Raw genomic sequence first — 67,182 nt, 5'->3', positions numbered from 1 at the left:
TGATAAATCCTATTTCCATACTGATCAGGTTGAATATTTCTTAAATATCTAACATAATTTTGGGTCCAATACTCAATAATTATTTCATATTCTCTAAAAGAACTATACAAGAACTAATGCAGAACACACTCTAGCCAGAGCTTCTTTGCCAGTCAGGAATATCAGAAGCCTGATAGGATTTCTACTCTGTTGTAAAGCACATTTTACATCATCAATTTCCTTTCATATTACACATTAGACTTTGTCCCCTTTGGAATACAAAATACTGTTTGTTTATTTGTTTGTTTGTTTCTAAGACTATCCTTCATTTGAATATTAATAACGATAGTACTTCATTTGTATTGTAACACTTCTTGGCTTCAGAGAACTAGCTGATTATTGTATGTTTTCATGGTTATTGGTAAGATGGACAAAAGTAAATGACTAGAATTTAATGCCCACACTTTTTTTTTTAATGCCCACACTTTTAAATGAACTTAAGTACAATAAGGCTGTATATTGTCATTCTGCTTACTTAACTCTATATAGAGTGCATCATGTGAAATGCTGGCCTGGACTAGCAGGAATCGAGATTGTCACAGAAATATCAACCTCAGGTGATACACAGATGATACCCCTCTAATGACAGAAAGTAAAAAGGAACTAAAGAGCCTTTTGATGAGGGTAAAAGGGGGAAAAAGCTGGCTTAAAGCTGAGCATTAAAAAAAAAAAAAATGAAAGTCATGGCATCTGGTCCCATCATTTCATGGCAAATAGAAGGAGGAAAAGTGGAAACTGCTTTCTTGTCCTCCAAAATCACTGTGGATGCTGACTGTAGCCAAAAATTAAAAGACGCTTGCTTCTCAGAAGAAAAGGTTTGACAAACCTAGACAGTCTGTTAAAAAGCAGAGATACCACTTTGCAGACAAAGGTCTATGTACTCAAAGTTATCCTTTTTCCTGTATATTTATGAGAATTGGACCATAAAGAAAGCCCAGCAGTGAAGAATTGATGCCTTAAAATTGTAGTGCTGGAGAAGACTCTTGAGAGTCCCTTGGACTGCAAGGAGATCAAACCAGTCAATACTAAAGGAAATCAACCATGAATATTCACTAGAAAGACTGAGGCTGCCGTTGAATCTCCAATACTTTGGCCACCTGATGAAAAGAGCTAATTCACTGGGGAAGACCCTACTTTTGGGAAAGATGCAGGGCAAAAGAAGAAGGAGGTGGTGGAGGATGAGATGGTTAGGTAACATCACTGACTCAATGGACATACATTTGAGAAAACTCTGGGAGATAGTGAGGGCTTCCCTAGTGGCTTACTGATAAAGAAAATGCCTACCAATGCAGAAGACTCTCATTTGATCCCTGACCCAGGGAGATCCCCCAGAGGAAGAAATGGCAACCCACTCCAATATTCTTGCCTGGGAAATCCCATAGACAGAGAAGCCTGACAAGCTACAATCCAGGGAATTGCAAAGAGCTGGACATGACTTAGCAAATAAACAACAACTAGGAGATAGTCAAGGACAGAGGAGAATGGTGTGCTGCAGTCCATGGGGGTCACAAAGAGTCAGATACCAACAACTACATCAAAACTTTACTTAACTTGAATCTTACATTAATTTTACTTACAATATAAATATTTGCAAAGAAGAAAAAAACAGTTTAGAGTTTCACTGCAGATACTTTGGACAGAAAATGCACTTCCCATAAATGCTGCTTTCTTTGGGGAAGATTTCTCCTTCAGAAATTCAGGAGTTAATCCATTTCTTTATTTTACTTTGTTTCAATATTTCTCCTGGTCCTCTCATGAGCTTTACTGTGACTACTATACTAAGCACAAGTATCTAGGCATCTTACTAACTTGCATCAGCCTGAACTCTGCAGCAAATATGAAGACATAAATTGAATTTTGATAAAAGAAACATGTCTCTATAAATAGAATATTCTCTCTCTCTCTCTCTCTTTTTTTTCCTTCTTCTCTAATCCTATAGGTGAATATGGGGAGTTCTGGCCATGATTTTGTTTTGAAATTACATCAAATTCTCCATTTAAAAAATCTCTTCCTTTCTTTTCTAAAAGTCTATATCCAATATGCTTGCCAATGATTTGTCCTTGATGTCAAAAAAGTTATTCAGTCTAACTCAGATTATGTTATGTATTAACCAAGTTCAGTAAATTGTTCACCATGGACTTTGACATCTATAAATCAAGTTAAATAGACCTAAAATAACTAAATACAAATGTAAGTCTGCCAAATTTAAAAACAGAACAATATAACACTATCGGAATAAATATAAATGATTTTGGCAATTATCTGTCTTTTACAGGTATGAGAACAAGGTAATAATTTATTATTAGTTGGGGAATTAACTATAAAGAAATATAGGAGCTAAAAATATTTTTTCTTAATTTTGTGAGGCTTTGAATAATTAAATAATTATATTACTTTAAGGAATAGAACTTAAAAATACAAGCACTGATGTTACTAAAGAATAATACATGTAATTAAAGCAGTAATACACTGTAAACCTAAACCATATATTAGCAATATGATAATGTCCTTTCCTATAATAGTCTTTAAATCATACTTTAATCTTTGGTCATTTTATGCCAAACTCAAGATATATCTTCATTTTTTATCAATATGTAATACCAGACCACCTGACCTGCTTCTTGAGAAACCTATATGCAGGTCACTAAGCAACATTAGAACTGGACATGGAACAACAGACTGGTTTCAAATAGGAAAAGGTGTACGTCAAGGCTGTATATTGTCACCTGCTTATTTGACTTCTATGCAGAGTACATCATGAGAAACACTGGGCTGGAAGAAGCACAAGCTGGAATCAAGATTGCCAGGAGAAATATCAATAACCTCAGATATGCAGATGACACCACCCTTATGGCAGAAAGTGAAAAGGAACTCAAAAGCCTCTCGATGAAAGTGAAAGAGGAGAGTGAAAAAGTTAGCTTAAAGCTCAACATTCAGAAAACAAAGATCATGGCATCTGGTCCCATCACTTCATGGGAAATAGATGGGGAAACAGTGGAAACAGCGTCAGACTTTATTTTTGGGGGCTTCAAAATCACTGCAGATGGTGACTGCAGCCATGAAATTAGAAGACGCTTACTCCTTGGAAGAAAAGTTATGACCAATCTAGATAGCATATTGAAAAGCAGAGACATTACTTTGATGACTAAGGTCCATCTAGTCAAGGCTATGGTTTTTCCTGTGGTCATGTATGGATGTGAGAGTTGGACTGTGAAGAAGGCTGAGTGCTGAAGTATTGATGCTTTTGAACTGTGGTGTTGAAGAAGACTCTTGAGAGTCCCTTGGCCTGCAAGGAGATCCAACCTGTTCATTCTAAGGAGATCAGTCCTGGGTGTTGTTTGGAAGGGATAATGCTAAAGCTGAAACTCCAGTACGTTGGCCACCTCATGCGAAGAGCTGAGTCATTGGAAAAGACTCTGATGCTGGGAGGGATTGGGGGGCAGGAGGCAAAGGGGACAACAGAGGATGAGATGGCTGGATGGGATCACCGACTCAATGGATGTGAGTTTGAGTGAATTCCGGGAGATGGTGATGGACAGGGAGGCCTGGCGTGCAGCAATTCATGGGGTCGCAAAGAGTTGCACATGACTGAGCGACTGAATTGAACTGAACTGAATGATGTTAACATAAAGGAGTTTAAGTAACTCAGGCTTTAGATACTTTATTTCTGAATTTTCTGAGTTTATTCAAAAGATTACTCTGACAATTAAATGCATTTTTCTGTCCAAAGTATCTGCAGTGCAACTCTAAACAGTTCAGTTTTTTTCTTCTTTGCAAAAATTTATACTGTAAGTAAAATTAATGTAGGATTCAAATTAAGTAAATTTTTGATGTAGTTGTTGTTATCTGAGTCTTTGTGACCCGATGGACTGCAGCACACCATTCTCCTCTGTCCTTGACTATCTCCCAGTTGTTGTTTATTTGCTAAGTCATGTCCAACTCTTTGTGACCCCCTGGTTTGTAGCCTGTCAGGCTTCTCTGTCTATGGGATTATACAATCCATTTCCTCAGTACTCTTAACAAAATATAAAATCTATTTAAATCTAAATTCATAATGACAGATGGTAAAGAGGATGTAAAGAGCCTCTTGATGAAGGTGGTAGCTTAAAACTCAACATTCAAAAAATGGCATTCAGTCCCAACACGTCATGGAAAATAGATGGGGAAAAAGTGGAAACAGTGACAGATTTTTTTTTTTTTTAGGCTGGAAAATCACTGCAGACCATGACTGCAGCCACGAAGTTAAAAGATGATTGTTCCTTGAGAGGAAAGCTATGGCAAACCTGGTGGTAGCTGTGGTTTAGGTGCTAAGTCGTGTCCATTTCTTGCAACCCCAAGCCAGGCTCCTCTGTCTATGGGATTCTCCAGGTGAGTATATAGGAGTGGGTTGCCAGTTCCTTCTCCTGGGTGTCTTCCTGACCCAGGGATTGAACTTAGGTCTCCTGCATTGCAGGCAGATTCTTTACCAACCACACTATGAAGGAAGCCCATGACAAACCTAAACAGAGCATTAAAAAGTGGAGACATCACTTTGCTGATAAAGGTCTCTATAGTCAAGGTTATGATTTTTCCAGTAGTCATGTATGGATGTGATATTTGGAACATAAAGAAGGCTGAATGCTAAAGAATGAATGCTTTCTAACTGTAGTGCTGGTGAAGATTCTTGAGAAGCCATTGGACAGCAAAGAGATTAAACCAATCAATCCTAAAGGAAATCAACCCTGAATATTCATTGGAAGGATTGATGCAGAAGCTGAATCTGAAATACTTCGGCTACCTGATGTGAAGAGCTGACTCTTTGGAAAGTTTGAAGGCAAGAGGAGTATGGAGTGACAGAAGATGAGATGGTTGATTGGCATCACTGAATCAGTGGACATGAGTTTGGGCAAAGTCCAGGAGATAGTGGAGGACAGTGATGCCTGGCGTGCTGAAATTCATAGGGTTGCAAGGAGTCAGACACAACTGCTCAACTGAACAACAATATCACCTCACACCACTCAGAATGGCTATCATCAAAAAATCTACAAGCAATAACTGTTGGAGAGAGAATGAAGAAATGGGAGCCCTCTTGCACTGTTGGTTGGAATGCAAATTGGTATAGCCACCATGGAGAACAGTAAAGATGTTCCCTAAAATACTCAAAATAGAATTACCAGAAGATCAGCAATTCCAAACTGGTCATGTACTCTAAGAAAACCATATGTGAAAAAGATATATGCACCTCAAGTGTCATTTCAATACTATTTATTAATACAATAGCCAGAACATAGAAGTGACATAAATGACATAGTGACATAAATGAAGCAGATAAATGAATAATATACATTAATGCATATATGTGGAATCTAAAAAAAATGGTACAGATTAATCTATTTGCAGGGCAAGGGTATAGATGCAGACATAGAGAACAGACATGTGGACTTGGGAGGGGGAATGAATTGGGAGATTGGGTTTGATGTATATACCCTATCATGTGCAAAACAGATAAATGGTAGAAACCTGCTGTATAGTGTATGGAGCTCTACTTGGTTCTCTTTGGTGACTTAGATGGTGGGATGGGGGTTCACAAAGAGGTCCAAAAGAGAGGGCACATATGTATACATACAGCTGATCACTTTGTTGTACAACAGAAACTAACACAACAATGTAAAGCAACTACACATCAATAAAAGATCTGGAAAAAAAACACAACAACACTATCACTGTTTATGGAAAACATGATACTACACATAGAAAATCCTAAAGATTATGTGCAAAACTACTAGATCTCATGAATGAATTTGGTAAGTAAACAGGATACAAAATTAATACAGTGTTGTATTTCTATACACCAGCAATGAATGATCAGAAAGAAACTAAAGAAAAAAATCCCCATTACCATTTCATCAAAAAGAATAAAATATCTAGGAATAATCCTACCAAGGAAGCCAAAGACCTGTGCTCTGAACAGAATAAGACCCTGATAAAATAAATCAAAGATGACACAATCAGATGGAAAGATATACCATAGTCTTGAATTGGAAGAATCAAAATTATCAAAAATTTTACTGTACTCAAGGCAATCTACAGATTCAATGCAATCCCTACCAAATTACCAATGGTATTTTTTATAAACTAACACAACTAAAAAAAAATTATGGAGACACAAAAGACCCTGAATGGTGAAAGCAATTTTAAGAACGAAAAACAGAGTTAGAGGAATAAGCTCTCCCAGACTACACTACAAAGCTATAGTCATCAAGACAGATGCTACTGGCACAAAACAGATATAGATCACTGGAATAGTATAGAAACTCCAGAAATAAACCCACAGATCTATTTTAAATTAATCTATAACTGTGGAGAAAAAACAGGATCTTCAATAGGTGGTGCTGGGAAACTTGGAAAGTGCTGGGGTCCAGCCCCAGTGGATCCAGGGAATTCGAAGTGGGGATGGCAGAGCGAGAGAGATACATAGACTTAGAGAGAGATAAGGAAAGAGTTTGCAGTTAAGAGAACAGAAGAGAGAAAGAGGCTGTATTCCTTGGTTTACATAGAAAGCCAATAAAGCCCCGAGACAAGGGACTTACACCGTCTATGTAGGGCCACAGGCCTCTGCTTGAATAGTGGAGGGTGCCCCACCTTGGGCTCCCTCTCGTGTGGGTCTTAGAACCCCAGGCAAATAAGTAGACATGGCGAGCCTTTGTGTTCCAGATGGGAATTCAGCCTGAAAAGGAGAGGGAGAGAGAGGGAGAAAGAGAGAGAGAATTGACACAGGGGGAGCCATATTTCCGAGGAACAGCCAGGCTGTTCCTACCCGTGCCTCCCAGCACACAGCAGTTTCATGAGGCGGCGGTGGTAGGGGCAGAGGAGTGCCCTTCCTCTTTTGTGATGGAAGCAATGGGGGAACCGGATATCTAGGGGACTGCGACATGGCAAATCAGCCTGTCCGGGATCCAAATCGGAGAATCTGTGTCCTGTGGAAAAATACAAGCACATCCTCAACTGCTAGTTAACAATGGGTCAGGACCCCTCCATTGTCTGGAGAGGAGGTCCTTCCATTTCACCAACGGCTTTGCATTCTGTTGTTCCAGACACCAATGGTGAAGCATTGCAGTTCAGTTCAGTCGCTCAGTCGTGTCTGACTCTTTGCGACCCCATGAACTGCAGCATGCAAGGCCTCCCTGTTAATCACCGTCTCCTGGAGTTCACTCAGACTCATGTCCATTGAATCCGTGATGCCATCAAGCCATCTCATCCTCGGTCGTCCCTTTCTCCTACTGCCCCCAATCCCTCCCAGCATCAGAGTCTTTTCCAATGAGTCAACTCTTCACATGAGATGGCCAAAGTACTAGAGTTTCAGCTTCAGCATCATTCCCTCCAAAGAAATCCCAGGGTTGATCTTCAGAGTGGACTGGTTGGATCTCCTTGCAGGCCAAGGGACTCTCAAGAGTCTTCTCCAACACCACAGTTCAAAAGTATCAATTCTTCGATGCTCAGCTGTCTTCACAGTCCAACTCTCACATCCATACATGACCACATGAAAAACCATAGCCTTGACTAGATGGACCTTAGTCATCAAAGTAATGTCTCTGCTTTTCAATATGCTATCTAGGTTGGTCATAACTTTTCTTCCAAGGAGTAAGCGTCTTTTAATTTCATGGCTGGAGTCACCATCTGCAGTGATTTTGGAGCCCAAAAAAATAAAGTCTGACACTGTTTCCACTGTTTCCCCATCTATTTCCCATGAAGTGATGGGACCAGATGTCATGATCTTCGTTTCCTGAATGTTGAGCTTTAGGCCAACTTTTTCACTCTCCTCTTTCACTTTCATCAAGAGGCTTTTTAGTTCCTCTTCACTTTCTGCCATAAGGGTGGTGCCATCTGCATATCTGAGGTTATTGATATTTTCTCCCAGCAATCTTGATTCCACCTTGTGTTTCTTCCAGTCTAGCATTTCTCATGATGTACTCTGCATAGAAGTTAAATAAGCAGGGTGACATATACAGCCTTGACGTACTTCTTTTCCTATTTGAAACCAGTCTGCTGTTCCATGTCCGGTTCTAACTGTTGCTTCCTGACCTGCATACAGATTTTTCAAGAGGCAGGTTAGGTGGTCTGGTATTCCCATCTCTTTCAGAATTTTCCACAATTTATTGTGATCCACACAGTCAAAGGCTTTTGCACAGTCAATAAAGCAGAAATAGATGTTTTTCTGGAACTCGCTTGCTTTTACCATGATCCAGCGGATGTTGGCAATTTGATCTCTGGTTCCTCTGCCTTTTGTAAAACCAGCTTGAACATCAGGGAGTTCACGGTTCAGGTATTGCTGAAGCCTGGCTTGGGGAATTTTGAGCGTTACTTTACTAGCATGTGAGATGAGTGCAATTGTGTGGTAGTTTGAGCATTCTTTGGCATTGCCTTTCTTTGGGATTGGAATGAAAACTGACCTTTTCCAGTCCTGTGGCCACTGCTGAGTTTTCCAAATTTGCTGGCATATTGAGTGCAGCACTTTCACAGCATCATCTTTCAGGATTTGAAATAGCTCCACTGGAATTCCATCACCTCCACTAGCTTTGTTTGTAGTGATGCTTTCTAAGGCCCACTTGACTTCACATTCCAGGATGTCTGGCTCTAGATGAGTGATCACATCATCATGATTATCTAGGTCATGAAGATCTTTTTTATACAGTTCTTCTGTGTATTCTTGCCACCTCTTCTTAATATCTTCTGCTCCTGTTAGGTCCATGCCAGTTCTGTCCTTTATCAAGTCTGTCTTTGCATGAAATGTTCCCTTGGTATCTCCAATTTTCTTGAAGAGATCTCTAGTCTTTCCCATTCTGTTGTTTTCCTCGATTTCTTTGCATTGATCATTGAAGAAGGCTTTCTTATCTCTTCTTGCTATTCTTTGGAACTCTACATTCAGATGCTTATATCTTTCGGTTCCAGACAAATCAGCATTTAATTTATTTATTGCAAAGAGAGCATGTTGTAAAATATGATGGGGGGAACTATACTTAAATTCCCCGTTCTTTAATTTTTTAATTTGTATTTTTAATGTTTGGTGAGTTCTTTTTACTATAGCTTGTCCCTGTGGATTAAATGGGATGCCCGTGTTATGTTTAATTTGGAACTTTGTGCAAAATTCCTGGAAAGACTTAAAGGTGTAAGCAGGAGCATTGTGAGTTTTTAAAGCTTTTGGCAAACCCAAATATGAAAAACAAGTAAAGAGATGTTGTATTACATCCTTATATGCCTCTCCTGTGCGAGCAGTTGCAATAATGACATGGGAAAAAGTATCTACAGTTACATGAACAAAAGACAGTTTTCCAAATGAGGAGACATGAGTTACATCCATCTGCCAAAGCATATTAGGTTTGAGACTGCGAGCGTTAACTCCCAAAGGTAAACTATAGTAGTGGGATAGTGTGAGCAGGAACGAAAAATCTCTCAAGCAGATTCTTGAGGAATTTGAAATTGATATCTTAAGGCAGTAGCATTTTGATGATGAAGGGAGTGAGAGACTCGGGTTTCTTCAAAAACAGAGGCCACTGTAACCCTGGTTAATGAATCTGCCAATTTTCATCAAACATTAAAAGAGCATCAAGTTGTTCTTTGTTATATGGAATTACAATTTCTGATGGCTCTTTACCAAATAATTTAATGTTCCGCTTCCTTCCTTTTAGTATCAACATAGCTATCAACCCTGGATAAGAAACCACTATTTTTTTAGCTTGAGCGGGAAGATGGACCCACTCTAGAGGGCTGTTTTGCCATAAAACTAATTTTTTTGTCTGGCTACCCCAATTACACCTACGGGGATTTTATGGTAAAGAAATTGTCAAGCAGTTGTCAATTTAATTTTTTAAATTTTTTAAATTTATGTTTTAACAATATAAATTTAAAGATATGTTAATTTAGGTCTAATGTTTAGTTTAGGTCTCTGTATAAATTTAAATAATAAATGTATAACTTCCTTATCTCATTTAGGTATACAGATATACCTAAATAATGTATAAACTTATTGACATATAATATATATAAATCAATATACTTGAATTAATCTTTATAATTAATATTTTAATCAATATGTATTGTAGCAATATAACATGCACACAACTAATACCAACCAACACAAACCAATGTACTGTAATAATATATGTCACACATAAATAATATAACTATACAGTATATATAATATATTTCATCACAGCACATCAATCTATACCAATTAATATCAGCTACATACACACTATATTACCACAATATATATATTATATATATATATAATATAATTATACAGTATATATTTAATATGTATATATAGTATACATATTAACATATACAAATTAATTAAGTATACATTTGTAAATAGAATTAGATATACCTTTATTATATTTTATTTATACCCATACCTAATTAGGCAAACTGTAATTAGGCAAATATATTTATAGTCAAATATATTATGTATTTATAACAATATATAAAATATCATTAATTGTACCGACTGTTGATAACTAAGAAATTGAGGAAACCCTTCTCTGAGCAACTCTTATTTGAGACAGCACGTCCCTCCCACCAGTAGCAGTATAGCTGGCCCTTTCCACTCTCCTGTAAGGAGATCTTTTCACTTAACCAGAGGCCAAGTTGTAGCCCCTTTCAAAGGCTGAATAGAAAATTTTTTTCAGAAAAATTACTGGATGTGTTTTCAAAAAATGCGATAGGGGGCTTGAGGGCAAATGAAATAAAATTTGACCCCTGAAATCTATCAGGGCAACTTGCCAATCATTACTATTTTGTAAAAGACTTGCAGTTGATCCTTATTGAATGGAATTACTATCTTCGCTACTTGTTTTCCAAAAAGTTTCACACTTCTTTTTCTTCCTTTTATAATTAATTGTGCCACCAAGCTGGGATAAGATAAAACTATTTTTCTTGGGGTCACTGGTAGATGGAACCAATGGGCCTTCTTGTCACAAGCATCCTGTAGGTGTATGTTTTGTGGCAAGAATAATTTAATCTCATCTTTTGGTAATATTAATCCTAATTAACTGATCATTTAAAGCTTCATCTACGTTAACAAGAGCCAACTCTGTCTCACTAGTCAACTTTCCCTTGGAACTGGGATTAGGATCGCTTTTAAAGCAATCAAACAAAGGCTTTAAATCTGCAGTAGTCAGTTTTAAATGTGGGTGTAGCCAATTAATATCCCCTAATAATTTTTGGAAATCATTTAAAGTTAGTAAATAATCTCTCCACAGCTTCAAAGGGGCATTATCAGTTTTCAAAACTTTTGGCAGACCTAAATATGAGAAGCAAGTAAAGAGGTGTTGCACAACATCTTTATAAGCTTCTCCAGTTATCCTTCCATAACCTAAATCTGGTCTATAGCTTTTTAGATGACAAGCAACCATCTAATCTTTGCTTGAATACCCCCAGCAACGGGGAACTCACTACTCCCCAAGGTTCTAAACTTTCCCTCACCTTTTCTTCTGCAGCACCCCCACCCCACATACCATTTTCTCTAATCTCACCAACTCATTTTCAGTAGTATGTGTTGGCCAGGAGCTGGGCCAGTCTTTCCCAGCAATGCAAGAGATGTCTGCTCTAGTGTCTAACAGCCCTGACATTTTATTTCCTTGAATTAAAAAAGCTTTTAAAGGCCTAGAAGCTGTAATTTCCTGCACTCAAAAAGCTAGATCACTAGATCCAAATCCTCTGGGGCCCCTAGCTTGAGAAGTCAAGGTTTTTCTGTCTGATAATAAGGTAAAAGCAAAAGCTGTGTAATTCTTTGACCTTTATTAATTTGCACAGTTTTAGCATGCGGCAAGATCAAAACTTTAATTTCCTCAGTATAATCAGAATCTACTATACCAGGCACCACTGAAATTCCTTGAAAAGAAAGTAAGCTACGCCCTAGCACAAGTCTTACAATGCCCTCAGGCAGGGGGCCAGCCACTCCTGTTGGAATCAGAGTAACCTGCAAGTTAGGGGTTAATATTGTTGCCAAGTCTCCTTTTCGCTCAGCTTCTCTCCTAGAATAGGTGAGGCCCCCTTGAGGGGATTTTCTCCAAGGAGCAGGCTCTGCATGTTGTGCACAGCTTTCACAGTTCCTTTGTTCAAAAACTTTTTATCTTCTTCAGCCTTAGGCAATGTTCTCGGAGGCTCTGGAGGCAAAGTGGGGAATTCCTGAGCCCTGGGGAGGAGCAAGAGGGAGGTGGTGGTGGTCGCCTTAAATCAGATAAATTTTTAAAGGTTTGTGTAGAGGGAGAGGGGGCTTGCCAGGGTGCCCGGCCACAGTGTCCTGTAAGCCCTCTCCTTCCTCAGGAGGTAGAGCACAGTCTCCTTCTTTTTCTTCATCAATGGCAGAAAATATGATCTGCGTAGAAGGTGGAGACCCACTACCATCCACCACTGTAGCCTCTCCCATAGGCTATCTAGCAGCCTCATGACGGGGGTTCAGAACATTTCTAATCATATTCTACAGAGCAAAAGCTTAATAAGCTTTTAGCTGTTTCCCTACCTTCACCCAAGTATCTAAATTAACAGTGCCTTCTTTTGAAAACTAAGGACATTGTTCTTGTACAAATGTAAAAAGGTATTGAATATTGGCTTTATTAACTTTAATTCATCTTAATTATTTCCTCTTAATTAATTACAAGATTACTTCTATAAAGAATTGTCATTCTTTTAACTCACTGTTACCCATGTCAGATTTTCTATAAGAAAGAAAGATTTCTGACTTGTAAAGAAGGTTTCGTTTCAACCTTTGTAAAAGGGGGTTTCTTTTCAATCCCTTGGAAAGCAGGTTTCATTTCAACCCTTAGAAAGCAGGTTTCGTTTCAACCCTTCAACTGGGTTTCTTTCAACCAAAACTTCCCACCCCTCGATCCATGCCTATCTTATGCAGGGGGTCCACGACACCCTGAGTGGGGTCCTAGCTGTCCAAAAAACTGTGCACTGAAGGAGACCTATCTTCAAATAACCTGTTCCGGGCACCACTTGCTGGGGTCCAGCCCCGGTGGATCCAGGGAATTCAAAGTGGGGACGTCGGAGCGAGAGAGATATATAGATGTAGAGAGAGATAAGGAAAGAATTTGCAGTTAAGAGAATAGAAGAGAGAAAGAGGCTGTATTCCTTGGTTTACATAGAAGGCCAATAAAGCCCCAAGACAAGGGACTTACACCGTCTACGTAGGGCCACAGGCACCTGCTTGAATAGTGGAGGGTGCCCCACATTGGGCTCCCTCTTGCATGGGTCTTAGAACCCCAGGCAAATAAGTAGACACGGTGAGCCTTTGTGTTCCAGACAGGAATTCAGCCTGAAAAGGAGAGGGATAGAGAGGGAGAAAGAGAGAGAGAGAGAGAGAGAATTGACACAGGGGGAGCCAGATTTCTGAGAAACTGGTCCATCCTTTTATTTTCTAGGAAAGCTTTTATGCTTTAATTTGTACATAGAGATCAATGGATAATACAAAGTCATGCAGGGTCGGCAGCCCTGATCCTTATGGAGACCAGGCTTTTTTCTGCATGCCTTTGCCACAAACAATGTTGTATATATTATCTTCTGGTCTTTGAGGCCTGTGGACATTTTATGACCCTCTTTTGATAAAGGCTACTCAACCAGAAAACTTATTTTCCCTTGAAGTGTTTTTTCTTTATATTTCTAATCTACGTTAGCCTCAGAAAGTATCAAACAGAGTTACATTTTCATGAAGCAAAGGTGCAGCAAGTTACAACAAAGAAAGAACCAATTACCTCAAAGGTGTGATGTGGTTAGTTCCAAGGCTGCACTTGTTTTTCCTGCATTCCAACTATGTTAACTAATGCACTCCCAGGTGCACAGTGGATAAGGGATATGGGAACTTGGCAGCAAGCATTGGCTCAACAGTGAAATCTTATACCAGCACTATTTTAACAGCTTTTAAGTCTTTGAAAGGCTCTATATTTTAGGCTTCCCATGCCTCTCACAGTTTGGGGGCTGTAAACAATCACATGCATAATTGTTAAAGTCCAGGTAAACCTGTCAGGCAAGTTAGAGAGCCATAAGAGGGGTTTGAGCTGAGACACTCCTTTTACAGGCAGAAGACTAATAACTGGAGCTCTAAGTTAACTTTTTCCAGAGAAAGGTGGTCAGGGACAGCCCCCTTGAAATGTCAGAAGAATAGGTGGAAAGCATAATGATGTAAGGCAGGCAGACTCTGGTTTTGGGGGTAGATGCTCGAGAAAGTCCAGAGGGACCCCTGAGGCCTATTCCCGCCTTTGCGTTTTGTCAGGCCCCTCTCCTCTTGATTTTTGCCACGGGCGGGATTCCCCATGCTGGCTCCCGGAAGGAAAGATATACATAGTGGAAAAAACAGAACATTATTTAACTCCATATACAAAAATTAACTCGAAATGGATTAAAGACCTAAATGTAAGACCAAACACCAAAACATTCTTTGAATAAATCACAATGATATCGTTTTTGATTCATTTCCCAGAGTATTGGAAATGGAAACAAAACTAACAAATGAAGTCAAATTAAACTCAAAAGCTGTTGCACAGCAAAGCAGAACATAAGCAAAATAGGAAGGCAACCCTCAGAATGGGAAAAAATATTTACAGATGAATAAATTGACAAGAGCTTAATCTCCAAAATATTCCATCAACACAGATAGACCTGAAAGTTATCATACTAAGTGATTAAGGAATACAGAGACATATAATGATCACATTGCTTATATGTGCAATCTAAAAAATGAAAAAAGAACCTATTTACAAAACAAAAAAAGACACACACTATAAACAAACTTATGGTTACAAAGTGGGCAAGGTAGGGGGAGCAATAAATTGGGAGTTCGGATTAGCAGATATAGACTACTGTATTTAATGTAGATGAACCAACAAGGACTTACTATACTTACTATAAAGCACAGGAAATTCTGCTCAATATTCTGTAGCAACATAAATGTGAAAAGAATTTTGAAAAGAGCAGATATATGTATATGTATAACTGAATCACTTTGCTGTATACATGAAACTAACACATTGTTGTGAAGTCGCTCAGTCATGTCCGACTCTTCACCACCCCATGGACTGCAGCCCATCAGCCTCCTCCATCCAACGTATTTTCCAGGCAAGAACACTGGAGTGGGGTGCCATCGCCTTCTCCACTAGACCAACTATAATCCAACATAAAATTAAAATTAAAAATAAAACAAATCCCCTTGCCTTAACATCTCTTAAAGTATGTGTATTTCTGGCATTAAGTGATGATCTCTTCTGTACCTAAAATATCTAGAAGAGTTATCAGTAAAAGAAACACTACAGAGATCTTCCTTTTCATATGATCATAAAAATAAAACCAGAAAAAAATTCCAAAAAATCTAGCCCTAATAGAATATGCAATCACATAATGTCAGGTTTCCAAATATTACTTAGAAATTATTATGGATTTGTGTTTAAGCCTGAGTAAATATTTCCTAACTCAGTGTATTGTGTTTTATCAAGTATTTTGTTTTCTCACGTCAAAGCAGTTGCTTTCGATTTTAATCCATAATACAAAGTACACACTTCAAAGTTCAGCTCAACCTACTATAAACTCATTGGAATTGTTAAGGAGAAATCTTTGGATTGTGAGTTTCATGAATTTGGTTTAAGATTTAATTCAAGCAGCAGTTAACCATGAAGACTGTGCAAGGCTTCTGCATCCTTTTTGTGCTGCAGCTATGTCTCCTTGACTCTGGGAGGATGGGCAAAGTTCTTGTATGGCCTATGGATTTTAGTCACTGGATTAATTTACAAGTTATTCTAGAAGAGCTTCACCTTCGTGGGCATGAGATAACTCTCCTGGTAACTTCACAAAATCTTCTGATTGATCGTACAAAGATTCCCTATCATGTGGAGATCCTCCGGGTTTCAGTGACTAAAGAAACTTTCATAGAAGAGCTCAGTACCATTCTCTATGAAGAAACTTTGAACTGCCAAAACTCTCATGGTGGGAAATGCAAATAAAACTGGCAAACCTGGACAAAAAATTTTTATTAACAAACAAAAGAGTGTGTGACAGTGCTATCACAAACAAGGAGTTACTCGGCAGGCTACAGGCAGCCAAGTTCGATGTTTGTATTGCCGACCCTTTAAGTTTTTGTGGGGAACTTGTGTCTGAACTCCTGAATATTCCATTTATATACACTTTTCGGTTTTTCTCTGGGAATGTCATTGAAAGACTGTGTGCTGGGCTTCCTATGCCTTCTTCATATGTTCCTGGTGTCACATCAAGACTGACAGACAAGATGACTTTTATGCAGAGGCTGGAGAACTGGTTACTGTATACAGTGAGTGACATGATATATCCATATTATGTATTTCCAGAATGGGATGAATATTACAGCAAGGTTTTAGGTAAGAATAATGTGTATATAATAAATATTCTTATATTATATAAATAATGTAAACATTTATCTGACTGTATGAAAACTTACAAATGGTATTTTAAGGTGACTACACTGTTTTGAATGTAAAAATTAATAACACTTTTTTTTGTTTTGTTTTGTGTTATATGATTAAATAATAATAACATTCCATCTTCTAGGGGATCTTCCCAACCCAGAGATCGAACCCAGGTCTCCTGCATTGCAGGCTGATTCTTTACCATTAGAGCCACCAGGGGAACCCTGATATATATCCAAGAAGGAATATTCTCTATATTTAGGTTTCTGTTTTTGGAGTGTCTGGAAAACCCAAATCAGACAGCATGCTTAATTTCCATAACCTTGGAGTACTCTGTGTTCTGCTTCTCCTCTTTCACAACCTAATTTCTTTCTGATTAACCTGTTCTTCTTATGGCTTTATATTTGCGTTCTATGAAAGAATAGTTAATTGATGACCAGGTTTGCAATGTGGTGAGCATGAAACTAGAAAATAAATAATGTAGTTTGGTTTCATTTGTTCTTGTCTTGAAAAGTGTAAAAACCAAAGACGATTTTTTACTTTTCCTATAGGACCATGCTTCTAGATTTTCTAACTCACTTCAGTGTTTTGTTCTTCTTCTACTTAAGGTTAGAGTTCATTGGAGGTCAACTATTGACTTTTGACCCTGCGCACAAGCTTTTTCTCTATTTTAGCAAGCCCATGTACCCCTTCTAGTTTGCATTTTTCATTATGTTTATGTGATTATGATAAGGAAATTTTGCATAAGAGGTAACTTACCTTTGAGAAAGCAGTACCTTTCATATATTATTTAGTTAGATTTTTTTGAGGTATTATTAACATGCAACACTGTATTAGTTTCAGATAGTGACAAAAAATTAGTTCATAGTCAACCTAGAATAGTATGGAAGATTTCATTTGAGTCAATCTGAGGATTATAACCCTGGAGAAAATCTGTCAGGAAGCTCGGAGGAATGCTCTGCCCATTAGAAGTTAAAGAACCGTCACATAAGTTTTTGAGGGAAGTGGTTATTCTTGAAAGTTATACATCAGAACATTATATTGCCAGTTTATGTAGTCCTAAAAAGTGAGTAGTGGGTCATTGTGACCCCTTAAAAGATCAAGGAAAGAATGTTAGCTCATAATGAGTTACCTTACTGGTGCCAGGAGGAAACTACTTTTTTTGTAGAGTAAACTTTCCTGTGTCTTCTGAGGGGTCTAGTTAATGTATAATGCAGAAGCACATTGCACACTAAAGCAGGGAGTGCGGGGCAGTGGGTCAACTGGTAGAGAAATTTTTATGCATAATTTTGCTTGCCGACTTAAAATAATTTTGTTTCAACACAGGTATACAACAAGATGATTAGATATTTGCACCTATTGTGAAATAATCACCAAATAACTGTAGATGATATCCATCACTACACATAAATACAAATGTTATTTATTTGAAAACTCTTAATTTCTACTTTTGTTATTTTTGAGATTGGACCCAAATACTGCATTTCACACTCTTTTCTTGACTGTGAGGACCATTCCCATTTCTTCTAAGTGATTCTTGCCCATGGTAGTAGATGCAATGGTCATATGAATTAAATTCACCCATTCCAGTTCATTTTAGTTCACTGATTCCTAACATGTCTATGTTCACCCTTGCTATCTCCTTTTTGATCACTTCCAATTTATGTTGATTTGTGGGCTGAACATTCCCGGTTCCTATGCAATATTTTTCTTACAGCATCGGACTTTACTTCTGTCATCAGTTACATCTAAACCTGGACATTGTTTTTGCTTTCACTCCATCTCTTCATTGTATCTGGAGTTATTTTTCTATTCTTCTCCAGTAGCATATTGGGCATCTACCGACCTAGGGAGTTTGTCTTTCAGTGTCACATCTTTTTGCCTTTTCATACTGTTCGTGGGGTTCTCAAGGCAAGAATACTGAAGTGATGTGGCATTGTCTTCTCCAGTGTATCAGGTTTTGCCAGAACTTTCTGCTGTGACCCACTCGTCTTGGGTGGCCCTACACGGCACGACTCACAGTTTCATTGAGTTAGACAAGGCTGTGGTGCATGTGATCAGTTTGGTTAGTTTTCTGTGTTTTTCATTGTGGTTTGCATTCTGTCTGCCCTCTGATGAAAAGGATAAGATTCTGGGGACCAGCCCCGGTGGATCCAGGGTAATTCAAAGTGAGGATGGCGTGGCGAGAGAGTTATGGTCCGTCTAGTCAAGGCTATGATTTTTCCAGTGGTCATGTATGGATGTGAGAGTTGGACTGTGAAGAAGGCTGAGCACCAAAGAATTGATTCTTTTGAACTATGGTGTGGGAGAAGACTCTTGAGAATCCCTTGGACTGCAAGGAGATCCAACCAGTCCATTCTGAAGGAAATCAACCATGGGATTTCTTCGGAAGGAATAATACTAAAGCTGAAACTCCAGTACTTTGGCCACCTACTGCAAAGAGTTGACTCTTTGGAAAAGACTTTGATGCTGGGAGGGATTGGGGGCAGGAGAAGAAGGGGATGCAGAGGATAAGATGGATGGATGGCATCAATGACTCGATGGACGCGAGTCTGAGTGAACTCTGGGAGATGGTGATGGACAGGGAGGCCTGGTGTGCTGCCATTCATGTGGTTGCAAAGAGTTGGACACGACTGAGCGACTGAACTGAACTGAACTGAAGGAAAGAGTTTGCAGTTAAGAGAATAGAGGAGAGAAAGAGGCTGTATTCCTTGGTTTACATAGAATGCCAATAAAGCCTCAGACAAGAGACTTACACCATCTACATAAGGCCTCAGGTGCCCGCTTGCATAGCTGAGGGTGCCCCTCCTTGGGTTCCCTCTTGAGTGGGTCTTAGAAGCAAAGGAAAAAAGTAGACACAATGAGCATCTATGTTCCAGATGGGAATCAGCCAGAAAATAAAGTAAGAAAGAAAAGAAGACATGGGGGAAGCCAGATTTCCGAGAAACAGGTTCGTCCTTTATTTTCCAGGAAAGCTTTTATACTTTTTTATATATATAGAGGTCAAGGGATTAAACAAAGTCATGCAGGGTCAGCAGCCCTGACCCTTATCGAGACCAGGCTTTCTCTCTGCATACCTAGCTGTATACACAGGTCTTAGGTGATTTACATCATCTTCTGGCCAGGAGGCCTATTAGTATTTTATGACCCTTTTCTGAAAAGGGTCCGTCAACCAGAAAACTTACTTTCCCTGAAAGTGTTGTTCTTACTAAAGTCTGGTGCCACTCTCAGAAGCTTAATTAAGGTTACATTCTTACATAGCAAGGACACAACAATTTATAACAAAGAAAGAGGAGTACAGTAATTTATAATAAAGAGAAAATTCATTAACTCAAAAGTCTAGTATTGCTGACATCAAAACTACTATATTCTTTTTCTACATCCGAGTTACATTGATTGATATCCTCCAGGGGCCTAAAAGATAAAGGATATGGAGGCCTGGCGGCAGTCATTAACTCAACAATGAAAACCGTCCACCAATATAATTCTTATCTCCTTAAAAAGGGCTCTATATCTTTAAGATGTTTTTTTAAGCTTAGTGCCTCTTGCAGTTGGTGGGCTGTAAACAATCACATGTGTAGTTGTAAAAATCCGGGTAAACCTGTCAGGCAATTTAGAGAGTCACCAGTGGGGTTTGAGCTGAGACACTCCTTTTATATGCAGAAGACTAATAACTGGAGCTCTAAGTTAACTTTTTCCAGAGAAAGGTGGTCAGGGACAGCCCCCTTGTAATGTCAGAAGACTAGGTGGAAAGCATAATGCAGTAAGGCAGGCAGACTCTGGTTTTGGGGGTAGATTCTCGAGAAAGTCCAGAGGGACCCCTGAGGCCTATTCCTGCCTTTGCGTTTTGTCAGGCCCCTTTCCTCTTGACCTTTGCCCCAGGAGGGATTCCCCATGCTGGCTCCCGGAAGGAAAGATATATGTAGTGGAAAAAGCAGAACATTATTTAACATCATATACAAAAATTAACTCGAAATGGATTAAAGACCTAAATGTAAGACCGAACACCAAAACATTCTTTGAATAAATCACAATGATATCGTTTTTGATTCATTTCCCAGAGTATTGGAAATGGAAACAAAACTAACAAATGGGATCAAATTAAACTCAAAAGCTGTTGCACAGCAAAGCAGAACATAAGCAAAATAGGAAGGCAACCCTCAGAGTGGGAAAAAATATTTACAGATGAATAAATTGACAAGGGATTAATCTCCAAAATATTCCATCGACACAGAGAGACCTGAAAGTTATCATACTAAGTGATTAAGGAATACAGAGAAAGATAATGATCACATTGCTTATATGTGCAATCTAAAAAATGAAAAAAGAACTTATTTACAAAACAAAAACAGACACACACTATAAACAAACTTATGGTTACAAAATGGGCAAGGTAGGGGGAGCAATACATTGGGAGTTTGGATTAGCAGATATAGACTACTATATTTAAAGTAGTTGAACCAAAAAGGACTTACTGTACTTACTATAAAGCACAGGAAATTCTGCTCAATATTCTGTAGCAACATAAATGTGAAAAGAATTTTGAAAATAGCAGATATATGTATATGTATAACTGAATCAGTTTGCTGTATACCTGAAACTAACACATTGTTAATCAACTATAATCCAACATAAAATTAAAATTAAAAATGAAATAAATCCCCTTGCCTTAACATCTCTTAAAGTATGTGTATTTCTGGCATTAAGTGATGATCTCTTCTGTACCTAAATATCTAGAAGAGTTATCAGTAAAAGAAACACTAGAGATCTTCCTGTTCAAATGATCATAAAAATAAAACCAGAAAAAAATTCCAAAAAATCTAGCCCTAATAGAATATGCAATCACATAATGTCAGGTTTCCAAATATTACTTAGAAATTATTATGGATTTGTGTTTAAGCCTGAGTAAATATTTCCTAACTCAGTGTATTGTGTTTTATCATTTTTTTTTTCTCACGTCAAAGCAGTTGCTTTCGATTTTAATCCATAATACAAAGTACACACTTCAAAGTTCAGCTCAACCTACTATAAACTCATTGGAATTGTTAAGGAGAAATCTTTGGATTGTGAGTTTCATGCATTTGGTTTAAGATTTAATTCAAGCAGCAGTTAACCATGAAGACTGTGCAAGGCTTCTGCATCCTTTTCGTGCTGCAGCTATGTCTCCTTGACTCTGGGAGGATGGGCAAAGTTCTTGTATGGCCTATGGATTTTAGTCACTGGATTAATTTACAAGTTATTCTAGAAGAGCTTCACCTTCGTGGGCATGAGATAACTCTCCTGGTACCATCACAAAGTCTTGTGATTGATCGTACAAAGATTCCCTATCATGTGGAGATCCTCCAGGTTTCAGTGACTAAAGAAACTTTCATAGAAGAGCTCAGTACCATTCTCTATGAAGAAATTATTGAACTGCCAAAAGTCTCATGGTGGGAAATGCAAATAAAACTGGCAAACCTGGACAAAAAATTTTTATTATCAAGCAAAAGAGTGTGTGACAGTGCTATCACAAACAAGGAGTTACTCGGCAGGCTACAGGCAGCCAAGTTCGATGTCTGTATTGCCGACCCTTTAAGTTTTTGTGGGGAACTTGTGTCTGAACTCCTGAATATTCCATTTATATACACTTTTCGGTTTTTCTCTGGGAATGTCATTGAAAGACTGTGTGCTGGGCTTCCTATGCCTTCTTCATATGTTCCTGGTGTCACATCAAGACTGACAGACAAGATGACTTTTATGCAGAGGCTGGAGAACTGGTTACTGTATACAGTGAGTGACATGATATATCCATATTATGTATTTCCAGAATGGGATGAATATTACAGCAAGGTTTTAGGTAAGAATAATGTGTATATAATAAATACTTATATTCTATAAATAATATAAACATTTATCTGACTGTATGAAAACTTACAAATGGTATTTTAGGGTGACTACACTGTTTTGAATGTAAAAATTAATAACACTTTTTTTTGTTTTGTTTTGTGTTATATGATTAAATAATAATAACATTCCATCTTCTAGGGGATCTTCCCAACCCAGAGATCGAACCCAGGTCTCCTGCATTGCAGGCTGATTCTTTACCATTAGAGCCACCAGGGGAACCCTGATATATATCCAAGAAGGAATATTCTCTATATTTAGGTTTCTGTTTTTGGAGTGTCTGGAAAACCCAAATCAGACAGCATGCTTAATTTCCATAACCTTGGAGTACTCTGTGTTCTGCTTCTCCTCTTTCACAACCTGATTTCTTTCTGATTAACCTGTTCTTCTTATGGCTTTATATTTGTGTTCTATGAAAGAATAGTTAATTGATGACCAGGTTTGCAATGTGGTGAGCATGAAACTAGAAAATAAATAATGTAGTTTGGTTTCATTTGTTCTTGTCTTGAAAAGTGTAAAAACCAAAGACGATTTTTTACTTTTCTTATAGGACCATGCTTCTAGATTTTCTAACTCACTTCAGTGTTTTGTTCTTCTTCTACTTAAGGTTAGAGTTCATTGGAGGTCAACTATTGACTTTTGACCCTGCGCACAAGCTTTTTCTCTATTTTAGCAAGCCCATGTACCCCTTCTAGTTTGCATTTTTCATTATGTTTATGTGATTATGATAAGGAAATTTTGCATAAGAGGTAACTTACCTTTGAGAAAGCAGTACCTTTCATATATTATTTAGTTAGATTTTTTTGAGGTATTATTAACATGCAACACTGTATTAGTTTCAGATAGTGACAAAAAATTAGTTCATAGTCAACCTAGAATAGTATGGAAGATTTCATTTGAGTCAATCTGAGGATTATAACCCTGGAGAAAATCTGTCAGGAAGCTCGGAGGAATGCTCTGCCCATTAGAAGTTAAAGAACCGTCACATAAGTTTTTGAGGGAAGTGGTTATTCTTGAAAGTTATACATCAGAACATTATATTGCCAGTTTATGTAGTCCTAAAAAGTGAGTAGTGGGTCATTGTGACCCCTTAAAAGATCAAGGAAAGAATGTTAGCTCATAATGAGTTACCTTACTGGTGCCAGGAGGAAACTACTTTTTTTGTAGAGTAAACTTTCCTGTGTCTTCTGAGGGGTCTAGTTAATGTATAATGCAGAAGCACATTGCACACTAAAGCAGGGAGTGCGGGGCAGTGGGTCAACTGGTAGAGAAATTTTTATGCATAATTTTGCTTGCCGACTTAAAATAATTTTGTTTCAACACAGGTATACAACAAGATGATTAGATATTTGCACCTATTGTGAAATAATCACCAAATAACTGTAGATGATATCCATCACTACACATAAATACAAATGTTATTTATTTGAAAACTCTTAATTTCTACTTTTGTTATTTTTGAGATTGGACCCAAATACTGCATTTCACACTCTTTTCTTGACTGTGAGGACCATTCCCATTTCTTCTAAGTGATTCTTGCCCATGGTAGTAGATGCAATGGTCATATGAATTAAATTCACCCATTCCAGTTCATTTTAGTTCACTGATTCCTAACATGTCTATGTTCACCCTTGCTATCTCCTTTTTGATCACTTCCAATTTATGTTGATTTGTGGGCTGAACATTCCCGGTTCCTATGCAATATTTTTCTTACAGCATCGGACTTTACTTCTGTCATCAGTTACATCTAAACCTGGACATTGTTTTTGCTTTCACTCCATCTCTTCATTGTATCTGGAGTTATTTTTCTATTCTTCTCCAGTAACATATTGGGCTTCTACCGACCTAGGGAGTTTGTCTTTCAGTGTCACATCTTTTTGCCTTTTCATACTGTTCGTGGGGTTCTCAAGGCAAGAATACTGAAGTGATGTGGCATTGTCTTCTCCAGTGTATCAGGTTTTGCCAGAACTTTCTGCTGTGACCCACTCGTCTTGGGTGGCCCTACACGGCACGACTCACAGTTTCATTGAGTTAGACAAGGCTGTGGTGCATGTGATCAGTTTGGTTAGTTTTCTGTGTTTTTCATTGTGGTTTGCATTCTGTCTGCCCTCTGATGAAAAGGATAAGATTCTGGGGACCAGCCCCGGTGGATCCAGGGTAATTTAAAGCGGAGACAGTGTGGCGAGAAAGATATCTAGATTTAGAGAGAGATAAGGAAAGAGTTTGCAGTTAAGAGAATAGAGGAGAGAAAGAGGCTGTATTCCTTGGTTTTCGTAGAAAGCTAATAAAGCCTCAGGCAAGAGACTTACACCATCTACATAAGGCCACAGGAACCCGCTTGAATAGAGGAGGGTTCCCCTCCTTGGGTTCCCTTTCGTTTGGGTCTTAGAAGCCCAGGCAAATAAGTAGACATGATGAGCCTCTATGCTCCAGATGGGAATCAGCCAGAAAATAGAGTAAGAAAGAAAAGAAGACATGGGGGAAGCCAGATTAACAAGGAACAGGTTCATCCTTTATTTTCCAGGAAAGCTTTTATACTTTTTTTGTAAATAGAGATCAAGGGATAATACAAAGTCATGCAGGGTCAGCAGCCCTGAGCCTTATCGAGACCAGGCTTTCTCTCTGCATACCTAGCTGTATACACAGGTCTTAGGTGATTTACATCATCTTCTGGCCAGGAGGCCTATTAGTATTTTATGGCCCTTTTCTGATAAGGGTCTGTCAACCAGAAAACTTATTTGCCCTAAAAGTGTTGTTCTTACTAAAGTCTGGTGCCACTCTCAGAAAGCACTTATTAAGGTTACGTTCTTACATAGCCAGAACACAACAATTTATAACAAAGAAAGAGGAGTAAAGAAATTTATAACAAAGAGAAAATTCATTAACTCAAAAGTCTAGTATTGCTGACATCAAAACTACTATATATTTTTTTCTACATCCGGGTTACATTGATTTTATCCTCCAGGGACCTAAAAGATAAAGGATATGGAGGCCTGGCGGCAGTCATTAACTAAACAATGAAAACCGTCCACCAATATAATTCTTAGCTCCTTAAAAAGGGCTCTATATCTTTAAGATGGTTTTTCTTTATACTAAAATTTTTATTTTTATTTTTTTCAAATTCCTACTGTTTTATTTTTAAATTTTTATTTTTAGTTTATTTTGCTTTACAGTGCTGTATTGGTTTTGCCATACATTGACATGAATCAGCCACAGGTGTATATGAGTTCCCAATCCTGAACCCCCTTCCCACCTCCCACCCCATATCATCTCTCTGGATCATCTCCATGCACTAGCCCCAAGCATCCTGTATCCTGTATCAAACATAGACTGGCGATTCGTTTCTTACATGATAGTATACATGTTTCAATGCCATTCTCCCAAATCATCCCACCCTCTCCCTCTCCCACAGAGTCCGAAAGTCCATTCTTTACATCTGTGTCTCTTTTGCTGTCTCGCATACAGGATTATCATTACCATCTTTCTAAATTCCATACATATGTGTTAGTATACTGTATTGCTGTTTTTCTTTCTGGCTCACTTCACTCTGTATAATAGGCTCCAGTTTCATCCACCTCATTAGAACTAATTCAAATGTATTCATTTTAATGGCTGAGTAATACTCTACTGTGTATATATACCACGGCTTTCTTATCCATTCATCTGCTGATGGACATCTAGGTTGCGTCCATTTCCTGGCTATTATAAACAGTGCTGCGATGAACATTGGGGTACACGTGTCTCTTTCAATTCTGGTTTCCTCGGTGTGTATGCCCACCAGTGGAATTGCTGGGTCATAAGGCAGTTCTATTTGCAATTTTTTAAGGAATCTCCACACTGTTCTCCATAGTGGCTGTATTAGTTTACATTTCCACCAACAGTGTAAGAGGGTTCCCTTTTTTCCACACCCTCTCCAGCATTTATTGCTTGTAGACATTTGGATTGCAGCCATTCTGACTGGCATGAGATGGTACCTCATTGTGGCTTTGATTTGCATTTCTCTGACAATGAGTGATGTTGAACATCTTTTCATGTGTTTGTTAGTCATCTGTATGTCTTCTTTGGAGAAATGTCTATTTAGTTCTTTGGCCCATTTTTTGATTGGGTCGTTTATTTTTCTGGAGTGGAGCTGCATAAGTTGCTTGTATATTTTTGAGATTAGTTGTTTGTCAGTTGTTTCATTTGCTATTGTTTTCTCCCATTCAGAAAGCTGTCTTTTCACCTTGCTTATAGTTTCCTTTGTTGTGCAGAAGCTTTTAATTTTAATTAGATCCCATTTATTTATTTTTGCTTTTATTTCCAGTATTCTGGGAGGTGGATCATAGAGGATCCTGCTGTGATTTATGTCGGAAAGTGTTTTACCTATGTTCTCCTCTAGGAGTTTTATAGTTTTTAGTCTTACGTTTAGATCTTTAATCCATTTTGAGTTTATTTTTGTGTATGATGTTAGAAAGTGATCTAGTTTCATTCTTTTACAAGTGGTTGACCAGTTTTCCCAGCACCACTTGTTAAAGAGATTGTCTTTACTCCATTGTATATTCTTGCCTCCTTTGTTGAAGATAAGGTGTCCATAGGTGTGTGGATTTATCTCTGGGCTTTCTATTTTGTTCCATTGATCTATATTTCTGTCTTTGTGCCAGTACCATACTGTCTTGATGACATCTTTAAGATGTTTTTTTAAGCTTCGTGCCTCTTGCAGTTGGGGGGCTGTAAACAATCACATGCGGCGTAGTTGTAAAAATCCGGGTAAACCCATCAGGCAAGTTAGAGAGGCATCAGAGGGGTTTGAGCTGAGACACTCCTTTTATATGCAGGAGACTATTAACTGGAGCTTTAAGTTAACTTTTTCCAGAGAAAGGTGGTCGGGGATAGCCCCTGTTAATGTCTAACATGTTGGTGAAAGTCATAAATTAATAAGACAGACAGATTCTTGGTTTGGGGTAGATGCTAGAGAAGGCCCAGGGGGGTTTCCTCAAGGCTTGATCTCACCTTTGCCTATCAGGCCTCTTCCTCATGACCTTTGCCATGTGTGGGATTCCCCATGCTGGCTCCCAGCAATAAGAGGCTTATGCAAGTTTCCTGATGGTAGAGCCTGTTGTGCAAGGGAAGCAGTTCTGTTCTGATTGGCAGGGCCATGCTCAGTGAACCTTTAATCCAATTTTCTGCTGATGGGCAGGGCTGGGTTCCTTCCCTGTTGTTTACCTTGAGGCCAATCTTTCAACACATGCCTCTATCAGAGACTCCTGGACACTCAAAGGCAAGTCTGGCTCGGTCTCCCACAGCCTCCAAAGTCAAATTCCCTGTGGGTTCTCAGTTACATTGCCAGATTCCTGGACTGGAAAATCTGTCCTAAGAAAATCTGAACTTTTTTAACAGCGTGGGAAAATCTTTAGTATAATTGTTTTGCAGTTTGTTGATCATCTGCTCAGCGGCTTTATGGTGGGGCTAATGGTGACCTCCACCATGAGTCTCAGGCCACATATTGGGTAATCCAGGCCTGCTGCAGTTAGAGTCCCTGTCCCCGCAGCAGGCCACTGCTCACCCATACCTCTGCGGGAGACACTCAAACAATCAAAGGTAGGTCTCTCTCAGTCTCTGTGGGACGTCTGGGTCTTGGTGTGCACAAAAGTTTGTTTGAGTCCTCCAAGCATCTCTGGTGAGTATGAGGTTTGATTCTAAAAACAATTTTGCCCCTCCTACCATCTTATTGGGGCTTCTCCTTTGCCATTGGAATTGGGATTTTTTATTTTTTATTTTTTTTTGTTGGAATCCAACATTCTGTCCATGGTTGTAAAGCAGCTAGTTGCAACTTTGGAGTTCACACAGGATAAGATGAGCACATGACCTTTTAGTCTGCCATCTTGTTTGTTGATGTCCTTTTCATCATAAGGGACTGACAGGCAAAAGCAGGAAGTCAAGAGATAGCTGGAGCAACAGGCAAATTGGCTATGGAGTACAAAATGAAGTGGGGCAAAGGCTAACAGGGTTTTGTCAAGAGAAGGCAATGGTCATAGCAAACACCCTCTTCAACAGCACAAGAGAAGTCTCTAGACATGGACATCACCAGATAGTCAAAATCAAAATCTGATTGATTATATTCCTTAGAGTAGAAGATGGAGAAGAACTATACAGATAGCAAAAAACAAGACTGGGAGTTGATTCTGGCTCAGATCATGAACTCCTTATTACTCAATTCAGACTTTAATTGAAGAAAGTAGGGAAAGCCACTGGGCCATTCAGGTATGACCTAAATCAAATCTATTGTGAGTATACAGTAGAAATTACAAATAGATTTAAGGGATGAGATCTGATAGATAGAGTGCCTGAAGAACTAAGGATGGAGGTTCATGACATTGTACAGGAAGCAGTGATCAAGACTATCTCCAAAAAAAAGAAATGCAAAAGGCTAAACATCTGAGGAATCCTCACAATTAGCTGACAAAAGAAGAGAAGCTAAAGGCAAAGGAGAAAAGGAAAGATAAAAGCATCTGAATGCAGAGTTCCAAAGAGTAGCAAAGAGAGATAAGAAAACTTTCCTAAGTGAACAGTGCAAAGAAATAGAGGAAGATAATACAATAGGAAAGACTAAAGATCTCTTCAAGAAAATTAAAGACACCAAGAAAATATTTCATGCAAAGATGGGCACAATAAAGGACAGAAATGGTATGGACCTAACAGAAGCAGAAGATAATAAGAAGAGGTGGCAAGAATACACAGAGGACTGCATAAAAAAGATCCTCATGACCCAGATAACCATGATGGTGTATTAACACACATAGAGCCAGACATCCTGGAGTCTGAAGTTAAGTGGGCCTTAGGAAGCATCACTATGAACAAAGCTAGTGGAGGTGATGGAATTCCAGCTGAACTATTTCGAGTCCTAAAAGATGATGCTGTGAAAGCACCACACTCAATATGCCAGCAAATTTGGAAAACTCAGAAGTGGCCACAGGACTGGAAAAGGTCAGTTTTCATCCAGTCCCAAAGAAAAGCGATGCCAAAGAATGCTCAGACCTCCACACAATTGCACTCACCTCACATGCTAGCAAAGTAATGCTGAATATTCTCAAAGCCAGGCTGCAACACTGCGGATGTTCAAGCTGGATTTAGAAAAGGCCAAAGAATCAGAGATCAAATCGCCATCATCTGTTGGATCATAGAAAAATTGAGAGCTCCGGAAAAACATCTAGTACCACTTTATTGAAACATCAAAAACTTTGACTGTGTGGATTACAAAATAATGCAAAAATTCTTCAAGAGATGGGAATACCAGACTACATTACCTGACTCCTGCAAAGCTTATATGGAGTTCAAAAGGATTAGTCGGAACTGGAAATGGAACAACAAACTGGTTCCAAATAGGGAAAGGAGTACATCAAGGCTGTATATCCTCTCCCTGCTTATTTAAATTATATGCAGAGTACATCATGAAAAATGCCAGGATCGATGAAGCACAAGCTGGAATCTAGATTGCCAAGAGAAATACCAAAAACCTCAGATATGCAAATGACACCACCCTTATGGCAGAAAGTCAAGAGGAACAACAGAGACACTTCATGAAGGTGAAAAAGGAGAGTGAAAAATTGGTTTAACACAACATTCAAAAAATGAAGATCATGGCATCTGGCCCATCACTTAATGGAAAAAGATGGGGAAAACAATGGAAACAGTGAGAGACTTTGCTTTCTTGGGCTCCAAAATCACTGCAGATAATGATTGCAGCCATGAAATTAAAAGACCCTTACACTTTGGAAGAAAAGCTATGACAAAACTAGACAGCATATTAAAAAGCAGAGACATTATTTAAGTAACAAATGTCCATATAATCAAAGCTATGGTTTGACCAGTAGTTTTATATTGATGCAACATTTGGACCATAAAGAAGGCTGATCATAGAAGAATTGATCCTTTTGAACTGTGGTGTTGGAAAAACATCTTGAGGGTCCCTTAGACTGCAAGGAGATCAAACCAGTCAATCCTAAAGGAAATCAATCCTGAGTATTCATTGGAAGGACTGATGCTAAAGCTGAAGCTCCAATATTTTGGCCACCCGATGTAAAGAACCGACTTACTAGAAAAGATCCTGATGCTGGGCAAGATTTAAGGCAGGAGGAAATGGAGATGACAGAGGATCAGCTGTTTGGATGGAACTACCATCTCAGTGAACGTGAGTTTTTTCAGGCTCCGGGAGATGGTGAAGAATAGGAAAGCCTGGATTGCTGTAGTTGATGGTGCCATGAAATGTAGGACATGAATGAATGACTGAACAAGAACAATAACCACGCCTACACAGACAAAGGGTTTGCAAATGTTGTTGTTGTTGTTGTTTTCTATTTTCATAGGCTGCCTTCTTGTTCGTTGATCATTTCTCTTACTGTGCAGTGTGCAGCGGCCACTATTTGGAAGTAGTTCACCTAATTCATTTTTTTATTTTGTTACTTATACGTTCAGTTCAGTTCAGTAGCTCAGTCATGTCTGATTCCTTGAAACCCCATGGATAACAGCATGCCAGGCTTCCCTGTACATCACCAATCCCCTTAGCCTACTCAAACTCACATCCATAGAGTCAGTGATGCCATCCAACCATCTTATCCTCTGTCATCCACTTCTTCTCCTGCCTTCAGTCTTGCCCAGCATCAGGTTCATTTCCAGTGAATCAGTTCTTTGCATCAGGTGGCCAACATATTGGAGCTTCAGCTTCAGCATCACTTCTTCCAATGAATATTCAGGACTGATTTCGTTTAGGAATGACGGGTTTGATCTCCTTGCAATCCAAGGTATGCTCAAGAATTTGTTCTAACAGCACAGTTCAAAATTATCCATTCTTCAGTGCTCAGTTTTCTTTACAGTCCAAATCCATTCATACATGACTACTGGAAAAACCATAGCTTTGATTAGATGGCCCTTTATCAGAAAAGTAATGTCTCTGGACTTTAATATGCTGTATAGGTTGTTCATAGCTTTTCTTCCAATGAGCAAGCATCTTTTAACTTCATTTCTGCAATCATTATCTACAGTGATTTAGGTGCCCCCCAAAATAAAGTCTCTCAGTGTTTCCATTGTTTCACCATCAATTTGCCATTAAGTCATGGGACTAGGTGCTATGATCCTCATTTTTTGAATATTGAGTTTTAAGACAACTTTTTCACTCTCCTCATTCACTTTCATCAAGAGGCTCCTTAGTTACTGTTGGCTTTCTGCCAGGATGGTGGTGTCATCTGCATATCTGAAGTTATTGATGTATGTCCCTGCCATCTTCATTCCAGCTTGTGCTTCATCTATCCTGGCATTTTTCAAGATGTACTCTGCATATAAGTTAAATAAGCAGGGTGACAGTATACAACTTTGACATACTCTTTTCCCTATTTGGAACAAGTCTGTCGTTCCATATCCAGTTCTAATTGTTGCTTCTTGATCTGCACACAGATTTCTCAGGAGGCAAGTATGTTGGCCTGATATTCCCATCTCTTAAATAATTTTTCCATTATTTTGTAATCCACACAGTCAAGGGCTTTGAGATAGTCAATAAAGCAGAAGTAGATGTAGTAGTAGTAGAAGAGAGTGAAAAAGTTTGTTTAAAACTCAACATTCAGTAAACTAAGATCATGGCATCTAATCCCATCACTTCATGGCAAATAGGAAAACAGTGGAAAAGTGACAGACTTTAATTTTGGGGGCTTCAAAATCACTTCAGGTGGTGACTACAGCCATGAAATTATAAGAATGCTTGCTCCTTGAAAGAAAAATTATGACCAACCTAGACAGCTTATTAAAATGCAGAGACATTTCTTTGCCAACAAAGGCCCATCTAGTCAAAACTATGGGTTTTTTCAGTAGTAATATATGGATATGAGTGTTGGACTCTAAAAAATTCTGAGCACTGAAGAATGCTTTTGATGCTTTTGAACTGTGGTGTTGGAGAAGACTCTTGAGAGTCCCTTGGACTACATGGAGATCCAACTAGTCCATCTTAAAGGAAATCAGTCTTGAATATTTGTTGGAAGGACTGATGCTCAAGCTGAAACTTCAATACTTTGGTCACATGATGTGAAAAACTGGCTCATTTGAAAAGACCTTGGGCTGGGAAAGACTGAAGGGAGGAGGAGAAGGGGATGACAGAAGATGAGATAGTTGGATGGCATCACCGATTCAATAGACATGAGTTTTAATATTTCTGCGAGTTGGTGATGGACAGGGAAGCCTGGTGTGCTGAAGTCCATGGAGTCACAAAGAGTCAGACATGACTGACCGACTGAACTGAACTGAGCTGGTGCAATATTGTTCTTTACAGCATCAGATTTACTTCAATCACAAGTCACATTTACACCTGGGCATTGTTTTTGCTTTGGTCCATCACTTCATTCTTTCTTGGGTTATTTCTCCACTCTTCTCCAGTAGCATATTGGGCACCTACCGGACTGAAGTATTCATCTTTCAGTGTCATATCTTTTTGCCTTTTCATATTGCTCATGGCGTTCTCAAGGAAAGAATATTTATGTGGTTTGCCATTCTCTTCTTCAGTGGACTACATTTTGTCAGAACTTTCCATCATGACCGCTCCGTCTGTGCAGCCCTAAATGTCATGGGTCACAGTTTCATTGAGTTAGACGAGGCTGTGGTCCATGTCACTTTTATTTGTTATGTATGATTGTGGTTTTCATTCTGCCTGCCCTTTGATGAATAAGGATAAGAGGCTTATGAAGCTTCCTGATGGGAGAGTCTTGGATTACCATGATATTGAATGCTTTGCCTTGGAAACGAACAGAGATCATTCTGTCATTTTTGAGACTGCATTAATCTCAAATTGATGGTTGGATGGCATCATCGACTCAGTGGACATGGGTCTGGGTGGACTCTGCGAGTTGATGGACAGGGAGGCCTGGTGTGCTGCTGTTCGTGGGGTCGCAAAGAATAAGGAACGACTGAGCGAGTGAACTGAACTGAAATGATGGGAGAGCCTAATTGTGGGGGAAACTGGGTCTTGTTCTAATGTGTGGGGCCATACTCAGTCAAACTTTAATCCAATTTTCTCCTGAGGGGTGGGGCTGTGTTCAGTTTAGTTCAGTTCAGTCTCTCAGTCGTGTCTGACTCTTTGCGAGCCCATGAATCACAGCATGCCAGGCCTCCCTGTCCTTCACCAACTCCTGTAGTTCACTCAGACTCACATCCATCAAGTCTGTGATGCCATCCAGCCATCTCATCCTCTGTCGTCCCCTTCTCCTACTGCCCCCAATCCCTCCCAGCATCAGAGTCTTTTCCAATGAGTCAACGCTTTGCATGAGATGACCAAAGTACTGGAGTTTCAGCTTTAGCATCATTCCTTCCAAAGAAATCCCAGGGCTGATCTCCTTCAGAATGGACTGGTTGGATCTCCTTGCAGGCCAAGGGACTCTCAAGAGTCTTCTCCAACACCACAGTTCAAAAGCATCAAATCTTCAGTGCTCAGCTTTCTTCACAGTCCAACTCTCACATCCATACATGACCACTGGAAAAACCATAGCCTTGACTAGGCGGACCTTTGTTAGCAAAGTAATGCCTCTGCTTTTGAATATACTGTCTAGGTTGGTCATAACTTTCCTTCCAAGGAGTAAGTGTCTTTTAATTTCATGGCTGCAATCACCATCTGCAGTGATTTTGGAGCCCCAAAATATAAAGCCTGACACTGTTTCCACTGTTTCCCCATCTATTTCCCATGAAGTGATGGGACCAGATGCCATGATCTTCGTTTTCTGAATGTTGAGCTTTAAGCCAATTTTTTTACTCTCCTGTTTCACTTTTATCAAGAGGCTTTTTAGCTCCTCTTCACTTTCTGCCATAAGGGTGGTGTCATCTGCACATCTGAGGTTATTGATATTTCTTCTGGTAATCTTGATTCCAGCTTGTGCTTCTTCCAGCTCAGCGTTTCTCATGATGTACTCTGCATATAAGTTAAATAGGCAGGGTGAAAATATGCAGCCTTGACATACTTCTTTTCCTATTTGGAACTAGTCTGTTGTTCCATGTCCAGTTCTAACTGTTGCTTCCTGACCTGCATACAGGTTTCTCAAGAGGCAGGTCAGGTGGTCTGGTAGTCCCATCTCTTTCAGAATTTTCCACACTTTATTGTGATCCACACAGTCAAAGGCTTTGGCATAGTCAATAAACCAGAAATAGATGTTTTTATGGAACTCTCTTGCTTTTTCCATGATCCAGCAGATGTTGGAAATTTGGTCTCGGGTTATTCTGCCTTTTCTAAAATCAGCTTGAACATTTAGAATTTCACGGTTCATGTATTGCTGAAGCCTGGCTTGGAGAATTTTGAGCATTACTTTACTAGTGTGTGAGATGAGGGCCATTGTGCAGTAGGTTGAGCATTCTTTGGCATTGCCTTTCTTTGGGATTGGAATGAAAACTGACTTTTCCAGTCCTGTGGCCACTGCTGAGTTTTCCAAATTTGCTGGCATATTCAGTGCAGCCCTTTCACAGCATCATCTTTCATTTGAAATAGCTCAACTGGAATTCCATCACCTCCATTAGCTTTCTTCGTAGTGATGCTTTCTAAGGCCCACTTGACTTCGCATTCCAGATTATCTGGCTTTAGCTGAGTGATCACACCATCATGATTATCTGGGTCATGAAGATCTTTTTTGTATACTTCTTCTGTATATTCTTGCCTCCTCTTCTTAATATTTTCTTCTTCTATTAGGTTCATACCATTTTTTTGGTCTATATTGAGCCCATCTTTACATTAAATGTTCCCTTGGTATCTCTAATTTTCTTGAAAAGATCTCTAGTCTTTCTCATTATTTTGTTTTTCTCTATGTCTTTCCACGGATCCCCAAGGAAGGCTTTCCTATCTCTATTTGCTATTCTTTGGAACTCTGCATTCAGATGGATATATCTTTTTTTTTTCTCTCTGTCTCTCTCTCTCTCTTTTTTTTTTTTTGCTTCTTTTTTTTCACAGCTATTTTTAAGGCCTCCTCAGACTACCATTTTGCTTTTTGCATTTCTTTTCGTGGTGATGGTCTTGATCCTTGGCTCCTATACAATGTCAGGAACCTAAGCATAGTTCATCAGGCACTCTGTCTATCAGATTTAATCCCTTGAACCTATTTCTCACTTCCAGTGTATAGTAAGGGATTTGATTTAGGTCATACCTGAATGATCTAGTGGCTTTCCCTACTTTCTTTGATTTATCTGAATTTGGCCATAAGGAGTTCATGATCTTAGTCACAGTCAGCTTCCAGTCTTGTTTTTGCTGACTGTATAGAGCTTCTCCATCTTTCACTGCAGAGCATAATAAATCTGATTTTGGTTTTGACCATCTGGTGTTATGCATTTGTAGAGTCTTTCCTTGTGTTGTTGGAAGAGGGTGTTTTCTATGAACAGTGCATTCTCTTGGCAGAACTCTATTAGCCTTTGCCCTGCTTAATTCTGTACTCCAATGCCAAACTTGCCTGTTATTCCAGGTATTTCTTGACCTCCTGCTTTTGCATTCATCCCCTATAATGAAAAGAACATCTTTTTTGGGTGTTAGTTCTTGAAGGTCTTGTAGGTCATCATAGAACCATTCAAATTCATCTTCCTCAGCATTGTCAGTCAGTCAGTTCAGTCACTCAGTTTTGTCAGACTCTTTGCCACCCCATGGCTTACAGCATGCCAGGTCTCCCTGTCCATCACCAACTCCCGGAGTTCACTCAAACTCATGTCCATTGAGTTGGCGACGCCATCCAACCATCTCATCCTCTGTCATCCCCTTCTCCTCTCACCTGTAATCTTTCCTAGCATCAGGGTCTTTTCAAATGAGTCAGCGCTTCACATCAGGTGCCAAAATCTTTAACATTACTGGTCGTCAAACCCATGCCTCCACTGGAGACTCCTCAACATTCATAGGCAAGTCTGACTCAGTCTCTTGTGGGGACACTACTCATTTCTCCTGGTTGCTGGTGTTGCAAGATTGTTTCTTGTGCTCTCCAAGTGTCTGTTTCTCCAATCCTGTGGAAGAACATTATAGAAAGTTCTATAATGATGTCCCACTAACCTCCAAAGTTATATTCCCTGGGGTTCTCATCTGCTCACCAGCTCTATGGTGGGGCTAATGGTGACCTCCTCCAAGAGGGCTTATGCCACATGGTGCATGACACAGGTCTGCTGCAGTCATAGCCCTTGTCACTGCGGCAGGCCACTGCTGACCTATACCTCAATCAAGGGCAGGAGACAATCAAGGGCAGTTCTGGCTCAGTTTCATTGGGACCTCTGGATCTTGGTGTGCACAAGATTTTGTTTGAGCCCTCCAAGCATTTCTGGTGAGTATGGCATTTGATTCTAACTGCAATTTCCCCCCTTCTACTGTCTTGTTGGGGCTTCTCCTTTGCCCTTGGACCTGGGGTATCTTCTTTTTGGGGGAAATCCAACCTTCTCCTGTCAATGGTTGTTTAGCAGCTAGTTGCAATTTTAGAGTTCACACAGGAGAAGATGAGTGCACATCCTTCTACTTCACTATCTTAATATCAAGATACAGTCCTGGAATTCTCCAGGACAGAATATTGGAGTGGGTAGCCTTTCCCTTCTCCAGAGGATCTTCCTAACCCAGGGATCAAACCCAGGTCTCCCACATTATAAGCAGATTCTTTACCAGCTGAGCCACCAAGGAAGCCCACTTATACGTTAGGTATCATATTGAAATTCACTGACACTATGAATGTCAAGAATTATTTCCTTTTGTTTTCTTTGAGTAATTTTTTGGTTTTAGGTCTTATATTTAATAAATACTTGGTAAATAGAAGAAACACATTTCTTTTTATTCTCATCAGTGTTAAAATGCTATAAGTTATGGATATAATTTGGCTATTCAGAATTTAAAATTTTCATTATATTATATACTCAGTTCACTTCAGTTCAGTTCAGTTGCTCAGTAGTGTCCAACTATTTGCGACCCCATGAATCACAGCATGCCAGGCCTCGCTGTCCATCACCATCTCCTGGAGTTCACTCAGACTCACGTCCATCGAGTCCGTGATGCCATCCAGCCATCTCATCCTCGGTCGTCCCCTTCTCCTCCTGCCCCCAGTCCCTCCAAGCATCACAGTCTTTTCCAATGAGTCAACTCTTCGCATGAGGTGGCCAAAGTACTGCAGTTTCAGCTTTAGCATCATTCCTTCCAAAGAAATCCCAGGGCTGATCTCCTTCAGAATGGACTGGTTGGATATCCTTGCAGGCCAAGGGACTCTCAAGAGTCTTCTCCAACACCACAGTTCAAAAGCATCAATTCTTTGGTGCTCAGCCTTCTTCACAGTCTAACTCTCACATCCATACATGACCACAGGAAAAACCATAGTCTTGACTAGACTGACCTTAGTTGGCAAAGTAATGTCTCTGCTTTTGAATATACTGTCTAGGTTGGTCATAACTTTCCTTCCAAGGAGTAAGCGTCTTTTAATTTCATGGCTGCAGTCACCATCTGCAGTGATTTTGGAGCCCAAAAAGATAAACTCTGACACTGTTTCCACTGTTTCCCCATCTATTTCCCATGAAGTGATGGGACAGGATGCCATGATCTCCGTTTTCTAAATGTTGAGCTTTAAGCCTACTTTTTCGCTGTTCTCTTTCACTTTCATCAAGAGGCTATTTAGTTCCTCTTCACTTTCTGCCATAAGGGTGGTGTCATCTGCATATCTGAGGTTATTGATATTTCTCCTGGCAATCTTGATGCCAGCTTCTGTTTCTTCCAGTCCAGGGTTTCTCATGATGTACTCTGCATAGAAGTTAAATAAGCAGGGTGAAAATATACAGCCTTGACATACCTCTTTTCCTTTTTGGAACCAGTCTGTTGTTCCATGTACAGTTCTAACTGTTGCTTCCTGACCTGCATACAGATTTCTCAAGAGGCAGATTAGGTGGTCTGGTATTCCCATCACTTTCACACTTTTCCACAGTTTATTGTGATCCATACAGTCAAAGGCTTTGGCATAGTCAATAAGCCAGAAATAGATGTTTTTCTGGAACTCTCTTGCTTTTTCCATGATCCAGCGGATGTTGGCAATTTGATCTCTGGTTCCTCTGCCTTTTGTAAAACCAGCTTGAACATCACGGAGTTCACAGTTCACATTGCTGAAGCCTGGCTTGGTTGCAATGCATAATTAGGAAATTTTATCTATAAAATTATAAATATATTAATTAATATATATTTATACATATAAAATATATCAACATATAATAAATAGATGCATGAATATAAATTTATGTATAAAATATGAATTAATAAATAATTTGTAAAATTATTCATTAAAGCATGTCATAGTTAAGTTCAAATAATTTATGAGAAAATAACCAAGAATGACAGCATTCATTTTAAAAACTTGATAAACTCTCTATAAAACTTTCAGGAGATATAAGAATTTTAGGATAAGCATAGTAGGTTAGAGAAAACAATGGTCAAAAAATACCATATAGAGCAATAGAATCATGATTTGGGAGATGGTATTTTCTGCCAGACAGACATATAACAATTAACAACTAACTTCAAAGTATATTATCTCAAAAGTTCAGAGTAAATTAAAAAGTAAATGACAAAGTAAAACCTATGTACATTTTCCTAAAGATATGTGTGGAGTATTAAAGTGGATATTGCAATTACCAGAATAAAACCCCTCATTTACTGAGATTTTCCTTGATCTGTTATGCAGATACATCTTCCTAGGAGTTCAAAATCCCTTATATTCTCTAATCTAGCACACTTAGAACATCACAGAAAATATTCAAAAAGCCATGTAGTGAGAAACTACATGGCTATGGTTTCCTCCTATCGGTGACATGAAGCACATATTTCTAAAGGACACCAAAACTCTGGGTAAGATTCACTATAAAATAGAAATTATTTCACCACTAGATCATTATGCAGTGCAATATATTCACCAAAGAGGACAAAATATTGTAAAATAGGAAATTTCATTTACTATAGCAAAGGAGACAATCATTTTAATTGTATTAAAAGTACTCAGAATGTAATTAGTTATGACAACACACTTGAAAATAATAGAAAAAAAGATGAGTAAAACGCAAGTTGTTTTTCAACATAATCAGAGGCTTTTGGAGCAATGAGGATGAGATAAATTGGAATTCCAGAAAAAAAGGTGCAACTCTACCACAGAAGGCTGAGAATCACTACCTAAGTTTCTTGTACTTACAGGAGCACCTGAGTGGGCTCAGGGTTAGATCAAGATGAAAGACTCCATTGACAGAGAGAAAGCAACAGGCGTTTGGCTTGCTCCATACTTAAATCTGTGTTTGAAAGTGAAAGTCGCTCAGTCCTGTTGGATTCTTTGTGACCCCTTGGACTATACAAGTCCATGGAATTCTCCAGCCCAGAATATTGGAGTGGGTAGCTTTTTCCTTCTCAAGGGGATGTTCCCAACCCAGGGATCGAACCCAGGTCTCTGGCATTTCAGGCGGATTCTTTACTAGTTGAATCACAAGGGAAGCCCAAATCTGTGCTTATTTATTCATAATCTGACTATGTGTACTCTTCAGGGTAAAAGGCCAATTGATTTAACCTGGGTTGCATAGGTTCAGTATTGGTCTTTAAGAATTTACTTAGAAAATTCGGTGAAGATATATCTCTCATTCAACATATCAGATTCCTTTCCCTCTATTATCCTTCATTTTTATTCAGGAAAACCTACCACACTATGTGAGACCATGGGGAAAGCTGACATGTGGTTGTTTCGAAGTTACTGGGATTTTGAATTTCCTCAACCTTACTTACCTAATACTGAATTTGTTGGAGGACTGCACTGCAAGCCTGCAAAGCCCCTACCTAAGGTAATTAAATGTGCTTATTATTGTCTTACATGAATGATATGTGAAGTGTTAGTCACTCAGTCATACCCAACTCTTTGCAACCCCATGGACTGTAACCCACCAGGCTCTTCTGTCCATGGAATTTTCCAGCTAAGAATACTGGAGTGGAATTGCCATTCCCTTCTCCATGGAATCTTCCCAACCCAGCTATGAGTATTTACCTCTTAAAATGATTTCTGGTTTATTGTTAACAATATTTGATCCCCAAACAGAGAAAACAGACATAGAATTTAATGGTCATTATTTTCTTAGACTATACACTACAGTAAGAAGATGAGTAGCCTTTATTTTGGATTATGTATTATTATCTAAGGAAGTAGTCCTCATAATTTTCTTTTCTTGTTCAAAGTCCATTAACTATTCATGAAAATGTGTTTTATATAAATTTTAAAATATTTCCTAGTATCTTACAAATACTATGCTATAATTGAACATAAAGATATTATATCTCAAGTCAAATCATCTCCCAACATAGTGTAATGGTTAACTTTAAGTGTCAACTTACCTGGCCAGGAAACCAGGTGTTTAGACAAACATTTTTCTAGAACTTACTGAGAGGCTATTTTTAGATGAAATCAACTTTGAAATATGTGGACCTTGATTAAACAAATTACTCTCCATTATGTGGGTAAACCTCATTCAATTAGTTGAAGATGTGACTAGAACAAAAGACTGAATTATGCCAGTAGTCAACCTTCAGACTTGAACTACAGCAGTGGCTCTTTGAGTCTCCAGCCCAATGTACTGTTCTGCAGATTAAATTTGACATCCTCCATAACCATGTGTGTGAGCTAAGTCACTTCAGTGTTGTCTGACAGTTTACAACCTCATATACTGCAATCTGCCAGACTTCTCTGTTCATGGGATTTTCCAGGCAAGATTATTGGAATTGGTTGCCATATCCTTCTCCAAAAACCATGTGAGAAGTCCCTTAATATAAATATCTTCCCTGTCTTTCTATTTCATGCCTCACACACTTTTTTTTTTTGTCATACTTAATTGGCTTAGTTTTGCTAGTATTTTAACAGAGGATGAAAAGATTTATTTCAGTATGATTATATATGTTGTTTTTATTTTTAATTCAAAGCTATATATTTCTACTACTATATTCCTATCATCCTCAGAGTATGCTTTATAGGTATTTCTGCATTACTTGTCTGGTCAGGAGTTACATGGCTACCTCATTCCTAATTGTATATGTGGAAGCTTATATTAAAAAACAAATATAATCAAAGTAAAAGCAAATAGAAATTTAGAAAACAGAGAAAAGTAAATATACCAATATTGTGTCATTGTACTGACCATGATTCAGCAGAAAAAATGAAAACAAGCTTATTAGCATCTAAGGCTAAATAAAAATTGCAGCACCAGAGCTATTTAACTTAAAGGTAGAAATTTTCTCTGCCAGCTACTGCTGTGTAGATTTGGACTAATTACTTAACCTTAGGGAGGTAGATTTCCCATCTGAAAATGTGTACATATCTCATAAAATCACCATATATCTTAGTTAAATGATATATGTAAGGAGCTCAGCAAATGGCAAAAGATAACAGGCAGTCAATAATTTGTAAACACAAACACACATGTCAAAGACAAACTCATACCTCAAATATGCTTTACTAAATGAGCCTTTAGTAACAATAATTTTTAATTTGCCATCTATTATACACTGAAATCATTAACATATGAAAGTACAGAATTGTTCTAATAAATCAGACACATTGACAAGAGTGTGACATCTATTATAACTGTAAGCTTTTATATTACAAAGACTGTTTTCTTCATAGGAGCTCGAAGAGTTTGTTCAAAGCTCTGGAGAAGATGGAGTTGTGGTGTTTACTCTGGGGTCAATGATCAAAAACCTCTCAGAAGAAAAGTCTAATATGATTGCATCAGCCCTTGCCCAGATTCCACAGAAGGTCAGATAATATTTTTTTTTCAGAGACAACTGTTTTAAAATCCATGAAGTTCATAATAAAAGTATACTTGTAAAATGTAGGAAAGAGTATTGATATTGTTGGTCTCAAGTGAGCTCTAATGAAAGTGTGTAAATGATAAAAGGGGATATTTGATTGCTGTCTTGCTTTAAACCTGGCCTTATTAAGGAAATTCTATTGCATTATTGTCTTTAAATAATAAATGAAAATTAATCATTTGCTACTGTTAAATCATCAGTCAGCTTTGTGCATTAGGTTTTAAGGCATCCATGTAATGTAACACTTTTTGCTATTCTTATATTTCTTTAAATCTGAAGCATATAAACAAGTTGCAAATAACATGACAGAGAATAAAGGAAAAGATATTCAAAATAATAGGTTTGATTCTCAGAATGTCTTGGGACTATATTTTCTAGTAATTACTGATTTTGAGCATTGTCATAATTGAACCTGAAAATAAGAGCCTAGATTCTAAAAATAATCCTAAATAATGATTCTTCTAATAATGTTAAATAATGAATCCTAAAAATAATCCTAAATGAAATCCTAAATAGTGATTTTTCAACATTTAAAACTTTAACAATACAGTAAAAGATTTAGGAGTATACTTTACAATGTTCCAGCAAACTATAACTTTTTATTGATACCATTCTAGGTTTTAACTGAGTGACATCTTTTTTCTCAGTTCAGTTCAGTCGCTCAGTCATGTTCAACTCTTTGTGGCTCCATGGACTGCAGCACACTAAGCCTCCCTGTACATCACCAACTCCAATGGGTCAGGAAGATCCCCTGGAGGAGGGCATGGCAACCCACTCCAGTAATCTTACCTAGAGAATCCCCTTGGACAGAGGAGCCTGGCAGGCTGCAGTCCATGGGGTCACAAAGAGTCGGACACAACTGTGCAACTGGATGCCATGCCATGCAGTTGATGGTTACACCTTGTGGATGTTTTTAATGCCGCCAAACTCCAGACTTAGAATACTTTAAAATGATAAATGTCATTATGAATATTTTACTGTATAATTCTACATTAATGATAAGCATATAAACAATAGTTCAAAAGAGGTAAATAACATCCGTCCCCTTGCCTCTGAAATCTTTCTTTCAAAAGACTCCTTTACCAGAGTGGCCTAGTAACACCAGTATGTAGCTCTTTCAGATTCAGATTGTCATTCTTCATGTACATCTTCATCATTTTTCTTCATTGGGTTAAGTTAGAATTAACTTGAAGATGAAAGACTATTGACTAGGACCATTGCAAGCCTTTGAAAACATGGCTGTAATGTTTATGGTTTAAAAACATTCATTACCTAATCACATATGGACTCAGTTTGCTTGTGCATTACCTGGAGGCATCAAATTTGATTGAAGTGAAGTCACTCAGTCATGTCTGACTCTTCTCAACCCCATAGACTATAGCCTGCCAGGTTCCTCCATCCATGGAGTATTCCAGGTAAGGATACTAGAGTGGATTGCCATTTCCTTCTTCAGGGGATCTTCCTGATCCAAGGATCAAACCCTGGTCTTCAGTATTGTGGGAAAATTCTTTACCATCTGAGTCATCAGGGTAGGTTAACTTCTGATAGGATGTGATTCTAAAATCTTCTGATAAAGACATTTATCTTAATAGGTTCTGTGGAGATACACAGGAAAGAAACCAGAAACACTAGGAGCCAATACCCGGCTATATAAATGGATTCCACAGAATGATCTTCTTGGTAAGACCAAAGAGAAGAAACATAAACAGAGCTGAATGAGGTATAATCTGAATGATTATTCAATAACAGATATCAACAAATTTGTATTTAAAATAAGGAAAAAAAACTTTAATAAATCTTCACATTGCTTCAGGAGTTTTGAAAGAAAGGTTTATTCATGACACTTGTTAAAGACTGTAAAGCACATTTATTCAAGACCATCACCATAAGTATAGTTATTAGTGCAATGGACTTTTAAAATAAAACAAAGAGACTGGAAACAATTTGTATGCAGAAAGGAAAATGGGGGATTTATCACAAAAGAACATAGTAGAAGTTCATTGGATGGAAAATTGCAGAGTTCAACTGACCTAGTAGAATGCTTGCTAAAATTGGGTAATGCAGAGATAGTGGAGCCACAAAATCAAATTGTAGCTGAGAAGAGTTCAGAGGAACCTGACTAGACCTTGGTCAAGGATCTTTGTCAAACTCTAACATAAATATTAAATTTATGGCTCTCTCATTTATGATATAATCTCTCCCTCCTCAGGATCAAGGTCAGAGAAAGTATGTTTAGACAAGGTTTCATTAACTTTTGTATAGAATACTGCAACACACTCCTGATTCTCTTCACCAATTTTCTCACATCTCTCTTCTCTATGGAAAAAATAACATCTGGCAACCATTTTATTTATATTTCATGTATAATAAATGGCTGCATATTAGTATAAATTCAAGTGCAAATCCTATTTTCTTAAACACAGTACACCATGAACTAATGTAGCCTATCTTTCTAGCTTGTTATGCCAACATTCTCATATTGAAACACTGCACATCTCCCGTCCCCTTTCACGTCTACAAAAATATTAATTTCTTCAGTCCCTCCCTTCTTTTTTATTGATATATTTTTCCTGCAACAACTTGTCAAATGACAAGTACTCTCCACCATATATTCTGCAGGAACCTTCTTGTCTGTGGAATGACTTAATTGCTGGAATCACTAATTATACTTCAGTTCAGTTCAGTTCAGTCACTCAGTCGTGTCCGACTCTTTGCGATCCCATGAATCGCAGCACGCCAGGCCTCCCTGTCTATCACCATCTCCTGGAGTTCACTCAAACTCATGTCAACGAGTCGGTGATGCCATCCAACCATCTCATCCTCTGTCGTCCCCTTCTTCTCCTGCCCCCAATCCCTCCCAGCATCACAGTCTTTTCCAATGAGTCAACTCTTTGCATGAGATGGCCAAATACTGGAGTTTTGGCTTTAGCATCATTCCTTCCAAAGAAATCCCAGGGCTGATCTCCTTCAGAATGGACTGGTTGGATCTCCTTGCAGGCCAAGGGACTCTCAAGAGTCTTCTCCAACACCACAGTTCAATAGCATCAATTCTTCAGCGCTCAGCTTTCCTCACAGTCCAACTCTCACATCCATACATGACCACTGGAAAAACCATAGCCTTGACTAGATGGACCTTTGTTGGCAAAATAATATCTCTGCTTTTGAATATGCTATCTAGGTTGGTCATAACTTTCCTTCCAAAGAGTAAACATCTTTTAATTTCATGGCTGCAATCACCATCTGCAGTGATTTTGGAGCCCCCCCCAAAATGAAGTCTGACACTGTTTCCCCTGTTTCCCATCTATTTCCCATGAAGTGATGGGACCTTAGCCTGCAGTAATTAATTGCTGCTTTCTTCAGAGCCTGTAAGAATGTATATGTGTTCTCATGGCACAGAATTATATACAAGATGTTACCTAATAGAATTTGACTTATGTAAGTGTCATGATTTTCTGTTTCTGACACTCTTATAACTTAGAATAATATGTGTGTGTGTGTGTGTGTATATATATATATATTTTTTAATTTTTAGGTCATCCCAAAACCAGAGCTTTTATCACTCACTGTGGAACCAATGGGATCTATGAAGCTATTTACCACGGGGTCCCTATGGTTGGAATTCCTTTGTTTGGTGACCAGCATGCTAATCTTGCTCGTATGAAAGCCAAAGGAGCAGCTGTTGCAGTAGACTTGCAAAGAATGACAAGTGCAGATCTACTTAATGCATTGAAAGCAGTTATTAACAACCCTTCGTGAGTAGATAATATATTCTTTTCTAACAATCATTTTGTTTTTGAAGGAATAATCAGTTTTATATAATTTTAAATTGACAAATTTTGCATAATTGAGAGTACACCTAATATCACATAAGATTATTTTATACTTCCTAAATTTTGTGAAGGTATTTTGTCACCTACCACTACTTGGTGATAAATTATAATCTCAAAGAATTACTACATTTATTTAAAGAAAATGATCTATCATTAAAAATATATGAATTTTTAAATTAATAATGGTACTTATTAGTTTTTAAAAATTCCAGACATTACCACTATAAGAATTTAGGGAATACAATGAAAAACCACTCAGCTTTCCTCATGTCAGTTCAGTTCAGTTCAGTCATTTAGTCATGTCTGACTCTTTGCGATCCCATGGTCTGCAGCACACTAGGCTTCCCTGTCCAACATCAACTCTTGGAACTTGCTCAAACTCATGTCCATTGAATCAGTGATGCCATCCTTTGTTGTCCCCTTCTCCTCAACCTTCAGTTTTTCCTAGCATCAGGGTCTTTTCCAATGAGTCAGTTTTTCACATCAGGTGACCAAAGTATTGGAGTTTCAGCTTCAGCATCAGTCCTTCCAATGAATATTCAGGACTGATTTCCTTTAGGATGGATTAGTTGTGTTTCCTTGCACTCCAAGGGACTCTCAAGAGTTTTCTCAAACACTACAGTTCAAAAGCATCAATTATTCGGTGCTCAGCTTTCTTTATAATCCAACTCTCACATCCATATATGACCACTGGAAAAACCATAGCCTTGACTAGACGGACTTTTGTTGACAAAGTGATGTCTCTGCTTTTTAATTGCTGTCTAGGTTGGTCATAGCTTTTGTTCCAAGGAGCAAGTGTCTTTTAACTTCATGGCTGCAGTCACGATCTGCATAGTTATAACCATTACCAGTTTAAAAACTTACTTTTGCTAATTTATAAATAGGAGGAAGATCCCAGCCTCCTCATTCCCTGACAGAGAATAAAAACTGGACACTATCCATGAGCAAAATCATCTCTGGGGTGTCCTAAAGGCCATGTAAGAAGTTTTAGCAACACAGTAGAACAAAAAATCTGAGATAAATCACACAAGAACAGAATGATGGTAGGTTTATTTTACCAGCACCATCCCCAAGCCAGCACTACTCATCACCAAGAGAGAACTTTCAGCTAGAAAGAGTTTCTTGGCAGAAAAAGAAGAATGGATTGAATGACCAATTTCTAAGTCCTTCTGGGGCATAGAAATTGAAAAACAAATTCTAAATTTGTGTAAAGTCACAAGAGATCTCAAACAGCCAAAGCAGTCCCAACAAATAATGACACTGGAGACATCCCACTTGTTATTTAAAGCTGTACAACAAAGTTATAGCAGTTTTAAACAGATGATACTGTCATAAAAATAGACATACAGACCAATGGACAGGATTGAGAGCCCTGATACAAACCCTTATATGTAAAGTTGAATAATATTTGACAAAAAGTAAATAATAGTCAATAGGAAAAGTGTTATCTCTTCAATAAGTAGTACTAAGGAAACTAAATAATCATATGCAGGAGAATAAAACTTGGACCCTTATATTACATTACTTCCCTCAAAGCTCAGTTGGTAAAGATCTGTTTTCAATGCAGGAGAGCAGGTTCATTTCTGAGGTCAGGAAGAGCTCCTGGAGAAGAAATTAGCAACCCATTCTAGTATTCTTTCCTGGAGAATCCCATCCACAGAGGAGCCTGGTTGGATACCCTCCATGGTATCACAAGAGACAGATATGACTTAGCGACTAAACCACTGCATTGCATTACTTACAAAACTTGACTAGAAATGGACTACAGACTTGAACATAAGACCTGAAGCCATAAATGTCTTATAAAACTGGAGGAAAAGTTTCTTGACAAGGGTATTGGCAAGAAATTTTGGGATATGATACCAACAATACAAGGAACCAATGCAAAACAACAGGTGGGGCTTAATCAAGCTCAAAAGCTTCTACACAGAAAAATAAATGATTTACAAAATAAAGGTCAATGTACAAAATTGGAGAATATTTTGAAAATTGCACATCTGATATAGATTGATATACAAAAGACGTAAGTAACACATATTACTCAATAGCAAATTTTTTTTTAAATGAATGGAGTTACTGAATACACATTTGCCCAAAGAAGACATATAAATGGTCAACAGGTACTTGAAAAGGGGATTGATGTTACTAAGCATCATGAAATGCAAATAAAAATCCCACCTCACACCTATTAGAATTTTTGTTGATGTTGTTCAGTCACTAAGTTGTGTCTGACGCTGTGACCTATTCACTACAGCATGACAGGTTCCTCCATTCTCCACTATCTCCTACAGTGTTCTCAAATACATGCCCATTGAGGTGAGATGCTATCTAACCATCTCATCCTCTGCTGCCCCCTACTCTTTTCCCCTTCAATCTGCTCCAGCATCAGGTTTTTGCAGTGAGTCAGTTCTTCACATGTGATGGCCAAAGTATTGGAGTTTCAGCTTCAGCATCCCTCTTTCTAGGAATAGTTGGAGTTGATTTCCTTCAGGATTGATTGATTTGATCTCCTTGTTCTCCAAGGGACTCTCAAGAGTCTTCTCCAGCACCACAATCAGAAAGCATCAAATCTTTGGTACTCAGCCTTCTTTATGGTTCAGTGGTAAAGAAACCAGTTGCCGATGCAATTGTTGCAGGAGATGTAGGTTCGATTCCTGAGTCAGGAGATCTCATGGCATTTTTCAGTCACTCAGTTGCATCTGGCTCTGTGACCCCATGGACTGCAGCAGGCCAGGCTTTTCTGCCCATTACCATCTCCTGAGCTTGCTCAAATTAATGTCATCGAGACAGTGATGCATCTAAGCATCTAATCCTCTTCGTCCCCTTCTCCTCCTGCATCAATCTTTCCCATAATCAGGGTCTTTTCTAATGAGTCAGCACTTCACATCGGGTGGCCAAAATATTGGAGCTTCAGCTTCATCAGTCCTTACAGTGAATATTCAAGATTGATTTCCTTTAGGATTGACCAGTTTGATCTCCTTTCAGACCAAGGGACTCCCAAAAGTCTTGTCCAACACCAAAGTGCAAAAGCATCAATTCTTTGACTCTAAGCCTTCTTTATGGTCCAACTCTCACATCCATACCTGACTGCTGGGAAAAGCCATAGTTTAACTATATAGACCTTTGTCAGCAAAGTAATTTCTATGCTTTTTAATATACGCTCTAGGTTTGTCATAGCTTTTCTTCCAAGACCAAGATTCTTTTAATTTCATGGCCGCACTCATCATCCACTGTGATTTTGAAGTCCAAGAAAATAAAGTCTGTCACTGTTTCCCCATCGATTTGCCATGAAGTGACTGGACTAGATGGCATGATCTTCATTTTTTGAATGTTGAGCTTTAAGCCAGCTTTTTCTCTCTTCTCTTTCATCGTCATCAATAGAATATTTCCTCTTTGCTTTCTGGCATTTGGGTGGTGTCATCTGCATATCTAAGATTATAGATATTTCTCCTGGCAATCTTGATTCCAGCTTGTTCTTCATCTAGCCCAGCATTTTGCATGATGTACTATGCATACAAGTTAAATAAACAGGTTTACAATATACATCCTTGAAGTACACTTCCCAGTTTGGAACCAGTCCATTTTTCCATGTCTGTTTCTTATTGTTGCTTTTCAACCTGCATATAGGTTTTGCAGGAGGCAGGTAGATGGTCTGATACTCCCATCTCTTGAAGAATTTTCCATAGTTTGATTTAATCCACACAGTCAAAGGGTTTAGTGTAGTCAATGAAGCAGAAGTAAATTTTTTTCTGGAATTCTCTTGTTTTCTAGCAAGATAAATGCAATTTCATCTCTCATTCTTCTGCCTTTTTTAAAATCTGGCTTGAACAGCTTGAAATTCTCAGTTCATATACTGTTGAAGCCAAGCTTGGAGAACTTTGAGCATTACTTTGCTAGTGTGTGAGGTGAGTAGAATTATGCAGTAGTTTGCACATTCTTTGCCACTGCCTTTCTTTGGGACTGGAATGAAAATTGAGCTTTTCCAGTCCTATGACCACTTCTGAATTTTCCAAATTTGCTGGCAAATTAAACGCAGCACTTTTACAGCATCGTGTTTTAGGTTTTGAAGTAACTCAACTGGAGTTCCATCACCTCCACTAGCTTTGTTCATAGTGATGCTTCCTAAGGCCCACTTGACTTCACACTCCATGATGTCTGGCTCTAGGAGAGTGATCAAACCATGGTGTAGGAAATGGGAACCCATTTCAGCGTTCTTGCTTGGAAAATCTTCCCCTGGTTTAGAAAATGGCAACCCACTCTAGTATTCTTGTTTGGAAAATCCCATGTATGGAAGAGCCTGGACTACTTTAATCTATGGAGTCCAAAAGAGCACGACACAAACTGAGCATGCATGTATGAAATAACATTCAAACCTGATTATTGCAGAACCATATCTTTGACTATATGGGCCATTGTCAGCAAAGTGATATCCTTGCTTTTTAATGTGCAGTATAGGTTTATCATAGTTTTCCTTGCAATGAACAAGTGTCTTTTAATTTCATGGCAGCAGTCACAATCTGCAGTGATTTTGTAGCCCAAGAAGATAAAATCTAGCACTGCTTCCAAGTTTTCCCCTTCTATTTGCCTTAGAGTGATGGGACAATATACCGTGGTCTTTGTTTTTTGAATGTTGAGTTTCAAGCCAGCTTGGAACATTTAGGATGGCCATCATTAAAAGACATGGTCTAAGAAGTGAGGAGTAGCTCCTCTCCACCCTCCTTTGTCCGTGCAGCCACTGCTCCTTGGACGTGGGGTTGCTCCTCTTGGCCGCCTCCCCTGACCTCAGGCATGGGGTAGCTCCTCCTGGCCACTGCCCTGACCTTGGGTGTGGAGTAGCTCGTCTCGGCCTCTGCCTCTGACCTCGGATGCGAGGTAAGCTCCTCTTGGCTACTCCAGTAGCTCCTCTCGGGCACACTTCTCTGAGGTCTGTCTCAGCCAGCGTGCTTCTGCATGGAAAAGAAATGCAAAAAAGCAAAATGGCTGTCTGAGGAGGCCTTACAAATACCTGTGAAAAGAAGAGAAGTGAAAAGCAAAGGAGAAAACGAAAGATATAAGCATCTGAATGCAGAGTTCCAAAGAATAGAAAGGAGAGATAAGAAAGCCTTCCTCAGCAATCAATGCAAAGAAACAGAGGAAAACAGAATGGGAAAGACTAGAGGTCTCTTCAAGAAAATTAGAGATACCAAGGGAACATTTCATGCAAAGATGGGCTCGAAAAAGGACAGAAATGGGATGGATCTAATAGAAGCAGAAGATATTAAAAAGTGATGGCAAGAATACACAGAAGAACTGTACGAAAAAGATCTTCACGACCCAGATAATCACGATCGTGTAATCACTCACCTAGAGCCAGACATCCTGGAATGTGAAGCCAAGTGGGCCTTAGAAAGCATCACTATGAACAAAGCTAGTGTAGGTGACAGCATTCCAGTTGAGCTATTTCAAATCCTGAAAGATAATGCTGTGAAAGTGCTGCACTCAATATGCCAGCAAGTTTGGAAAACTAAGCAGTGGCCACAGGACTGGAAAATGTCAGTTTTCATTCCAATCCCAAAAAAAGCCAATGCCAAAGCATGTTCAAGCTACTGCACAATTGCACTCATCTCACCTGCTAGTAAAGTAATGCTCAAAATTCTCCAAGCCAGGCTTCAGCAATATGTGAACCATAAACTTCCAGATGTTCAAGCTGGTTTTAGAAAAGGCAGAGGAACCAGAGATCAAATTGCCAGCATTTTCTGGATCATGGGAAAAAGCAAGAGAGTTCTGGAAAAACATCTATTTCTGCTTTATTGACTATGCCAAAGCCTTTGACTTTGTGGACCACAATAAACAGTGGAAAAGTGTGAAAGAGATGGGAATACCAGACCACCTGACCTGCCTCTTGAGAAACCTATATGCAGGTCAGGAAGCAACAGTTAGAACTGGACATGGAACAATAGACTGGTTCCAAATAGGAAAAGGAGTACGTCAAGGCTGTATATTGGCATCCTGTTTATTTAACTTCTTTGCAGAGTACATCATGAGAAACGCTGGACTGGAAGAAGCACAAGCTGGAATCAAGGTTGCTGGCAGAAATATCAATAACCTCAGATATGCAGATGACACCACCCTTATGGCAGAAAATAAAGAGGAACTAAAAAGCCTTTTGATGAAAGTGAAAGAGGAGAGTGAAAAACTTGGCTTAAAGCTCAACATCCAGAAATCTAATATCATGGCATCTGGTCCCATCACTTCATGTGAAACAGATGGGGAAACAGTGGAAACAGTGGCTGATTTTATTTTTCTGGGCTCCAAAATCACTGAAGATGGTGATTGCAGCCACGAAATTAAAAGACGCTTACTCCTTGGAAGGAAAATTATTACCAACCTAGAAAGCATATTGAAAAGAGAGATATTACTTTGCCAAAAAAAGGTTCGTCTAGTCAAGGCTATGGTTTTTCCGGTGGTCATGTATGGCTGTGAAACTTGGACTGTGAAGAAAACTAGCACTGAAGAACTGATGATGTTGAACTGTGGTGTAGGAGAACACTTGAAGGTCCCTTGGACTGCAAGGAAATCCAACCAGTCCATCCTAAAGGAGATCAGTCCTGGGTGTTCTTTGGAAGGACTAATGCACTGGTCATAGTAAACACCCTCTTCCAACAACACAAGAGAAGACTCTACACATGGACATCACCAGATGGCCAACCCGAAATCAGATTGATTATATTCTTTGCAGCCAAAGAGAGAGAAGTTCTATACAGTCAACAAAAACAAGATCAGGAGCTGACTGTGACTCAGATCATGAACACCTTATTACCAAATTCAGACTCAAATTGAACAAAGTAGGGAAAACTGCTAGACCATTCAGGTATGACCTAAATCAAATCTCTTATGATTATACAGTGGAAGTGAGAAATAGATTTAAGGGCCTAGATCTGATAGATAGAGTGCCTGATGAACTATGGAATGAGGTTCATGACACTGTACAGGAGACCATCCCCATGGAAAAGAAATGCAAAAAAGCAAAATGGCTGTCTGAGGAGCCCTTACAAATAGCTGTGAAAAGAAGAGAAGTGAAAAGCAAAGGAGGAAATGAAAGATATAAGCATCTGATGCAGAGTTCCAAAGAATAGCAAGAAGAAATAAGAAAGCCTTCCTCAGCGATCAATGCAAAGAAATAGAGGAAAACAACAGAATGGGGAAGACTAGATATCTCTTCAAGAAAATGATAGATACCAAGGGAACATTTCATGCAAAGATGGGCTCGATAAAGGACAGAAACAGTATGGACCTAACAGAAGCAGAAGATATTAAGAAGAGGTGGCAAGAATACACGGAGAAACTGTACAAGAAAGATCTTCACGACCCAGATAATCATGATGATGTGATCACTCATCTAGAGCCAGACATCTTGGTATGTGAAGTCAAGCGGGCCTTAGGAAGCTTCACTATGAACAAAGCTAGTGGAGGTGATGGAATTCCAGTTGAGCTATTTCAAATCCTGAAAGATGATGCTGTGAAAGTGCTGCACTCAATATGCCAGCAAATTTGGAAAACTCAGCAGTGGCCATAGGACTGGAAAAGCTCAGTTTTCATTCAAATTCCAAAGAAAGGCAATGCAAAAGAATGTTTAAACTACCACACAACTTAAACTACTTGCAGTCATCTCACCTGCTAGTGAAGTAATGCTCAAAATTCTCCAAGCCAGGCTTCAGCAATACATGAATCGTGAACTCCCTGCTGTTCAAGCTGGTTTTAGAAAAGACAGAGGAACCAGAGATCAAATTGCCAACATCTGCTGGATCATGTAAAAAGCAAGAGAGTTCCAGAAAGACATCTATTTCTGGTTTATTGACTATGCCAAAGCCTTTGACTGTGTGGATCACAATAAACTGTGGAAAATTCTGAAAGAGATGGGAATACCAGACCACCTGATCTGCCTCTTGAGAAATCTGTATGCAGGTCAGGAAGCAACAGTTAGAACTGGATATGGAACATTAGACTGGTTCCAAATAGGAAAAGGAGTATGTCAAGGCTGTATATTGGTGCCCTGCTTATTTAATTTCTATGCAGAGTACATCATGAGAAACGCTGGACTGGAAGAAGCACAAGCTGGAATCAAGATTGCCGGAAGAAATATCAATAACCTCAGATATGCAGATGACACCACCCTTATGGCAGAAAGTGAAGACGAAGTAAAAACCCTATTGATGAAAGTGAAAGAGGAAAGCGAAAAAGTTGGCTTAAAGCTCAACATTCAGAAAACGAAGATCATGGAATCCGGTCCCATCACTTCATGGGAAATAAATGGGGAAACAGTGGAAACAGTGTCAGACTTTATTTTGGGGGGCTCCAAAATCACTGTAGATGGTGACTGCAGCCAAGAAATTAAAAGACGCTTACTCCTTGGAGGAAAAGTTATGACCTACCTAGATAGTATATTTGAAAGCAGAGACATTACTTTGCCGACTAAGGTCTGTCTAGTCAAGGCTATATTTTTTCCTGTGGTCATGTATGGATGTGAGAGTTGGACTGTGAAGAAAGCTGAGCGCAGAAAAATTGATGCTTTTGAACTGTGGTGTTGGAGAAGACTCTTGAGAGTCCCTTGGACTGCAAGGAGATGCGGCCAGTCCATTCTGAAGGAGATCAGCCCTGGGATTTCTTTGGAAGAAATGGTGCTAAAGCTGAAGCTCCAGTACTTTGGCCACCTCATGCGAAGAGTTGACTCATTGGAAAAGACTCTGATGCTGGGAGGGATTGCAGGCAGGAAGAGAAGGGGATGACAGAGGATGAGATGGCTGGATGGCATCACAGCTCGATGGACATGAGTTTGAGTGAACTCTGGGAGTTGGTGATGGACAGGGAGACCTGGCGTGCTATGATTCATGGGGTCACAAAGAGTTGGACATGACTGACTGAGTAACTGAACTGAACTGAACTGAAGAGGTGAGGATTTAGAAAAAGAAAAATTCCACTGCACTCCAGGTAAGAATGTAAAGTGGTGCAGACACTATGGAAAAAGGTATGGAAGCTCTTCAAAAGATCAATAGTAGAACCACTCCACTATTCAGTGTTCTCTCTTCCTGCTATATATCTAAAGAAAAGAAAACAGAATATGGTGAGACATCTTCAGTTCAGTTCAGCTCAGTTGCTCAGTCGTGTGAGACTCTTTGAAACCTCATGGAGTGCAGTATGGCAGGTCTCCTTGTCCATTGCCAACTCCTGTTTACTCAAACTCATGTCCATTGAGTCAGTGATGCCATGCAGCCATGTCATCCTCTGTCATTCCCTTCTCCTCCTACCATCAGTCTTGTCCAGCATCAAGGTCTTTTCCATTGAGTCAGTTCTTCATATCAAGTGGCCAAAATAATGGAGTTTCAGCATCAGCATCAGTCCTTCCAATGAATATTCAGGACTGATTTCCTTTAGGATGGACTGGTTGGATCTCCATGCAGGCCAAGGGACTCTCAAGAGTCTTCTCCAACACCACAGTTCAAAAGCATCAATTCTTTGGAGCTCAGTTTTCTTCACAGTCCAACTTTCACATCCATACATGACTACTGGAAAAATCATATCTTTGACTAGATGGACTTTGTTGGCAAAGTAATGTCTCTGCTTTTTAATACGCTGTCTGGGTTGGTCACAACTTTTCTTCCAAGGTGCAAGCGTCTTTTAATTTCATGGCAGCAGTCACCATCTGCAGTGATTTTGGAGTCCCAAAAAATAGTCTGTCACTGTTTTCACTGTTTCCCAATCTGTTTGCCATGAAGTGATGGGACTGGTAGCCATGATCTTAATTTTCTAAATGTTGAGCTTTAAGCAAACTTTTTCACTCTCCACTTTAACTTTCATCAAGAGGCTCTTTAGTTCTTCTTCACTTTCGGCCGAAAGAGTGGTGTCATCTGCATATCTGAGGTTATTGATATTTCTTTCAGCAATCTTGATTCCAGATTGTGCTTCATCCAGCCCAGCATTTCTCATGATGTACTAAGCATATAAGTTAAATTAAATAAGGGTGACAATATACAGCCTTGAAATATTCCTTTCTCTATTTGGAACCAGTTTGTTGTTTCATGTCCAGTTCTAACCATTGCTTCCTGACCTGCATTAAAATTTCTAAACAGATGGGTCAGGTGGTCTTGTTTTCCCATATCTTTAAGAATATCCAGAGTTTGTTGTGGTCCACACAGTCAAAGGCTTTGGCATAGTCAATAAAAGAGAAGTAGATGGTTTTCTGGAACTCTCTTGCTTTTTCCGATAATCCAACGGATGTTGGCAATTTGATAGCTTCACCCTAGGACTAATTTCTGTATTATTCACAAAAATCAAGGTATGAATTAAACCTTAGGGTCTTTCAATGAATGAATAGATAAAGAAAATGTGGTGTATGCATGTGAAGGAATATTATTTAGCAAAAAAGACAAGAGAAATATTTCCATATTTGAAAACATGTTATTGTGCTAGGTGAAGTAAGTCAGTAAATGACAAATATTATTTAGCATGACTTATACTTTGGCCACCTCATGGGAAGAGTTGACTCATTGGAAAAGACTCTGATGCTTGGAGGGTTTGGAGGCAGGAGGAGAAGGGGGCGACCGAGGTTGAGACGGCTGGATGGCATCACGGCTCAATGGACGTGTGTCTGAGTGAACTCTGGGAGATGGTGATGAACAGAGAGGCCTGGCGTGCTGCGATTCATGGGCCCGCAAAGAGTCGGACACGACTGAGTGACTGAACTTAACTGAACTGATACATGCAGCTTAATAATTCAAACTCATAGAAGTACAGAGTAGACTGGTGTTTTCCAGGGTCTAGGAGTTCAAAGAGTGGAGAGGCAAGCTTTGACTAATAGGGAACAGGCTTTGAGTAATAAAATAAATAAGTTCTGGGAAACATTGTACAACATGGTAGTTAGCTGTGATCATAGACAAATAAATAAATTCTCAATAATGAAGGATTGCATTTATTATGTAACTTTGTTTCACATAAATAAAACATATATATTCTTTGGAAAAAAGAAACTACATAAAAATTAAAATATTTGCCAGTGTTGGACAAATGTTTCTATATATCAGACAAATTCTTACTATTAATTTCGTGTAAATCTATAAACATGCATTGACACTAAAGATTAAAATTATTTTATAAACATTTAAATTTTTTAAATATTGAATGACTTTTCACTATGAAGTCACTTACCAGTGTCTCTCTTTTTTGTTTAACTTATTTTTAATTGGGAGATAACTGATTTAAAATGTTACATTAGTTTCTACAATGCAACAATGTTTTGTTGTTAAATCGCTCAGTTGTGTCCAACTCTGTAATCCCATGGACTGCAGCACACCAGGCATCCCCATTCTAAACTATTTCCAGGCCTTTGGTCTCATGTTCATTGAATCAGTGACACCCTCCAATCACCTCATCCACTGTCGCCCCCTTCTCCTGCCTTCAGTCTTTCTCAGAATCTGAGTCTTTTCAGGTGAGTTGGCTCCTCCATCAGGTGGCCAAAGTACTGGAGCTTCAGCTTTAGCATCAATACTTCCAGTGAATATTTAGGATTGATTTCCTTTAGGATTGACTGGTTTGATTTCCTTGCAGTTTAAGGGAATTTCAAGAGTCTTCTCCAATGCCACAGATGAGAAACATCATTTTTTCAGTGCTCAGCCTTCTTTATGGTTCACCTCTCTCATCTGTATATGATTACTGGAAAAAATTTAGCTTTGACTAGTTGGACCTTTGTTGGGAAAGTGATGTCTCTGATTTTTAATATGGTACCTAATTCTGTCATAGATTTTCTTCCAAAGAGCAATCGTCTTTTAATTTCATGGTTGCAGTCATATCCACAGTGATTTTGGAGCCCCCCAAAATAAAGTCTGTCACTGTTTCCATTGTTTCCCCTTCTATTTGCCACAGTCCTTCTAGTGAAAGCCATGTTTTTTCCAGTTTCATGTATGGATGGAAGAGTTGGACCATAAAGAGAGCTGAGCACTGAAGATTTGATGCTTTGGTGAGAGTCACTTGGACTGCAAAGAGATCAAACCAGTCAATCCTAAGGATCAGTCCTGAATTATCATTGGAAGAACTGATGCTGAAGCTGAAGCTCCAATACTTTGGACACTTGTTCCTCAAAGTCACATCACTTTTATTAAGTGTCTTGGCATGCAGAAAGTATCTGTTGTGCCACAATAAAATCAGCCTCCTATGTCCCTGGTCACATCTCTCATTTTATTGTTTACTTTGAACTATCTTTGTTATGTTCTTGTACAAGGAATATCCCCAGGTATAGGTCTTAGGACCGAATATGCCTTGGGAAACATCTTAGTTTTTGCACAATCAGCGTTCTGAACTTGTGCTGACCTGTGTTCCCAGGTCCACATTATGTTTTTACTTAGCTTAGCAGGCCATGACGATCCCAACTAATAAACCAATGTACTTTTGTTTAGATTACATGGTATTGCTATATTTTGCTTTTATTCTTTTTCCCATGGTGTGTTTCTTAGGGCTTAGCCAGAGCAAAAGGCAGCTGATTATTAACCCCTGCAAGAGGAGAAGGGGAAGACAGAGGAGATGATTGGATGACTTCACAGACATGATAGACATGAGTTTGAGCAAGTTATGGGAGATGATGATGGACAGGGAAGCCTGGCATGCTGCAGTCCATGGGGTCACAGAGTCAGACACATCTGAGTGACTGAACTGAACTGATGAGACTGGATGCCATGATCTTCACTTGTTGAATGTTGAGTTTGAAGCCAGTTGTCTCACTCTCCTCGTTTATCTTCATCAAGAGGCTCTTTAGTTCCTCTTTGCTTTCTGCCATAAGACTAGTGTCATCTGCATACCTGAGTTATTGATATTTCTCCTAGCACTCTTGATTCCACCTTGAGCTTCATCCAGCCTGGCATTTTTCATGATGTACTCTGCATGCAAGTTAAATAAGCAGGGTTACAGTATACATGCTTGACATATTCCTTTCCCAATTTAAAACCAGTCTGTTGTTCCATGTCTGGTTCTGTTGTTTCATACAGGTTTTGCAGGAGGCAGGTATGGTGACCTGGCATTTCCATCTCATGGCAAAACCAATACAATATTATAAAGTAAAAATAAAATAAAATATAATAATAATAAATAAATGAGAATTTTCCACAGTTTGTTGTGATCCACACAATAAAGTCTTTAATGTAGTCAATGAAGCAGAAATTGATGTTTTTTCTGGAATTTCCTTGCTCTTTCTATGATCCAGCAGATGTTGGCAATTTGACCTCTGGTTCCTCTGCCTTTTGTAAATTCACTTTGAGCATCTGGAAGTTCTCATTTCACAAACTGTTGAAGTCAAGCTTGGAGAATTTTGAGCATTACTTTGGTAGAATGTGAGATGAGTACAATTCTGCAGTAGTTTGAACATTCTTTGGCATTTTCTTTCTTTGGGATTTGAATGAAAACTGATCTTTTCTAGTCCTATGACCACTGGTGAGTTTTCCAAGTTTGCTGGCATATTAAGTGCAGAACTTTAATAGTATCATATTTTGTGCTGTGCTTAGTCAATCAAATTGTCTGACTCTTTGTGACCTCAATGACTATAGCATGCCAGCCTCCTTGGGATTAGAAATAGCTCAGCTGGAATTTCATCACCGCCACTATCTCTGTTCATAGTGATGCTTCCTAAGACCCATTTGACTTTGCACTCCAGGATTTCTGGCTTTAAGTGAGTGTTCACACCATTGTGGCTATGAGGTTCATTAAGATCTTTTTTGTCTAATTTTTTGGTGTATTCTTGCCACCTCCTCTTAATATTAAATCTATTGTTATGTTCCTACAATTTCTGCCTTTATTTTGCTCATATTTGCATGAAATGTTTCCTTGGTACTCTAATTTTCTTGAAGAGATCTCTAGTATTTCCCATTGTATTGTTTTCCTCTATCTTTGCATTGATCACTTAGGAAAGCTATCTTATCTCTCCTTGCTATTCTTTGAAACTCTGGATTCAGATGGATATAACTTTTCTTTTCTCCATTGTCTTTCACTTCTCTTCTTTTCTCAGCTATTTGTAAGGCCTCTTCAGACTACCATTTTGCTTGTTTGCATTTCTATTTCCTGGGGATGGTTTTAACCATGGCCTCCTGTACAATGTTATGAATTTCCATTCATAGTTTTTCAGGCACTTGGTCTATCAGATCTAAACCCTTGACTCTACTTGTCACTTCCTCTGTATAATCATCATAAGGGATTTGATTTAGGTCATACCTGAATGGTCTAGTGGTTTTCCCTACTTTCTTCAATTTAAGTCTGAATTTGGCAATAAGAAGTTTTAGATCTGAGCCACAGTCAGCTCCCAGTCTTGTGTTTTGCTGACTGTATAGAGCATCTCCATCTTTGGCTGCAAATAATTTAATCAATCTGGCTTCAATATTGACCATCAGGTGATGTTCATGCATAGAGTCGTCTCGTGTTGTTGGAAGACTGTGTTTGCCATGACCAGTGTGTATTCTCTTGGCAAAACTCTGTTAGTCTTTGCCCTGCTTCATTTTGTACTCCAAGGCCAACCTTGCCTGTTACTCCAGGTATCTTGCCTTCCTTCTTTTGCATGCCAGGCCCTTATGGAGAAAAGGACATCTTTTTTTTTTGGTGTTAGTTCTAGAAGGTCTTGTAGGTCTTCAAATTCAGCTTCTTTGGCGTTATTGGTTGGGGCATATAATTGGGTTACTGTGATTTTGAATGGTTTGCTTTGGAAACCCACAGAGATGTTTCTGTCATTTTTGAGATTGCATCCAAGTTTTGCATTTTGAGCTCTTTTGATGACTATGAGGGCTACTGTATTCTCAAAGTGATTCTTTCCCACAGTAGTAGATGTAATGGTCAGCTAAATTAAATTCACCTATTGCAGTCCATTTCAGTCCACTGATTCCTAAAATGTCAGTGTTCAAGCTTGTCATCTCTTGTTTGATCTCTTCCAATTTACCTTGATTCGTAGGCCTAAGATTCCAGGTTCCTATGCACTATTGTTATTTACAGCATTGGACTTTACTTTCACCACCAGTTCAGGTCAGTTCAGTTGCTCAGTCATGTCCTACTCTTGGCGCTCCCATGAATTGCAGCACACCAGGCCCCCGTCCATCACCAACTTCCGGAGTCCACCCAAACCCATGTCCATTGAGTCGGTGATGCCATCCAACCATCTCATCCTCTTTCATCCCCTTCTCCTCCTGCTCCCAATCCCTCTCAGCATCTGAGTCTTTTCCAATGAGTCAACTCTTCACATGAGGTGGCCAAAGTACTGAAGTTTCAGCTTTAGCATCATTCCTTCCAAAGAACACCCAGGATCGATCTCCTTTAGAATGGACTGGTTGATTCTCCTTGCAATCCAAGGGACTCTCAAGAGTCTTCTCCAACACCACAGTTCAAAAGCATCAATTCTTCGGTGCTCAGCTTTCTTCACAGTCCAACTCTCACATCCATACATGACCACTGGAAAAACCATAGCCTTGACTAGACAGACCTTTGTTGGCAAAGTAATGTCTCTGCTTTTGAATATGTTATCTAGGTTCGCCATAACTTTATTTCCAAGGAGTAAGCGTCTTTTAATTTCGTGGCTGCAGTTACCATCTGCAGTGATTTTGGAGCCCAGAAAAATAAAGTCTGACACTGTTTCCACTGTTTCCCCATCTATTTCCCATAAAGTGATAGGACCAGATGCCATGATCTTAGTTTTCTGAATGTTGAGTTTAAGCCACCTTTTTCACTCTCCTCTTTACTTTCATCAAGAGGATCTTTAGTTCTTCTTCACTTTCTGCCATAAGGGTGGTGTCATCTACATATCTGAGGTTATTAATATTTCTCCTGGCAATCTTGATTCCAGCTTCTGCTTCCACCAGCCCAGCGTTTCTCATGATGTACTCTGCATATAAGTTAAATAAGTATGGTGACAATATACAGCCTTGACGTACTCCCTTTCACCACCAGATACATCCACAAATAGCTATCATTTCCACTATGGGTCAGCCTCTTTATTCCTTCTGGAGCTGTTTCTCTGTCTTCTTCAGTTGCATATTGGATACCTACTGACCTGGGGAGGGTTCATCTTTTGGTGTCATATTGTTTTGCCTTTTCTTACTGTTTGTGGGTTTCTCAAGGCAGAATGCTGAAGTGGTTTGCCATTCCATTCTCAAGTACAACGTGAATCATGCTAAGTATATATATATATATATATATATATATATATATATATATATATATATATATATATATATATATATACATATATATATATATATATACACACACACACATATATATATATATACATATACATACATACATATATATGTTGATGTTGAGCCTGTTTCTGACCTCCATCCCATCCCACCCCTCTCTATTTTGTGGCAGTCTCTAAGGTACCCAAGTCTTTTTGCCCCCATCAACTGTTGCCTGCTAGGCTCCTCTGTTGGTAAGATTTTCCAGTGCAGAATACTGGAGTGGTTTGCTATTTCTTCCTCCAGAGGATCTCCCTGACCCAGGGATCAAATGTGTGTCTGTGCTTCTCCTGCAGATTCTTTACCACTGTGCCACTGAGGAAGACCCAGAGCACCAGGCTGAGCTTCCTGTGTTATACAACAACTTCTAACTGGCTGTCTACTTTACACATGATAGTGTATATATGTTAGGGCTACTCGCTCAATTAGTCCAACTGGGTACTACTCTTGCTGTGTCCACAAATCTGTTCTCTACATCTATATCTCTATTCCTACACTACCAATGGGGTTATCAGTACTATTTTTTTTTTTCTGGGTTACAATATTTATACATGTTGTTCATTTTTCTCTTTCTGACTTGCTTTACTCTTTAAAACAAGCACCAGGTTCCATCAGTGTCTCTTAAACATCACATCTTATTATTATTATTTTTTGCTATATTATCAGTGCAATGTTATCAAAGCTTACAATGTACTTACTTGTCCATGACCACAATTTCCAATATCATTTAGCATTAGTTTCATATTTATATGTACTTAATGATGCAGTTTATGTTTTAATAGAGTATATCTATTTATTTTATTGATTTTTTATCTGATAAATATTTTGTTTCTGCATCTGTCTTGGAACGTCTGTCACTATTATTAGTTTTCCTGAAATGTATTCAGAAGTACTTATTCTTTAAATTCCTGTGTATTAGGAAAGGTCTGCCTTTTTTTTTTTTTTTAAACAAAAGGGCAGCAGGGCTTTGTTTATTTTTTTTTTTTTTATGGTGTATAGTTCTTGTCCTCAAAACTTTTTACATGCTTTCCCATGATTTTCTACAATTTAATGTTCTGTATTCTCTGTCAATGATGATTGCATTTTGGTGTGGGTAAATAACTTCACTCCTTCACAAACCCAAGGAAATCTTGCTTCTTAGTCAGCCATTCAAAGCCATCAACCCAAATCTGGGTGGGGTCTTCTGCTCCTTGACAGAAGTTAGAAGGATTTGTGTTCTATGTATCGCCATCCTTGCATCTCACCACTGCAGGTGCAGCCCTCTGTTATTGTTGTTGTTCAGTCACCCAGTCGTGTCTACTCTTTGCAACCCCATGAACTGCAGCATGCCAGGGATCTCTGTTCCTCACCATCTCCCAGAGTTTGCCCAAGTTCATGTTCATTTTAAGTGTTGCCATCCAACTGTCTCATCCTCTGATGCCCTCTTCTCCTTCTGCCCTCAATCTTTCCCAGTATCATAGACTTTTCCAATGAGTTGTCTGTTCTCATCAGATGATCAAAATACTGGAGCTTCAGCATCAACATCAGTCCTTCCAGTGAATATTCAGGGTTGATCTCCCTTATGATTGACTGGTTTGATCTCCTTGCTACCCAAGGGACTTCCAGGAGTCTTCTCTAGCACCACAGTTGAAAGCATCAGTTATTTGGCATTTTACCTTAGTAAGACCATAGCCTTGACTATTCAGATCTTTGTTGGCAGAGTAATGTTTCTGTTTTTCAACACACAGCCTTCTTTAGCCTGAAGCAAAAATGCCAGCATCTGTTCAGTTTCAGGCCCTACTTCTTGCCCAGAAGGTCACATGAAGCTTTTTGCTTTCATCAGAAATGTCAGGACCATGAAGATCACAGAGTGAAGCCATTTTCTGTTACTGCTGAAGTCTTGTTAACACTGACACTCCAGACCAAATCTGGGAAGACTGAAGGAGTGGGGAAAGGGTTCCTTTTCCTTAGACCTTCCCCTACATCCTGCTTCCTGTTAATATCATGTTCCCAATACCATACTCAGCAAGTTAGATCAAAATTCTGTATTCTCAAGCTACACATTCTAATAATCATTTTTATTTCTGTACTTTCAGAATGATATTTCCAACTGGAAATTATTTTCTGTCCCACTTCCAATAATTTCTGAGACTATAAAGCATCTAACACATTCAAACTGATGAGCCATCACATCTAGAAATATCTCAAGAGGAAACAAATTTTAATATACTTTTCATATTCTAGGTGATATAAATTATGATACAACTTATCATATAATTAATTGCACAATATATTTTTAATAATATATAACTGCTTTAGGTATATCATGTCCTTAACAAACTTTTCAAGTTTCTATTAATTTATTTAATTTTAGCTATAAAGAAAATGCTATGAAGTTATCAAGGATTCACCATGATCAACCTGTAAAACCCCTGGACCGAGCAGTCTTCTGGGTTGAGTTTGTCATGCGCCACAAAGGAGCCAAGCACCTTCGACCAGCCTTCCATGACCTCAACTGGTTCCAGCACCACTCTTTGGATGTGATTGGCTTCCTGCTAGCTTGTGTGGCAACTGTTGTATTCCTGGTCACTAAATGTTGCCTGTTTTGTTACTGGAAGTTTGGTAAGACTGCAAAGAAGACAAAGAGAGAGTAGTCTTTTTCTGCCTTTTTTTTTTTTTTTTTTTAACAGTTGGGCTAGAAACCTTGACAGAGTCTATCTGAATAATCCAGCCACTGATCTGAAAAGATTTCTCTCCTGTTTTTCTGGGTTCTTTTCTATTCTTCAACTTATCATGTCAAAGATCAAAGACTCACTCCAAAAATATGCCACATGATTCAGAATTAAGGTTTAAAATAATCTATTCTTTACAAAGATATGACAGATGAATAAAAACGTGGAAATTGTTACCATTGAAGACTTAGTGCTTTATTTTATTCATTGCTTTTAGTTCAACCAGCTGAGATGCTGTTTGAGGCCTCAGGAACACAATGACTAATTCTATTTCCATACTGATCAGGTTGAATATTTCTTAAATATCTAACAAAATTTAGGGTTTAATAATCAATAATTATTTCATATTCTCTAAAAGAACTATACAAGGACTAATGCAGAACACACTCTAGACAGAGCTTCTTTGCCAGTCAGGAATATTGAAGCCTGTTAGGGTTTCTCATCTTCTGTAAAGTACATTTTACACTGTCAATTTCCTTCCATATTATTCCACATTAGACTTTGTCCCCTTTGGAATACAAAACATTGTTTTTGTTGTTGTTATTGTTGTTTCTCATTTGAAGATTATCATTCATTTGGATATTAATATGGCACCCCACTCCAGTACTCTTGCCTGGTAAATCCCATGGATGGAGGAGCCTGGTAGGCTGCAGTCCATGGGGTCGCTAAGAGTCAGACACGACTGAGCGACTTCACTTTCACTTTTCATTTTCATGCATTGGAGAAGAAAATGGCAACCCACTCCAGTGTTCTTGCCTGGAGAATCCCAGGGACGGGTGAGCCTGGTGGGCTGCCGTCTATGGGGCCACACAGAGTCGGACACGACAGAAGTGACTTAGCAGCAATGATAGTACTTCATTTGTATTGTAACACTTCTTGGCTTCAGAGAACTAGCTGATTCTTCTATGTTTGCATGGTTATTGGTATGATAGACCAAAGTAAATGACTGGTTTTTAATATCCACTCTTTTCAAATAACTTAAGTACAATAAGGCTGTATATTGTCATTCTGTTTATTTAACTGTACGCAGAGTGAATCATGTAAAATGCTTGTCTCGATGAATTACAAGCCAGAATTGAGATTGCTACAGAAATATCAACCTCAGGTGATACACAGTTGATACCTCTCTAATGACAGAAAGTAAAAAGGAACTAAAGAGCCTGTTGATGAGGGTAAAAGAGGGAAAAGCTGGCTTAAAGGTGAGCATTAAAAAAAAAAGAAAACATGGCATCTGGTCCCATCATTTCATGGCAAATAGAAGGAAGAAAAGTGGAAACAGTGCTTTCTTGTCCTCCAAAATCACTGTGGATGGTGACTGTATCAATAAAATTAAAAGATGCTTGTTCCTCAGAAAAAAAGCTATGAAAAACCTAGTTCAGTTCAGTTCATTCCCTCAGTCATGTCCAACTCTTTGTGACCCCCTGAAGCTCAGCATGGCAGGCCTCCTTGTCCATCACCAACTCCCAGAGTTCACCCAAACCCATGTTCATTGTGTCGGTGATGCCATCCAACCATCTCATCCTCTGTTGTCCCCTTCTCCTCCTGCCCTCAATCTTTCCCAGCATCAGGATCTTTCCCAATGAGTCAGCTCTTCACATGGAAAGACATACCATAGTCTGGAATTGGAAGAATCAATATTTTCAAAATTTCTACAGTATTCAAGGCAATCTGCAGATTCAAAGTAATCCCTACCAAATTACCAATGGAAATTTTCATAAACTATCACAATTTAAAAAAAAAAAAAAATTAAGAGACACAAAAGACTTTGAATGATGAAAGTAATTTTGAGAAAGAGAAAAAAAGGTAGAGAAATAAGCTTTCCCAAACAACACTACAAAGCTATAGTCATCAAGACAGTATGGTACTGGCACAAAACATATATAGATCACTGGAACAGTATAGAAAGTCCAGAAATAAACCCACAGACCTATCATCAATCTCTAACTGTGGATAAAAAACCAGGATCTTCAATAGGTGGTTCTGGGAAAACTGGAAAGATACATGTAAAGGAATGAAAATAGAAAATAATTTAACATCATACACAAAAATTACCTAAAAATGGATTAAAGACCTAATGTAAGACCAAACACCAAAACATTGTTTGAATAAATCACAATGATATATATTTTTAAATATATTTCCAAGAATATTGGAAATGAAAACAAAACTAACAAATGGGATCAAATTAAACTCAAAAGCTGCTGCATAACAAAACAGACCATAATCAAAATCGGAAGCCAACATTTGGAGTGGGAAAAAACA

The 67,182-nt window shown here is 38.8% G+C and overlaps 1 protein-coding gene across 3 annotated transcripts; it reads left to right on the top strand.

Moving 5' to 3' along the window:
• The first annotated feature begins 21,566 nt into the window (after window positions 1-21,566).
• On the top strand, window positions 21,567-65,051 carry LOC138082129 (UDP-glucuronosyltransferase 2B17-like). 3 transcript variants are annotated; one of them, XM_068975410.1, is made up of 6 exons: window positions 21,567-22,287; window positions 39,985-40,133; window positions 41,960-42,091; window positions 43,740-43,827; window positions 45,680-45,899; window positions 64,563-65,051. In XM_068975410.1, the coding sequence occupies exons 1-6, from the start codon at window positions 21,567-21,569 to the stop codon at window positions 64,840-64,842; spliced, it is 1,590 nt and encodes a 529-aa protein (XP_068831511.1). In that variant the 3' UTR covers window positions 64,843-65,051. The 3 variants fall into 3 exon arrangements, with proteins under 3 accessions (XP_068831511.1, XP_068831512.1, XP_068831513.1); XM_068975411.1 differs by lacking the exon at window positions 21,567-22,287 and adding an exon at window positions 27,794-27,911; XM_068975412.1 differs by lacking the exon at window positions 21,567-22,287 and adding an exon at window positions 31,768-31,778 and having other exon boundaries at window positions 39,995-40,133.
• The last annotated feature ends 2,131 nt before the right edge of the window (window positions 65,052-67,182 follow it).

This window comes from Capricornis sumatraensis, chromosome 7, assembly GCF_032405125.1.
Source record: "Capricornis sumatraensis isolate serow.1 chromosome 7, serow.2, whole genome shotgun sequence".
Lineage (NCBI taxonomy): Eukaryota > Metazoa > Chordata > Mammalia > Artiodactyla > Bovidae > Capricornis > Capricornis sumatraensis.
Note: the sequence above shows the minus strand (reverse complement) of the source record. Positions and strands in the feature narration are given on the sequence as shown.

Coding starts and splice junctions, on each gene's coding strand:
- LOC138082129 (XM_068975410.1), top strand. CDS start 21,567: ATGAAGACTGTGCAAGGCTTCTGCATCCTTTTCGTGCTGCAGCTATGT. Junction 42,092..43,739: donor TTGCCCAGATTCCACAGAAG/GTCAGATAATAT, acceptor TTATCTTAATAG/GTTCTGTGGAGATACACAGG. Junction 43,828..45,679: donor TCCACAGAATGATCTTCTTG/GTAAGACCAAAG, acceptor TTTAATTTTTAG/GTCATCCCAAAACCAGAGCT.